The following is a 72,089-nucleotide window of genomic DNA, read 5'->3' as shown; positions in this document are numbered from 1 at the left end:
CTGTTAAATTGCTTCTTGAAACTAAACTTGATTTGGGATGTTTAAATATTATATTTTGATTTTATACGATTATATTATTTTACTGAAAGGATTAAATTAGAAAAATTTTAAAGGAACAAATTTGTTTTGCTTTCCAACTGTATATTGTTTGTATATGTCGTGTGACATCTTTAACTCGTATTCAATGACATATACAGATTAAGGGTGTTACATATCAAAAACACGAAAAGTGGAGTACTTACCTTTGGATGGTCAAAACCACCAAGAAATAACAAGATGAAGGAAGCGCTTGTGGTGACCGAAGACATTTGCACTCTTACCGAGTTATAGGTTGATCTCAACATGCTCTTTTTCATTATCCTCCTCTATAAGATCTAACCCAAGGTCCTTAGCTATAGAGGTTGCATCAAACGTAATATATCGCCCCATAAGATAGGAGCGAATGCTAATGGTATAACAACGAGCCTCATCTCAAACACAAACGACATTGGAATAAAAGGCGTGAATAAGGGTTTGATACACAATTGATTTGGCCTTAAGGATTTTATCTAATTTCCAAGCTTTTGTTGAGGGAGGAATTTAAATTTTAGCTCTTCTATGACAGCCAAGGATGGAGTCTGCTCATTCATAATTGGGTAGGACTTAAAATGGCCAGTAAAGTGTTTTAGGAGGCCTACGGTACCTGATGCATTAACGTATGAGTTTCCAATGTATAGGTCACTCGGGTTTGGATTAAGATTCGGGTTAAGGGGTAGATTCTGAGTGGCTCGGGAAGAAGAACCGGGGCGTTTGTAAGTAATTTTGAAATCAGGATAAGAAGAACCTGCAAAAGTCAAACAATATATGTAAGTTATTCAATAATGTTCAACAATATTCAAGGTATTAGAGGAAATTTTATGGGCTTAAAAATAAAATAGTATGTGTATAATGTTAATGTTAAATATATATATAAACATACAAAGAAGCATATAAAGAAGCAAAATAATACATATATAGATTAAAAAAACTGTAAATAATATATATATGCGCGCATGCGACATTATAAGAAAGTACATATAAATGTATATGTTTAAAAACGTCATTTTCGTGAAGCTTTTTTGATGTCCAAAAGACCCAAAACTACATCGTTTTACTTAAAAATATTTATTATAATATTTGCATTTTGGGGATTTGAACTTCAAACCTTTAAAACAAAAGTTTAAGCTTAACCACTAAACCAACTTGAACTTTATACATTTTATAAACACAATACATATATCATGTCAAAACATGGTTCACTTCTTATTCTTCCTCAACTTCAGGCCTTAGAAACCGAACACCCATATCATTTTTAACACAGACTAAGTAAAAGTACAAAGCAAAACCCAAAGATGAGTTGCTGCAACGGTTTCACATTTCAAACTACTACTAAGTCAAGAATTACTAAAATTATCAAAAACGATATTGAACCTTGTATAATTGTACAACAATCTTCATTTTCCTTAATCTTCATTTTAAAAGATCTTTATATAAACAAAATGAGACTTACCAGCAATGAAAAATTAAATTTAGGTGAAAACGTATCCACTATTTTTCAATGTTACCTTCCACCAAAATTAAAGGATTAAGGTATGTTTGCTGTTCGCTTTTAAGAGCTCAAAAAACAAATGAGCCAATTGGCTCAGAACATAGGATGAATGGAATCACAGGGAAAACTACCATCTCAACCCAACATGAACCCACGAGAAAACGTTAGTGCCATCACCTTCAGCGTGGCATCATAATCACGCCAATACCTAAAGAACATGTCGCAAAGCCCAATAAAGAAAAAGAAAAACCAAGATCCTAGAGGAATCAAGAAGAGGTTGATGTAGGGGAGGAAGAAAAAGAATGAAAATAAAAATCCCAAGATGAGAAAGAGGAAGTTAATGTACAACCCTATAGGAAAATGAAAGAATCAACGCTAAATCCTCCTACAATATCCCCCTATGCCACATCATCTTTCATCCCGTGTAGGTTAGTAAAATGTGATAAGCAAGTAGAGGAAAAAAATTTAAACATTTTCCAAAAGGTGGAGATAAATATACTGCTTCTTGAAGTACTCTGAAAAGTGTCATGGTATGCCAGAATTTTAAAAGATCTTTATATAAACAAAATGAGACTTACCAGCAATGAAAAATTAAATTTAGGTGAAAACGTATCCACTATTTTTCAGTGTTACCTTCCACCAAAATTAAAGGATTAAGGTATATTTGCTATTTTCTTTTAAGAGCTCAAAAACCAAATGAGCCAATTGGCTCAGACCATAGGATGAATGGAATCACAGGGAAAACTACCATCTCAACCCAACATGAACCCACGAGAAAACGTTAGTGCCATCACCTTCAGAGTGGCATCATAATCATGCCAATACCTAAAGAACATGTCGCAAAGCCCAATAAAGAAAAAGAAAAACCAAGATCCTAGAGGAATCAAGAAGAGGTTGATGTAGGGGAGGAAGAAAAAGAATGAAAAGAAAAATCCCAGGATGAGAAAGAGGAAGTTAATGTACAACCCTATAGGTAAATGAAATAATCAACGCTAAATCCTCCTACAATATCCCCTTATGCCACGTCACCTTTCGTCCCGTCTAGGTTAGTAAAATGTGATAAACAAGTAGAGGAAAAAAATTTAAACATTTTCCAAAAGGTGGAGATAAATATATTGTTTCTTGAAGTAATCTGAAAAGTGCCATGGTATGCCAGAATTTTAAAAGATCTTTATATAAACAAAATGAGACTTACCAGCAATGAAAAATTAAATTTAGGTGAAAACGTATCCACTATTTTTCAGTGTTACCTTCCACCAAAAATTAAAGGATTAAGGTATGTTTGCTATTTGTTTTTAAGAGCTCAAAAACCAAATGAGCCAATTGGCTCAGACCATAGGATGAATGGAATCACAGGGAAAACTACCATCTCAACCCAACATGAACCCACGAGAAAACGTTAGTGCCATCACCTTCAGAGTGGCATCATAATCATGCCAATACCTAAAGAACATGTCGCAAAGCCCAATAAATAAAAAGAAAAACCAAGATCCTAGAGGAATCAAGAAGAGGTTGATGTAGGGGAGGAAGAAAAAGAATGAAAAGAAAAATCCCAGGATGAGAAAGAGGAAGTTAATGTACAACCCTATAGGAAAATGAAAGAATCAACGCTAAATCCTCCTACAATATCCCCCTATGCCACGTCACATTTCGTACCGTCTAGGTTAGTAAAATGTGATAAGCAAGTAGAGGAAAAAAATTTAAACATTTTCCAAAAGGTGGAGATAAATATACTGCTTCTTGAAGTAATCTGAAAAGTGTCATGGTATGCCAGAATTTTAAAAGATCTTTATATAAACAAAATGAGACTTACCAGCAATGAAAAATTAAATTTAGGTGAAAACGAATCCACTATTTTTCAATGTTACCTTCCATCAAATTGGTAAAATTAAATTTAGGTGAAAAATTAAAGGATTAAGGTATGTTTGCTATACCTTGTAAAATTGGTAAGGTAGGAATTAAAAGTGTTATGTGTGATCTTGGTGCTTCTATAAATGTTATGCCACTTTTTGTTTACAACTCACTTTCTGTTGAGCCTTTGAAGGAAACTATAGTAACAATTCAGCTCACTGATAGATCTGTCATCTATCCCGAAATACTTTTGGAAAACGTATTCGTTAAGGTAAATGAGTTAATTTTTCGGCAGATTTCTATGTCATCAACATGGAAAACGATTGAGCCAATACCTTCTACGAAATCCTTCTTGGCCACCCATTCTTAAGAACGAATAACACTAAAATGGATGTTAGAAGTAGAACTCTCACCATAGAATTTGACGGTGAAGTGGTGAAATTTGATGTTTATAAGGTGATGAATCATCTTGACTCTGTGGCTAACGTTAGTTTTACCGATATAATTAAACCTTCTATAAATGAACATGTTGAACATAATTTTTTGATGAGTTGTACATGAATTCAAAGGTAGAAACTGGCATTGCTTCTAACATGGACTCGCATGAGAAAAGCTTCTCAATATAAATTTTCCATCTGTTTTGTAGGCATTATAGTTGGAATTAAAATCGTTTCCAAAACATTTAAAGAATGTATTTTTGGGTAAAGTAGATAATTTGTCGATTTTGGATAAACTTCTAAAGCTAAAAAAGATCCGAAGAAAAGCCTGTGAGAGTAACACAATCTACAAGAATAAAAGAAAAAAATCTATAATTGTAGAAATACTCATAGGAAATTTCTTAGATGGAAAAAGCGTATGAAGTGGAGGAAGTATATCTCTCAAAACATGTAGTCTAAACAAGGTTATCGAGCTAACGACGTTAAACAAAAGACTCTAATGGGAGGCAACCCCTTTTTACTATTTACTAAATTTTTATTGTTTATTTTTCTTTATATATTTAGGTACCTAAGGAATCTACAAATTCGGACATCACACATCATTTTGTATGGTGCTTCATCATATTCAATGAAACTTCGACATCAATCTGCACTCTGACAATGTCTCTTTTAGGCAATCAAACCCAAGAGTACCTCTCACCGAGGTCACGACTGCATCCATCACTAAACACGGGGATTATCTATATTCCTTCTCTTATACTTTAATTTTACATCTTTAATTTTACATATCAGGACATATGCTTTGAGTGATGGAGTAGAGAAATTAGAGAACACTTGCATCGCATTATCGCTCGCTTATTTATATGCTTGAAATTGAGTTGCCTTGGTTGATTTGTTGAAATATCTTGTTATTAATCTTGAATTTTGCTTTGTTTCATTGAGTACCTTCTAAGTTTATGATCAATCTTTTATCAGATTTAGGGTGCATGATAGTAAAAATGACAGGATTAGTATTCCTTAAAATTTTTCTCTTGATGTTCCATGGATCTGTTGGTTGATATGTTTCTTGACTCGATACATGTTACCCTTTCTTGTGATATTTGAGCCTAAACAAGCATACCTTCTTATTATTTCTCTTTTTTTAATTGAGTGTGCTAAATTAATTTTAATATTCTAAAACTTGTGATTAAATGCATGTCTAGACCGCATGTTGAACTTGATGTTTTAAGATGATTAGGGCACTTAGGATTAACCCACTTCTCTACCCAAATTGCCTACCCATTTATTTTTATCCATTAGTGAACCAATTTTGTGTCTCTATCCCTTTCTTCGCTTCACCACATTATAAAACCCAAAACCTTTCATTTTTATTTTTCTTCTATTTTGTCACATGTGTCAAGACAGAGATGAATTTATTCCACGAACAAAAAAAAATCAAGAGAAAAAGGAAAAGTATTCGGAAAAAATTTTGGTTCAAATAAAGTGTTTGAACATAACAAAAAAAAAGTAAGAAATCAGCAAGAAGAAAATCAAAAAATGGGAAGAAAAAAGAAAAAGTTGATTTTTGATTATACTTCTTCAATTTTATTTACTTAGTTGAATTCATGGCTTGAACTAATGTATTTTTGCATCTCTTGTCTTGAAATTTAAACCCAATCTTTCGACTTTATCCCTACCCCAACCTAAGCCCCGTTACAACCTTATTAATGACCCTTTGATTAAATGCCTCATGTTCATTCTAGTGGTGAAGACTTGATTTCTTACAAGCATATGGTAATTTCTTCATTAATCTTGGTTTTGAGTGATTTCTTTCACCCAAAACACTTTGAGTGATATTGAGTGAATTCTTATGAGGTATTGAGTCTTGTTACATTGAAATTAATAGATAATTGGGATATATTGGCTTTTACTTAAAATTGTTACTAGTTATGCCTATTTGCTTGATTGTCACCTTGTTTTTTTATGGTTGATGTGATAATTGACTTGTTTGGTTTTCTTTGATACATTGTGAGATGAAAGATTGATGATTTGAGATTTTAATAATTGATTAAGGCATGCTTGAGGACAAACATTAAATAAGTGAAGGGGAATTTGATGAGTGTTTTATTTGGTTAATATTTTGTTATCAATTAATATGTGTTACCTCCTTTTAAAGTGCTAATTTGGGTTATTTATGTTCAAATTTGTGCATGATTCTATTTTCCAAGAAACAACAATTAAATGGCAAGTTAAAAAGATTTTCCTACTTTTTGGGAAGAAGTCGGTTCCAACTCTAATTAGAAGATCAATTCAGGCGCCAATTATGATGAAATAATCCAGTAAGTAATATCAAATGATAAAAGCAAGGGGAACCTCAATTCTTTAAGAATTAAAAGTTGTAATTAAATTAAAACATATTAGATTTTATTTTTATTGAATTAGGATTATAGTTTTCTTAGAATTCAATTAGAAATTAGGATTTTTAGTTCTCTATTAATTAGGAATTAAGGGTTTTAATTTTCTTAAGAGTTAGTATTTTATTTTCATTAGGTTATCTCAAAGTTATAAATAGCCTCTAGGGGTGAAGCTTGAAACATGTTCAAAATTTAGTATAGAACTGATTTTGGCTTTTTCTTTGTTTTAGTTTCTTTCAATAAAATTATTTTTCTTCTTCATATTCTCTCTTTTTCACATGCCAAGTATGAACTCTATCGTACTTGGCTAAACCTTTTCTTAGCTAATAGTTGAGCTACGACTCGATCCGATCTCGTGAGAAATGCAAAAGCACTTCACATCTTCATATTCTTTCTTGATTATTGGAAGATAAGGAGAGACAATCGACCTTTCTTCAAGCATCTCAATATCTTTAATCCAATGAGTGCACATTGGCTTGATCAACGTTTTGATCTACAATTGGGGAAGATAGTTGGCTTGTAGCAAATTCAATTCCCTAAGAACAAACTTAGTGGCGATCTGCTAAGGGAAATCAAGATCAGGTTTGATTCTCATCAAGACACAATAATCCGAGCGCGGGCTTTTCTAGTTCTTAAAACAACATTGGTGTTAATATCGATAATAGATATTAATCCAAGCAAGGGATAAATTTCAAGTATTGCTTTTGGAAATTAGTTCATTGGAGAGAAGAGCAAGTTACAACAGTTGTGCCTTGTAGACTGTAACCGGCAGGTATTCTAAGTAAAATCTATTCCAGTGATCGAGACAGATTAAGACAAAGCGAAGCTAGAGGCAATCTTTTATCTTAATTAGTTCTCTACAATTTATTTTTCTTATTCTTATTACTTTCACTTTAGTTTTATTTTATTTATTTAGTTACTTGATTATTCAAAACCCATTTCTTAATTCTTTTCTTTTATATGTTTCCTGGTTAGCATAAAATCAAATCTAAGTTAGAAATTTCTGAATCCCTGTGGACGACCTTTTCTTCCCTATTCTGCGTTTATAGCTTACTTATCTGAGAAAAGGGCTTATTTATTTGACAATTACAATGCTTGTCAACTCTTATCCATTATATATGCTAAGACAACAAATATTTTTGCCAACTTATGCTTCTGTAAGCTCTTTAAATTATTTAAACTTTGAAAAAATCTCAGATTTTTCCTTAATAAAATAGATCCACACATATCTAGAAATATTATCAATGATGGTCACCATGTACTTCATCCCACTAATGGAGGTTTGTTTAACAGGTCTAAACGCATCAAATTGGATCAACTCTAACGACTCATATGCTCTATAGTTGGACTCTTCATATAGTAATTGATGTGTTTTTCCACACTGGCAACCTGCGCATATTAAGTATACTCTCACTTCAAGTTTTTGGAAGTCCTTTTAACATTGACTTCTTCATCATCATTTCTAATTTGGAGTAGTTGATGTGACTTAAATGTATGTACCACGGGTTTGTTGTCTTGTTCCTTCTTGTATTACAACATATGTGATTTTTGCAAACATCACATAGATAGAATCCAACCTTTTTCCCTTCATTATCAACTCTTCTGCAATCTCAAGGTTATGATATGCCTTCACATCTTTTGGATCAAATAGAATAACATGGCCCGAAGAAGTCAATTGTGCTAATGAAAGAAGATTTTTCTTCATTCTTGGCATTTGGTAGACATTTTAAAGTGGAATCTTAGTGTTATTGTTATGAAGAGAAACTATTGTATTGTCAATATGTGTTATTTGTAATGTTGAGTTATTTGTTGTGACCACTACACAAATTCTCTTATATTCTGTAAGATTATGTAGTTTCTCTTTATCACATGTCATATGGTTCGAACAACCTAAGTCAATGATCCAATCATTTTTATAATCAATTTTACAAGTTGTCATCGTGAGAGTTAATTATTTCTCTTCTACTATGAAAAATGCCTCTGCATCCCATTCTTCTTCATTGTTGGAAGTAATAACATTACACTCCACAATTTTTTTATTCGACCAACATGTTTTTTCCATGTGACCTTTCTTCCCACAGTTGTAACACTTCCCTTCAAACCTTTTATTGTTGTCATGGTTTTTAGAACCTCCCCCTTCATAAAAGCTCCCTTCTCCCTTATTTTTATTTGACCTAGCATTGTCACGCTGCTTGAAGTTTTGTTTGCCTCTATTGGCATAGAGTGCCTTTTTTTCTTTTTTTGAAAAAGACTCCTCCTATCTGTATAGCTAATGCTTCTTGATTAGCTAACAGATTTTCAAATTCTACAAGTGATGATTGATTTTTCCATTCTTGTATAGGGGCCAAAAAACTCCTTATCTCTAGCTTTAAACCTTGGATAATGATTTATTCCATCCTGGTATCACCAATAGGAGCCGATGGGTCTAACTTAGAAATCTCTCGGCATAACAACTTTACTTTGTGAACGTATTGTTTGATAGACATATTGTCTTGTTTCATAGACAACAAATCATTCTCCAGAAGTTGGAGCTTCGTATCGTTCTTCTTAAAGAACAACTTGGTGAATATTTTCCAAGCTTCATTTATGGTTTTGGCACCATGAATGTGTTCTGGTATATTTTCCTCACTGTTATCTTCAAGGCGAACATTGTTTTGCCTGTTTTTTATCTTCCATTTTGTTAGTATGCCATTTGCATCATCTACTTCTGGTTGCTCCACTTCATTTCCATTTACAATCTCTCATAGGTCTTGTCCTTGAATATATGACATTATGCAAGTTGACCATGTATTGTAGTTGTCATTGTTAAGCTTCCTCATTTTGTCGACATGTAAGTCAGTTATATTGTTGACAAAGGATTCTCACAAAATTGAAAGAAATAGTGAAAAGTAGTTTGTAAATAATACACCAAGTAAGTCTCCAAGAAAGAGAGATGGATCACACAGATTGCTTAAATATCAAGTCTTTCAAGTACTTTCTTAGACATGCACCGTTACACTACCACACTAGTTTAGCAACAACCGAACAACCTTCACCAAAGCTCTAATACCAATTGTAGAACACCACGCAACAATAAATGCTCAAAATAATAAGAAGAAGATAGAAGTAATCAAATGGAAGAATACTTGATTTATTTGGTATATTTGAAAGATAATATATAGTGTCCTTTATATATAGGCAAAGAACCACGTAACCTTCACAAACATTAAATAAATTATTAAATTCTAAGGTAAACTTAACAACTTTTATTAAAATATAACATATACTTAATTTAATTAAGTATTGGTGTTGATATTTCAACAGAAAACATATCACCCTCTTCATTGTCTTTTTTCTATTTTTTTTCTTAATTTCTCGTGTTCTCCTAGCAATGGCTCTAATTTCATTAACCTTTTCATCCAATCTATTGAGTTTTAATCTATAACCCTGTTTGTTGAGTTTTCTTAATATATATCTAAAATTTGTTTATACTTTTACTTAAGAAGTGAAATACTTCTTTATCTTTGTCATGGAACTTAACCAATTTATCAATATTTCATCTCTCTGATTCTTTAAATGTCTCATCATTTTGTTTGCTAGGTTGAAATTTGGAAAATATTCCTTAAGTGTAGTTTATTGATGTTTTCCTTGTAGTAGTACAAGCATTGAATGTTCAAGTTATTTTAGAATTTTGTCTGAGATTGTGAATTATTCTTTCTGTAAATTTAGAAGATGTAGCTCTTTTTATTTATGTACTGTATGGATAAAATGTATAATTTCTAGAAAGCATTTGCATGTCTTCTTACTATCAATTATGTTATTTTATTAAATATAGGTGCCTTGGCTTATCAACATGGGATGATACTAGGATGGGACATAATGAACATTCTTATTCTCCCGGTCAATGTTTGGCGGGCGAATCTGGCTCTTTTTCTTCTCATGATTTTATTGTACAAATGTTTTTGAGACCACAAATCTTCATGATGATTCATATTCAAGTGATGAAGCTAGCAAAAATCATGTCTCTACTAATGAGGAACTTGATGCTAGAATCTTTATTGTAGAAATACAATCTAAAAAATAGCTCTCCAAAGTCCAATAGTTTGTGTTAAAAATGATATGGTTGTTCGATTTTAAAGGCTTGAATTTGAAGAAGAAGAAGAAGAAGAAGAAGAAGAAGTGAACCATGATTTGATATGATATATGTATTATGTTTATAAAAAAGTATAAAAGTTGAAGTTGGTTTAGTTGTTAAGCTTTAAGTTTTAGTTTTAAAGGTTTGTAGTTCAAATCCCCCTAAATGCAAATATTATAATAAATATTTTTAAGTAAAACGACGTTGTTTTGGGTCTTTTGGGCATCAAAATAGCTTCACCAAAATGATGTAGTTTTGGTGAGACATCCATGTTAGCAACATTACGACACGCAGCTGACATGTCATCATGTCGTTAGGTCATTAACGACAGAGTGTCATAATTACAATTAAAAGTAAACTTTAGTACTAAAATTGACAAAATTAAAACATTTGTGGTATAAAGGAGTCAGAGCTTAAATGTTGATGGTATTTGAAGTAGTTTACATATATATTAAAGTATAATAGTATGAATTTGTCTATATGTATAATAATCAAACACATTTATATAAAATTCATAATTTTGAAAAGTTAGGGTTTTTCAAAAAATTTAAAATTTTGAAATTGGTAGTAAATATGTATAGAATTTAGCAAAAACATGGGTAAAATCAGCAGCCCAGTAAATTCTAAACATCAATTTAACTCATATTCAACTGAAAATTAAAAAAAATGAAAATGGGTTTTGAAAAATTTACCTTGAACCAGATGAAATGAGATGAAAATTAATGAATGTAGCACGATTTTGATTATATATGCAGGTTTATACGATGAAATCCAGTGAGAAATCGACTTAAAAACTACAAAATTGATGAATTTAGAAGAGGGGTCAAGAGTTTATCGGCGGCTACGACTGCTAGGGTTTGAATGAAATAAAAAATTTGGGATTTTTTCTATTTTAAATCTAAACCCAACTACGAGTATCGGTACTCCTCGGTGGAGTACCGATACTTTAGTCCTAAAAGGAACATTATTAATACAATAGTATCAGTACCTCTAAGGATGCTGCAAGAATAATATCAATACTGGAAGAGTAGTACTGATGCTGTAGGAAGAATAATATCGGTACTATATAAATAATATCGATACCCTATACACGAAATGGTAAAAAAACTACATCAATAAAGTCCAAAAATGTCAATTTTATCACCAATTAGGCACATACAACACATTTGACCATATGAGACATAAATATTATGACCAAAACATCAACATTCATTCATCAATACAAGATTAAACAATAAAATCACCTATGAATGTTAGAGTTGTATGAAATTAAAGTTGGAGAGCACCAAAAGATCAAAAGTCAAAATGCCTACTTTAGGGCATAAATAATGGTATAGATAACTCTAAATGGACAAGACAAACATATTTAAACAAACAAATACACATTTAAGAATAATTTGAACATATTTTCAATTTTAATGAAAATCATAACTCCCCTTAACTAATTGCATAGTTGGCATAAAATAAGCCATTTAAACATCCATTTTCATAAAATAATAAAAGCGCATAAAATCATTAAACACAAAGTCAAGGTAGGTTGGTTAGACCTCATTCTCTCTTAAGTTCCCAAAGTCTTTCTTTGTCTAAAGGTTTTGTAATAATATCTGCTAATTAATGCAAATTGTCTACATACTCTGTCGATACTCGATTTTTCATCCCATTATTATTATTATTATTATTATTATCATTATTATTATTATTTATTAATATTAATATTGCTTTTGTAGGCCATGCAAGCAGCCAATCATCATTTTCTTACATGAGATATTCATACACAGGATTGGTGAAATATCATTTTCTTACATCTAGGGGTGGACCACACATGAATATGGCTTTTGCATTATGTCCAACTGGATTTTCCTTTTCCCATAAGTCAAAAAAAATGATGACAGATTTGGCACCACCACTGAAAACTACATGCCACACCATCCATGCTTCCTTATCTTCCATCAAAAGTCAGCAAAACATGCACCAAATCAGCCACCCAAGTCAAAAATATTCGACAAACCTTTACCTAAACTTTGAAATAAAAATAAATCCCAGAAATTATGGGATTAAAACATACATGCTTCAGCACTAATCCAGGGAAGAAGGAAAAAGATGGATTCGAAGCAACCATAAATACGAGGGAGAGTGCAAGAAAAAAGGGGTGGAGAAGCTTTGTTAGCTCTGGTCCTATAGATTAATTACAGGTGCCATGGTTCAAGAAAAAAAAAGGATTGGAGCAAGGGACTCTCAATTTTGAAAGAGGGGAAACAGTTTGTAAAAGAGGGGGAGCTTCGACTAAGCTACCTAGAAAAAACAGTGTGTAAATGGGGTTTTTCCTCTTACAAAGAGATTAATACAAACACAGGGTTGTTCCTTTTTCATCGAACCAAAGCAATACATAGAATCAAAAGGGTATTTATTTTTAGTTATTATTCTACATTGCTTTCATAGTTTCCTTATGTGTGCATGTATGTTGCGAAATAAATAATAAAGAAAAACTAGAGAGGGATTAGAAATTTACTTGGATTGTACGAATTCAAATGGAGTCTTGTTGACTCCATTTGTTCTTGGCTCGTGCTCTGTTATCAAGAATAGGGGTAGAGATTAGTTTAGTAAATATAAGTTTTAAAACAAAACAAAATAGAAAGAAGAAGGTAGAGAGGGCTGCGTGGGTTTGAAGAAAAAGATGAGTGGAGAGAAAAGTGATGAAAACAGCTGGTTGATGTAGGATTAGTTTAGGTTTAACCTTTAGTTAGCTTTTATATTAAAGCTTTCGGATAAATTACTCTTCGGTCCTTCAAACTCTTGCATTTGTCCTTTTAGTCCAGTATTGGGTTGTTATTAATTTATTTTTTTATGGCATATGACTTTGGTAATTTTTATTTTGGTCCCTATGTTATTTTACTTGGATTTGCTTAACTTTCTACATTTGAGATGAAGTTCTGTTTTTTTTTTATTTTAGTACCTCAAGCATGTTCATTTCCTTATTCTGTGATTTTATATTTCTGTTGTTTGAATTTGTATATATTTGTTTTGGTCCTAAATGTTCATAGTATTATAACAGTTATGATACCCACACTGTTTAATTATTTATATTAAAATATGATGTTTTGCTTTATTTCATGCTAATAACCTTTAGCTTTTATTTTGTTCATTTTAGCCATTACGTTGTTTTCCTGAATATGTGTGATATATTTATTTAGTTTTTAGGTTCCTTGATTGTCAAAATGCCATCATGCATTGATATTTAAATAACAAGATTTTTTTTATGTCCAAATTATCACAATACATGCGCAGATGTATTTATATATATATATATGTAAGTTATAATGTATATAATTTGGGTATTAAAATGTCATCGCATGTTATTCCTATATTATTTATTAACTAGATAATCATATTATTACTTTAATTAAATGTTGCATGCTAGCCTCACATGCGTAACTCGACATTATTACATAAATTGATTAAGGGTAATATTCGAGCATTTTAATATTGTCGTAAAGTGACTGTCTTAACGTATAAGAAAGTTATTTTCGGTAATTTTAAAATGAAAGTCTATCCTATAAGTGACACCAATTAAAATATATTCATTTTTAAAATTTGGGGACTGAGGAAAAGATCGTATTCTTTTAATTAAATTCATCGAGAAAAGACAGTTAGATCGAATCTATGGTCTCGTCTCTTGATATTTAATTAATTGAATACCCTTATTCTCATTAAATATTGGTAAATAAATAATTAATCAATTGCTTGATAATTTTTTTTTTACTTTTGCATGTGTTTTTAAAGGGTTTTCAAAATAATAATGTTCGATCATAAATAATTAAATATTATTATTTTATCTCTAAAAATTATTTTGGGTATTATTATTTTAAAATTTAGAATGAAATTTTAATATTTTTTTATTTCAATTGGAGTAAGAATTGATTGCTTCAATGTATGATAGATCATTTCTTCTCGATAGGAAATAATTAAATATTATTATTCTTTCATCCAAAATTTTGAAAAATATTATTTTAGGGGATCATAAATCAAATTAATTTTGAACTTGTACATTTTATTGCAAAGACAATTAATTAATCGATTAGGTACCGATTTAGGGCATTGTGGGGGTGCTAATCCTTCCCCACACGTAACCGACTCCCGAACTCATTTTCTGGTAACGCGGACCTAAATTTGTTGTTTTAATTAAAATTAATTTTTATTTAAAATGACAAAACGTTTTTGGGTGCCCAATCACACCTTAATTAAAGATTGGTGGCGACTCCTCGAACCGTATTTTTATCATAAAGGAATTTCTAAATTTTCTAAACGAGAGGTTTTTTTAATCACATTCACTTTTAATTTAAATTTAATCTGAAGAGAATAATTAAAAATTGGTGTGGTTTCCAAAATCTCACCCGGGAAAAATACCGTTTCGACAGCTTGGCGACTCCACTGGGGACTTTTTTTAGAGAGTCAGGCCAATAATTGATTAATTAATTATCTTTGCAAATAAAAAATACAAGTTTGTTCTAATTTGGTTTTTGATCCCCTATTTGGTTTTAATTTTGTTTATTCAGAATTTGATTAACCAATAAATAGTTGTACTGATCTGTTTGTTAATGGTTTCAGATTAATTATGTGTCTAAAGAGGATTTATTTTTGAGTATCTTGTGATTATGTGTTGTTTTTACTTTTCCTCACACACTGCACATCTGCATTTGTATAACATGAGCTAAAACCCCGCGACGTCCTATTTAAGTAAGAGTAAGTAACTACTCCCTCGTGTGGTTTTCACCTCCGTGCGGGATAGTGAAACGCTCTTTGGGCTCACGCCTTATGATCCTCGTGAGGTTTTCACCTCCGCAATGACATAAGGAAGTGTGTCCCCTCGAATTGAACTCGATCCGAAAGCCTGTGATGGGCTAGGATTGAGGGTTCGATAGCCCAAGGGGGCACCGGCAAAGGACAATTCGAGGACCCCTTACTTTAGAACCGAACCCAACATGTAGTAAACTTAGAACCCATATACAACCTTACCTAGATCATATGATCCTGTGAGGAGAGTACACAAGTAAAAGCTTATTTGAGCATTCTTTAGTGTAATTTTAATTTCCCGAATAAATGTATGCGAACTAGAAATCATGCGGTTAGGTTTAGTTTTCAAAGCAGCATGCGAATTATATATCATACGGTTAGGATTTTTTGTGAATAACAAAGCATGTGGGTAGAAATCCTGTTTGGGTAGGATCTACTAAGCACGATTGGGTAGTCAGCATATGAGGGTAGGTTTTATTTAATGATTTCGATACTTATTATTTTGTTGTTTATCTTATGTGGACTAACCTATTTTTTTATGTGTCTATTTTATTGTGATTTTATTGCATTTGCATCTTCATATCATCTGAGGTGTTAATTCGTAAGTGATTGACTAATAAGAAGACTGGTCATAATGAGGCAAGAAATTCTTAACCATGTACTAAAAATTGGGATATCCAGAGACATTCAAGTGATTCATGAAGAATGACGTCCGATGAATGAAGAAATTTAAACCTGATTGAAGAACGATTCATGAAGATGGACATCCGATGAATGAAGAAATCTGAAACTGATTGAAGATCGATCCATGAAGAAAGACATCCGATGAATGAAGTTTGAAGTTGATCGAAGACTTTTTTTTTTCAAAGGAGCGGAGGCCGAAGATGTTCTCTTAGGAGATAGATGCAATAATACCAAGGACGAGAAGACCCTTCATAAATACACGAAGACCATTTCGCATTAGAAGAATGGAGATTTCAAGATTCAATTTAAGGACATTCGACGTCATCAAAGGTGATAAAATACGACGACAACTTTGGGATGTAATGTTATATTCTATGAAGAGTACAACTCAAGAAGATGAAGAAATGGAGAATCACAATTGTATTTTGATTACATGGTGTAATGAATTCTTGTTGTCTAAATGAAAGTTGTTCTATAGTGGTCACTTTTGGAATTAATGCTTTGTGCATTTGCATTTGCATTCTTATTTTTGCATTAGCTTATTAATTAATTTATTTTTCTAATGTTACTTTTTATCATTTTATTATCATTTTCATACTAACCAGTTTATATGTTGTTTTCTTCATCTGTATTGCATGTTCATGACATAATCAAGGTGTTGATTTGTGAGTGGTCATCACATTAAAAGGTTTTCATTATGGACAAAGGGTTTCATGATCAAGTAAATTATAACACAGCTAAGGAATGGCATCCTGAAGAAACTCCAAGAATAGTGGAGAGATTTGCACCCAAAGATCACATGGCTGAGGAAGAGCAAAATGAGATAAGAGAGTTGAGAGAGCATATGTCTAGGATGATGGATATAATAGATGCTTTGGCCAAAGGAAGTGAGTCTTCTACAACAGAAAAGAAAGATCTCGATGAAAACAATCTTGAGGTGTCAAATATGCAAGAGATTACTTTAGAGCCCGCTGATCTTAGCCAGTATGAGAAATCACACACAATCATTGTTCGTATCAATAAGCTATTTGGAAACGCCAAGGAAATAATAGAAACTATATAAGTTCAGAAGGTTGAAAAGAAGTCATGCAGTCGAAATTCAGTGATATTTGATAGCTACTCCCGATATCAGGGGAAGTAAAACAGGAAACTCCAGTCCAACCCAAGTTCATAGGTGGCTCTCGTTGTGATTTCATCCCAATATCATACAAGGAGTTGTATGATACACTGATAGAAGCCCGAGAAGTGGCCCCACATTATGTGAAACCTCTGCAGCCTCCATATCCAAGTTGGTATGACATCAACGTTCGTTGTGAATATCATGTTGGAGTTCAAGGACATTCTATTTAGAATTGTTCTACATTTAAACGTCGAGTCCAACTTCTTCTAGATCATGGGGTATTGGAGTTTGAATCGAAAAGACAACCCGGTTTGGTAACGGATTATCCTGTTGAGTTTGAACCAGAAGTGACCAAAGGTAAGGGTATCAGTGAGGGCATTCAGGAAGAGGATTGTTTGCCAAAATACGAAGCTCAGATTTGTCATTTAAAGAGAGAAAATAATAAATTGAGCAGCGAGATGGAAGCCATGCAGGGTGTTTTTCGAAGGATCAGTCAAGCCTTTAAATTTGTTGGTATAGGAAATGTCCCAGATGAGTGGATGACAGGGGTCACTAAACTAAAAAATGACGCTGAACAATGGAGAAAAAATTGCAAGGTGCACGAAGGTCGAGCTGAGAAGTTTGCTCATGATTTACAGATTACAGAAAGAAGGCACAATATAGCTGTTGATAATTTGGGAAAATATCAAGTCGAAAATCAGACGTTGAATTTGTCCATAGCCAACATGGAAATTTCATATCAATGCCACAAGCGGGAGAATGCAGCTGAGCTAGAAGCCACTAAAGCCAAGAACAAAAAGTTGATGAAGATTATGGATGATTATAGTGATCATATGCAAGAGCTTCATAACCACAATGACTTTCTTACGAGGAAAAATGAACAACTTCATTTACAGCTCCAAGAATTGACACGTAAGATAGAGAAAAGGGACAAAGTCATGAAAGAAGTTATGACCCAAGAAAGCTATGTGGCTCACAAATGGGTTGATTTAGCTAGCTTTGCAAGAGAATTGAAGCAGATTGACAACTCAACCCCCGATAATGAGTGGAAGTTACTTTGGCTTTTGAGAGAGATAGAGAAGTTAGAAGTTAAAGCTATTCCTTATGTGTAAAGTTGTTTGATGTATCAAAACCATTGTGTTCAATGAAAGTTGTTTTAAGATAATCACTCTGGAATAACACCTTTTACATACATACATTTGCATTGCATTTGTTTATTTAAGCATTTTGCATAATCACTCATAAATATGTAATTAATCTGTGGAGGATTCGATGAAGTGGTCTTAACCATGTGATACCACATGGAAGCAAGAAGCTAAAATAATACAGTGGGAACTTGTTCAGTTGGTTTTAGGACTAAGCCTTTCATAATGATATGAGAAAAGAGTCCCCATATCCTGAGGGCTACGATGTTGATCTCGTGTACAGTTACCACATAGAAAGCTCATGACATTCCTCCGAGAACTGTGAGACACTGAAGCGCAAGATCCTAAACTTGATTGATTCAGGGGCATGGACAATTGAAGAAAATGGGGGCATTGTATTTATCATTAGCATTGAGAGCATTATTTTGTTTGAACATGTTTTTGTTCTGTCTTTCATATTTGTTTAATCTTTTAAACGAATGAACTTATGTTACCTTATAAGGTTGAGTAATTGAGCAAATTTTAATCTTTAGTTCTTTGAATATTGAATGAATTAAAGATTCTTTTAATTATTCAAGAATTATAGATTTTTGACATATGACAAGATTAGACCTTTCTTATCCTCTCCCAAAAAAAATCCCTTGATTTTTACCCAGAATAATTCATGGAGATACAAAGAGTCATACCAATACATTTGAGTCAATAAAGTCGCACCATCATCTTTTTAGACAAAAACACTGACATCTGTATACCAATAAAACCTAAGGCATTGAGTTGTTCACTTGAGCATGAACCTTCCTATCAGAAGACACAACGTGGGGCATCTCGCATCGACTTCCTGAAGATGAACCTAAACAATTGAGACATACTGGGAGCAAGAAGCAGAAAGGAGAATTACTTCGAAATAATTCTATCATGCATTAATTACATTTTTTTCATGTGAATAAAATTAATCCTGCAAATCTATTCCCCTGTGGATACCTCTTTTCAAGGACTTCTGTGTATGAGATGATGAACGACTTTATTTTAGTTATCCATATATGTATATATATATCACTTGTTGTCCCATTTTGAGCCTATAGTATTTTTTTCTTCTGATTCAACCCAACCAAGGATCACCCCCACACTGGGGGACAAGGTGGAAGAAATCTGCTCACATGAGTGAAGACATCAATCCATAGGAGATGCCAAAAGGTGAACCAAATGCCAAGTGCGAAGATCCAATCAGAACAAAAAAGAAACAAAAAAAAAGAAAAAAAAAGGGACGATAATCGAGTCAAGTATCTCATCAAGCTTTAAACTACGAGATTGATCAAGCACAATTATTCCAGAATCACTTCACTAGAAGATCATAGAGCATCAAGAGATAGATATACGAGCAGATTCAAATTGAGCAAGCGAGGATTGAAAGCATTAGAAGGAATTGATCCTTTGTTCAATACCCTTAAACACTTGTTTGGGCCTACTTATCCTTTTTTTCATAACCTTGAACCATGGCCTACATTACGTGCCTTAAAAGTCCCTTCTAATCATACATGAATTTTTGAATAGAAGAGACTATCTTCAGATTTCATCCCGCCCATCAGGATTAATCTTTATTTGCAAAAAAATTTCTAAAATCTTTAATGCATGATAGAGAAAAATGACAAAGGGGGTTCAAGATGTAAATTCTGAATGACGTCTTGAAACCAAAGGAGGATTCGAGTTGAAAACCTGAAAAGGCAGCTCGAATATAGAAATGGTGCAGCTAAGGTGATCACACAAATTCCTTGATAAGGCATTGCACAATGCGTAACCATGAGAGCTGGGAGATGCGAACATTTCCAGTAGATGAGCATACAAGTTACCTTATCAGATCAGTGAACATCAAAGAAATAAGAAGGGCAAACCATTGACCAAACACAATAACTTGAAATTCTTTTTATCCTTTCCTTACTTAATCATTTCCCAAAGATAGCTTTGATATTGACACTTGTCAAATAGCTATAATTTATTGAAGGATTAACAGTGTAATTAATTCTTTGATGTCCAATGAACTCTAGTTTTATGATTCGTCTCAATTATGAAACCGAGAAAGGGGTAATATTTTTAAAACTTTTTGATCAAACATTTTTCAAAACTATTCGACTTGATGTTTTCAGATCTTGAAAATAAAAGAAGAAGAAAAACACTTTTCAAACAAAACAATCTTTCTAGAGTGGATCTTGGTATTTGACATGTGGCTCCCAGACACAAAATCTCATGTTTAGAATCAGTGCCGAAGCAAGCAATGAGGAACAATGGGGCACTGTTAAAGATTCAACAACAAATGTTGGGGCATATTTGGAGATTCAACATTGAATATTGGGGCATATTTGGGGATTCAACATCCTGATGCAAATTATCAGTTCTTCTGAAGGCATTTCCTCCACATGTAGGAACAAGCAGACAAAGCACGAGGATATAAAACTAATTCATGTTGCATGCATCTTAGACATACTTAAGATCATCACATTCATCATTTTTTATACATATTTTTTGCAGCTTTTAGAGCCAATTTCAACTTCACGACGAAGGATATTGGACTCAAAATAGCACAAGCTTGGATTTCAACTTCACGACGAAGGATATTCAAGTCAAGGCTCAACTTCACGACGAAGGCGCCATCCACGATTTCAACTCCACGACGGAGGATATCGTACCAATGGATCCACGATTTCAACTCCACGACGGAGGATATCGTGCCCACACATCCACGGTTTCAACTTCACGACGAAGGAAATCGTACACACAAGCAGCATTCATCTCTAGATTGGATTTCAACTTCACGACGAAGGATATCCAACTCAAAGAAGGAGTGTCTGTCAATAAACTTTCCAGTTTCAGAGCCAATTTTAACTTCACGGCGAAGGATATTGGACTCGAAATAGCACAAGCTTGGATTTCAACTTCACGACGAAGGATATTCAAGTCAAGGCTCAACTTCACGACGAAGGTGCCATCCACGATTTCAACTCCACGATGGAGGATATCGTACCAATGGATCCACGATTTCAACTCCATGACGGAGGATATCGTGCCCACACATCCACGATTTCAACTTCACGATGAAGGGAATCGTACACAAAAGCAACATCCATCTCTAGATTGGATTTCAATTTCACGACGAAGGATATCCAACTCAAAGAATGAGTGTCTGTCAATAAAATTTCTAGTTTTAGAGCCAATTTCAACTTCACGATGAAGGATATTGGACTCGAAACAACACAAGCTTGGATTTCAACTTCGCGACGAAGAATATTCAAGTTAAGCCTTCACAGAAGTAAAGCAAGTTCATCAGTAAGTCTTTCAAGCATGATGATTAAGTCCTCCGGGTCATTTTAAGCCTTCACCAAAGAGTAGTGAAGCAAATCAATCTTAAGCCTTCACAAAATAGTGAAGCAAATCCAGATCTGATATTCCCTCAGAGGAAGCGGAAGAGATCATTCTCTTTCAAGATTTGATATTCCCTGAGTGACAGCGGAACAAATCTGCTTCGATTCAATGGATCAACTCCCCCAGATCTGATATTCCCCTCGGAGTAAGCGGAACAGGTCTCTTTTCTTCAAGATTTGATATTCCCTTCAGAGTAAGTGGAACAAGTCTGCTTCGATTCAATGGATCAACTCCCCCAGATCTGATATTCCCTTCAGAGTAAGTGGAACATATCTTTCTTCTTCAAGATTTGATATTCCCTTCAGAGTAAGCGGAACAAGTCTCTTCTCCAAGATTTGATATTCCCTTCAGAGTAAGTGGAACAAGTCTGCTTCGATTCAATGGATTAACTCCCCCATATCTGATATTCCCTTCGGAGTAAGTGGAACAGGTCTCTTTTCTTCAAGATTTGATATTCCCTTCAGAGTAAGCGGAACAGATCTCTCTTCTCCAAGATTTGATATTCCCTTCGGAGTAAGTGGAACAAGTCTTTATTCTTCAAGATTTGATATACCCTTCAGCAAAAGTGGAACAAATCCCTCTCATGCAAGATTTGATATTCCCTGAGTGACAGCGGAACAAGTCTACCCAGATTCAATTTTCCCTGAAGAACAGTGGAATGAATCAACATACTCAGATCTGATATTTCCTGAGTGATAGCGGAACAAATGCCTTATCATATTTCAAACTATGAAGTTGACAAAGCAAAAAATGCATTGTCTCTTCGTCTTTGCCCTATTCTTGTTGACACAAGAATGGGCAAAAAGGGGCAGCTGTAGACACCTCATTTTTCCACCATTTCCCACTACCCCAATTGTGAGCACCATATTTTTAAAACCTGTGCTCCACTTTCCAAATCGCTGCACCCAACAACTCATACACCGCGTGGAGCATAAACCCCACCACTATCCCATTCATTTTTATTTTCAAATCCCACACAAAAATCCCACTCAAACACCATTATTTGGGCACTAGTGGAAGAGCCAATATGGAGGAACAAAAAAAAATGTTATATCAGGGGAGCAAAACGTGGGAGACCAGAGAATCACCAGGGGAGCCAAAGAGAGGGGAGAGAGAAAAGGAAAAAAGGCTTCAGTGATTCTGTCGGATTCTCATCATTGATCGGAATCTCCGATTACCATTCCGAACGGTCAAAAGTTGTGAAAGACCATCATGAACAACATACTGAAAATTCAGGACGATCAAACGGTGGACGGCGGTGGATCGAAGAAAATAAGCCGAACGGTTTTTGGTCTCTTGCCTGCGATCGGGATCTTCGATTAACATTCCGAACGGTCAAAAGTTGCGCGAGACCATCATGAACAACATACTGAAAATTCAGGACGATCAGACGGTGGATGACTGCAGATCGGAGAAAATAAGTCGAACGGTTTTTAGCCTTTTGCCGGCGATCGGGATCTCCGATCAATACTTCAAACAGTAAAAAGTTGTGTAATGTAAACACGAACAGCATACTGAAATTTCATGACGATCGGACGGTAGACGGTGGTGAATCAGAGAAAACAAATCCAGACGATATTTGGCCTCTCGCTGGTGATCGGAACCTCCGATCAATATTCCAAACGGTCAACAGTTGCGCGATGTCAACACGAACAACATACTGAAATTTCAGGACGATCGGACGGTGGCACGGCAGCGCAGTAACATGATGGCCGGTGAATCATTTATGACACATGTTATGTATTTTTTGTATAATTTCTACTTAATCCCTGAACTTTTATGTGTGTTTTTCATTCCAGCATATGAATATATATGTTTTCTTGATTTTAACACTATAGTTTCTGTTATTTTATTTTAGTCATCAGTTTATGTTATTTTTGTTTGTGTATGCATTTGGCGTGTAATTTTGATTAATTGGTGTTCTATCCTTTAAATTTAATTTGTTGTGTTTTGATTTGGTCTTTGTATTGCATGTTTATTTAATTTTAGTCACAAATGTTGATTATTTTGTTTTTGTCATTTAGACATTAGAGTTCTATGTTTTTACATGTTTCTTTTTAGGTCCTAAAGGTTGATTTATTTCTTCATACATTTGACCATTTAATATCTGCATGTATACTTTAATTCTTACTTTGTTTGTATTTAAAAATAGTAATATTTTATTTAATATTGTTTAATCCTTAAATATAGTTATTTCGTAAAATTTGTATTTTGAAGTTAATATGTTTTTAAGTCACTTTCGTACATTATATATTAATATATATATATATATATATATATATATATATATATATAAGTTATAAGGTATATAATTTGTGGTGTTTAAATATTTTTACATAACATCTTTTTTGCATAATTTGCATGATAGCCTCATGAGCATTACTTGACTTGAATTGAAATAAATTGACTAAGGGTAATATTCGAACATTTTAATATTGTCGTAAAGTGACTGTCTTAACGTATAAGAAAGTTACTTTCGATAATTTTAAAATGAAAGTCTATCCTATAAGTGACACCAATTAAAACAGATTCATTTTTAAAATTTGGGGACTGAGGAAAAGACCGTATTCTTTTAATTAAATTCATCGAGAAAAGACAGTTAGATCGAATCTATGGTCTCGTCTCTTGATATTTAATTAATTGAATACCCTTATTCTCATTAAATATTGGTAAATAAATAATTAATCAATTGCTTGATAATTTTTTTACGTTTGCATGTGTTTTTAAAGGGTTTTCAAAATAATAATGTTCGATCATAAATAATTAAATATTATTATTTTATCTCTAAAAATTATTTTGGGTGTTATTATTTTAAAATTTATAATGAAATTTTAATATTTTTTATTTTGATTGGAGTAAGAATTGATTGCTTCAAGGTATGATAGATCATTTCTTCTCGATAGGATATAATTAAATATTATTATTCTTTCATCCAAAATTTTGAAAAATATTATTTTAGGGGATCATAAATCAAATTAATTTTGAACTTGTACATTTTATTGCAAAGACAATTAATTAATCGATTAGGTACCGATTTAGGGCGTTGTGGGGGTGTTAATCCTTCCCCACGCGTAACCGACTCCCGAACTCATTTTCTAGTAACGCGGACCTAAATTTGTTGTTTTAATTAAAATTAATTTTTATTTAAAATGACAAAACGTTTTTTGGGTGCCCAATCACAACTTAATTAAAGATTGGTGGCGACTCCTCGAACCGTATTTTTATCATAAAAGAATTTCCAAATTTTCGAAACGCCAAGCTGTCGAAACGGTATTTTTCCCGGGTGAGATTTTGGAAACCACACCAATTTTTAATTATTCTCTTCAGATTAAATTTAAATTAAAAGTGAATGTGATTAAAAAAAATCTCTCGTTTCGAAAATTTGGAAATTCCTTTATGATAAAAATACGGTTCGAGGAGTCGCCACCAATCTTTAATTAAGGTGTGATTGGGCACCCAAAAACGTTTTGTCATTTTAAATAAAAATTAATTTTAATTAAAACAACAAATGTAGGTCCGCGTTACCAGAAAATGAGTTCGGGAGTCGGTTACGCATGGGGAAGGATTAGCACCCCCACAACGCCCTAAATCGGTACCTAATCGATTAATTAATTGTCTTTGCAATAAAATGTACAAGTTCAAAATTAATTTGATTTATGATCCCCTAAAATAATATTTTTCGAAATTTTGGATGAAAGAATAATAATATTTAATTATTTCCTATCGAGAAGAAATGATCTATCATACCTTGAAGCAATCAATTCTTACTCCAATTGAAATAAAAAATATTAAAATTTCATTTTAAATTTCAAAATAATAATACCCAAAATAATTTTTAGAGATAAAATAATAATATTTAATTATTTATGATCGAACATTATTATTTTGAAAACCCTTTAAAAACACATGCAAAAGTAAAAAAAAATTATCAAGCAATTGATTAATTATTTATTTACCAATATTTAATGAGAATAAGGGTATTCAATTAATTAAATATCAAGAGACGACACCATAGATTCGATCTAACTGTCTTTTTTCGATGAATTTAATTAAAAGAATACAATCTTTTCCTCAGTCCCCAAATTTTAAAAATGAATATGTTTTAATTGGTGTCACTTATAGGATAGACTTTCATTTTAAAATTACCGAAAGTAACTTTCTTATACGTTAAGACAGTCACTTTACGACAATATTAAAATGCTCGAATATTACCCTTAATCAATTTATGTAATAATGTCGAGTTACGCATGTGAGGCTAGCATGCAACATTTAATTAAAGTAATAATATGATTATCTAGTTAATAAATAATATAGGAATAACATGCGATGACATTTTAATACCCAAATTATATACATTATAACTTACATATATATATATATAAATACATCTGCGCATGTATTGTGATAATTTGGACATAAAAAAAATCTTGTTATTTAAATATCAATGCATGATGGCATTTTGACAATCAAGGAACCTAAAAACTAAATAAATATATCACACATATTCAGGAAAACAACGTAATGGCTAAAATGAACAAAATAAAAGCTAAAGGTTATTAGCATGAAATAAAGCAAAACATCATATTTTAATATAAATAATTAAACAGTGTGGGTATCATAACTGTTATAATACTATGAACATTTAGGACCAAAACAAATATATACAAATTCAAACAACAGAAATATAAAATCACAGAATAAGGAAATGAACATGCTTGAGGTACTAAAATAAAAAAAACAGGACTTCATCTCAAATGTAGAAAGTTAAGCAAATCCAAGTAAAATAACATAGGGACCAAAATAAAAATTACCAAAGTCATATGCCATAAAAAAATAAATTAATAACAACCCAATACTGGACTAAGAGGACAAATGCGAGAGTTTGAAAGACCGAAGAGTAATTTATCCGAAAGCTTTAATATAAAAGCTAACTAAAGGTTAAACCTAAACTAATCCTACATCAACCAGCTGTTTTCATCACTTTTCTCTCCACTCATCTTTTTTTTCAAACCCACGCATCCCTCTCTACCTTCTTCTTTCTATTTTGTTTTGTTTTAAAACTTATATTTACTAAACTAATCTCTACCCCTATTCTTGATAACAGAGCACGAGCCAAGAACAAATAGAGTCAACAAGACTCCATTTGAATTCGTACAATCCAAGTAAATTTCTAATCCCTCTCTATTTTTTCTTTATTATTTATTTCGCAACATACATGCACACATAAGGAAACTATGAAAGGAATGTAGAATAATAACTAAAAATAAATACCCTTTTGATTATATGTATTGCTTTGGTTCGATGAAAAAGGAACAGCCCTGTGTTTGTATTAATATCTTCGTAAGAGGAAAAACCCCATTTACACACTGTTTTTTCTAGGGTAGCTTAGTCGAAGCTCCCCCTCTTTTACAAACTGTTTCCCCTCTTTCAAAATTGAGAGTCCCTTGCCCCAATCCTTTTTTTTTCTTGAACCATGGCACCTGTAATTAATCTATAGGACCATAGCTAACAAAGCTTCTCCACCCCTTTTTTCTTGCACTCTCCCTCATATTTATGGTTGCTTCGAATCCATCTTTTTCCTTCTTCCCTGGATTAGTGCTGAAGCAGGTATGTTTTAATCCCATAATTTCCGGGATTTATTTTTATTTCAAAGTTTAGGTAAAGGTTTGTCGAATATTTTTGACTTGGGTGGCTGATTTGGTGCATGTTTTGCTGACTTTTGATGGAAGATAAGGAAGCATGGATGGTGTGGCATGTAGTTTTCAGTGGTGGTGCCAAATCTGTCATCATTTTTTTTTGACTTATGGGAAAAGGAAAATCCACTTGGACATAATGCAAAAGCCATATTCATGTGTGGTCCACCCCTAGATGTAAGAAAATGATATTTCACCAATCCTGTGTATGAATATCTCATGTAAGAAAATGATGATTGGTTGCTTGCATGGCCTAAAAAAGCAATATTAATATTAATAAATAATAATAATAATGATAATAATAATAATAATAACGGGATGAAAAATCGAGTATCGACAGTTGCCCCTCTTTGTCCATTCTTGTGTTAACAAGAATAGGGCAAAGATGAAGAGACAATCAATTTTTCGTCCAGTCAACTTCATAGTTTGAAATATGATACAGGATCTGTTTCGCTGTCATTCAGGGATTATCAGATCTGGGGATGTTGATCCACTCCATTGTTCTTCAGGGAAGATTGAATCAGGATAGACTTGTTCCATTATCACTTATGAAATATCAAATCTTGAAAGAGATTTGATCTGTTCCACTTCTTCTGAGGGAATATCAGATATGGGAAAGTTGATTCATTGAATCAAAGCAGACTTGTTACACTTACTCTGAATGGAATATCAAATCTTGGAGAAATTGATCCATTGAATCGAAGCAGACTTGTTCCACTTACTCTGAAGGTTATATCAAATCTTGGAGAAGTTGGTCCATTGAATCGAAGCAGACTTGTTCCACTTACTCTGAAGGGAATATCAAATCTTGGAGAAGTTGATCCATTGAATCGAAGCAGACTTGTTCCACTTACTCTGAAGGGAATATCAAATCTTGGAGAAGTTGATCCATTGAATCGAAGAAGACTTGTTCCACTTACTCTGAAGGGAATATCAAATCTTGGAGAAGTTGATCCATTGAATCGAAGCAGACTTGTTCCACTTACTCTGAAGGGAATATCAAATCTTGGAGAAGTTGATCCATTGAATCGAAGCAGACTTGTTCCACTTACTCTGAAGGGAATATCAAATCTTGGAGAAGTTGATCCATTGAATCGAAGCAGACTTGTTCCACTTACTCTGAAGGGAATATAAAATCTTGGAGAAGTTGATCCATTGAATCGAAGTAGACTTGTTCCACTTACTCTGAAGGGAATATCAAATCTTGGAGAAGTTGATCCATTGGATCGAAGCAGACTTGTTCCACTTACTCTGAAGGGAATATCAAATCTTGGAGAAGTTGATCCATTGAATCGAAGCAGACTTATTCCACTTACTCTGAAGGGAATATCAAATCCTGGAGAAGTTGATCCATTGAATTGGGATCGAACATGAAAATTAAACATTAACATTTGTTAGCATGTGTTTGAGGATTCAAAAACATCATACCTGAAAGTCTTGGGATGATAATTTTTTTTTTTTGAAAAGATTTTTCTTGTGGAAGCTTGTCTTGCCACGACAAAACATGAAAATTTGAATTGGTTATTTCTATGTTGGGTCTTTACATCTTTGTCCTTTTTAAGAGAACCTGCAAACACACATCATTATGCATTTTATGTCATGGTCCTGTTTATGCCTAAAATGTGTTGAATGATGCATTTATTTTTAACGTATTTTCTTTTCAAACGAGAATTTTATTTTGTTAACGGCCTTGTCCTTCAATTTGATTTGGGCACGAAATATCAATCAACATTCCATCTCAATCAATAACCCTGATTAGACACTCTTTGGTTGAGCTTGACTCTGATTCTCTTTACTCTTTGAACCCATGTGCTTCTCATGACCCGCTATTTAATCAGTGACAAAACCTCTTGGGTTATCCCACATTGTTGAGTATTCAAGTATATCCCAAGGCTTTAAATTCTTGTGGTATGACATTGCATAAGCCTTATGCTAAAACCATTTTCGGCTTCAGAATATCTGTATTTTCCAAAACCTTTTGTACAATAATGCACAATGACCTCATGTTTCCCGAGTTAATCTACATGTTTTTATTTTCAATAAGTATGCTTGCAACGTGGTTAAAAACATCTTTTTATTTATAAATAAAGAGTTTTTGGATGAATACATGGCAAACTTTAACTGGAATAATAAAAAACACAGTAGGCGTCCTCAGACATCAATAATACGAATGCTTTTGAAATGACACGCCGTAAAAAGACCTGAGTGTAGCTTCTGTCAAGGGGATCTTGATGATTGTGGTAATGCGTAAGGGTGTGAAGTTCCCCCTGTACTACCAAATTCCCTACTGTTGGATATCATAAGCCAGCGTTTGAGTCTCGTTTACTTTCTTGTTATCCAAGCTTTTCAATTTCTAACCCTAACCCATGACTATCATATCAAGCTTTCAAAACTAATTCAGAACCTCCACCATGCACGAATTCTGAATTTACACCATTCTCAAGCCAACCTTTACGGGTTTTCAACATGAGACCTTTTCTGGTTTCAAGATGCCCTTTACAGGTTTTTATCTTGAACCCTTCTTTTATTTTTCTTTTCCTTTTTCCTTATTTTTTCCTTCTTTTTTTTCATTTTTTTCTATTCATTTTCCCATTCATTTTTTCAGGCGAAATACTTCTTGACTGCATCAGCATTCACAGGGTTAGATAACTCTGGTCCATCCATCTCGGTGAGGATCAAAGCTCCTCCAGAAAAGGCATTCTTTACCATATAAGGTCCTTCCCATTTTGGCATCCATTTTCCTCGAAAGTCTTTCTGAATTGACAAAATCTTTCTTAGCACCAAGTCTCCTTCTTGAAACTCTCGCGGATAAACCTTTTTATTATGTTCCCTTATCATACGTCTCTGGTACATTTGCCCATGATAGATAGCTTTTAATCTTTTTTCCTCAATCAGGTTCAATTGATCATACCTAGCTTGCACCCATTCTGCTTCATCTAACTTAACCTCTGACAGCACTCGTAGTGACGGAATCTCAACCTCGATGGGTAACACAGCCTCCATACCATAAACTAAAGAAAATGGAGTTGCCCCAGTAGACGTCCTCACTGAAGTTCGATAGGCAAACAGAGAGAATGGTAACTTCTCATGCCAATCTCTATAAGTCTCAATCATTTTCTGTATGAGCCTCTTGATGTTCTTATTGGCTGCCTCTACCGCTCCATTCATCTTTGGGCGATAAGTGGTGGAATTATGTTGTTTAATTTGGAATTGTTTACATACTGACTCCATCATCTTATTATTTAAATTCAAGGCATTGTCAGTGACAATCCTTTCTGGTAGCCCATACCGACAAATAATTTCTCTCTTCAAGAACTTGCAAACTGTTGACTGAGTGACATTTGCATAGGATGCCGCTTCTACCCACTTAGTGAAATAGTCTATTACCACAAATATGAAACGATGGCCATTAGAAGCTTTGGGTGAAATTTGCCCAATGACATCCATGCCCCACATAGAGAATGGCCACGGAGCATTCATTACATGTAATGGATGAGGAGGGGTGTGGAGCTTATCTCCATAAATCTGGCATTTGTGACATTTTCTGGAGAAATTGATACAATCAGTTTCCAGAGTTGACCAATAATATCCAAATCTCATTATTTTTTTAGCCATTACATGTCCATTAGCATGGGTACCACATACTCCTTCATGCACCTCTTCAATGATTGTTCTGGCTTCTTTGGCATCCACACACCGTAACAAGACTTGATCATGACTTTTCTTGTACAAGACCTCACCATCAAGCACATATCCTACCGCCATTCTTCGAATAGTTCTTTTGTCATTCTCAATGGCATGCTTAGGGTAGCTTTGATTTTTAATATATTGCAGGATATCGTAATACCAGGGATTTCCATCATCTTCCTCTTCTATGCTATAGCAATGGGCTGGATACCCGTAAGCTTCCATCGTAATAGGCATCATGCTTGAATATTCATTGACTTTGAAAGCTGCTGCCAAAGTGGCCAGAGCATCCGCCATTTGATTCTCTTCTCTGGGGAGATAATGAAATGTCACCCTCTCGAATTCTTTAATGAGCTCTAAGACCAACTTTCGGTATTCCACCAACTTCATATCTTTTGTTTCCCATTCACCTCTGAGTTGATAAATTACCAGGGCTGAATCTCCGTATACTTCGAGTATTTTCACTTTACGCTCAATGGCAGCTTTCAGACCCAGAATACATGCTTCATATTCGGCCATGTTATTTGTGCAATCAAAATTCAATCGGCTGGTGAAAGGATAGTGTTTTCCACAAGGTGAGACGAGAATTGCCCCAATCCCATGCCCTAAAGTAGGCACCATCGAAATTCATCTTCCACTGTTCATTAGTAAAGGAAACTGCATTCTCTGTTGAAATAACCATTAAATCTTCGTTTGGAAAATCGAATTTCAGTGGTTCATACTCTTTAGAAACCCTACTTGCAATGAAATCGACCACAACACTTCCTTTAACTGCTTTTTGGCTTACATATTGGATATCAAATTCCGACAATAAGATTTGCCAACGAGCCAATCTTCCAGATAAAGCAGGTACATCCATTAGATATTTCAGAGGATCAAGTTTATATATGAGCCAAGTAGAGTGATACAACATATATTGTCTGAGCCTTCGGGTAGTCCAAACTAAAGCACAACACAACTTTTCTATTGGTGAGTACCTTGTCTCGCAATCAGTAAACTTTTTGCTGAGGTAGTAAATTGCTCTTTCTCTTTTCTCAGTTTGATCATGCTGCCCTAATACGCACCCCATTGAATTCTCAAAGATTGATAAGTAGAGGATTAATGGTTTGTCGGATATTGGTGGCATTAATACTGGAGCATTCGAAAAATATCCTTTTATTGCTTCAAAAGCTCCCTGTCAATCATCATTCCATACCCCTGGGTTATTTTTACGGAGAAGGCGAAAAATGGGATCGCACTTCTCAGCTAATTGTGAAATAAATCGGGCGATGTAGTTTAATCTTCCCAGAAATCCTCGAACTTCTTTTTGTGTTTTTGGGGGTGGTAAATTCTGAATAGCTTTGACCTTGTCAGGATCTACTTCAATCTCTTTTTTGCTTACTACAAACCCCAAGAGTTTTCCCGATGTTACCCCGAAGGTACACTTGCTTGGATTGAGTTTTAACTGGCAGCTCCTTAATCTTTGGAAGAGTTTCCTCATATTCTCGATGTGTTCTTCCTCCGTTTTAGCTTTAACAATCATATCATCGACATAGACCTCGATTTCCTTGTGCATCATGTCATGGAATAGTGTTACCATGGCCCTTTGATAGGTTGCCCCTGCATTCTTTAGTCCGAACGACATCACCTTGTAACAGAACGTACCCCACATGGTGACAAATGTAGTTTTTTCCATATCATCTGGATGCATCTTTATTTGATTGTAACCTGAAAACCCATCCATAAATGAAAATAGAAAGTTTTCAGCTGTATTGTCCACCAGGGTGTCTATGTGTGGCAGAGGGAAATTATCTTTCGGACTGGCCCGATTAAGATCTCTGTAGTCGACGCACATGCAAACTTTCCCATCTTTCTTTGGTACTGGAACGACATTTGCTACCCATTCTGGATACTTGGCTACTTTCAGGAACCCAGCATCAAATTATTTCTTTACTTCTTCTTTAATTTTAAGTATCATTTCGGGTCGCATCCTTCTGAGCTTTTGTTGTACCGGTTTACATTCAGGCTTTATTGGCAATTTATGTACCACTAATTCAGTATCTAACCCTGGCATGTCCTCATACGACCAAGCGAACACATCTCTGTACTCTCGAAGCAGCTGAATCAGACTTTGTCGTCCCTGAGCAGATATGATGGTGCCAATCTTTATCTCCTTTTTATCCTCCTCTGATCTTAGATTCAAGATCTCAATGGGCTCTTCATGAGGCAGAATTTGTTTATCTTCTCTTTCTACCATTTTTAGTAGTTCAGAAGATAAGTGGCTTCCCTCATCACTATCATAACCTTCAATTTCCCCTTGACATATGGGCAACTCGAAATCTATCTTCAGGTCAGACTCATCAGCATTCATACTATTGATATCGGAGGTCCTGAAAGAATAACGAACGAGAGGATATATACATATACAAATAAAGGAGAATCTATCCCATATCAAAATAGAATGAAATAATAATATATAAAAAAGAAATAAATAAATAAATAAATAAAAGAATGGAAATGATGATATTTGCCATTTCGTGAATTAACAGGAATGCATCATTTATTAAAATAAAAAGCAGATAGATTAACCCCTTACAAGAGATCACCTATTGCCTCAGGGTTTAGACAATAGGGAAAGTTTTTGTGCATTACTCTGAAATAGTTTTGTAAACTACAGGTAATTCTTCTGCTGTCCAATTGTTTAGCACAAAGCCTGGTGGTGCGGGGTAGATGCCCATAGCCCTTCCGTGTTCGATTCCTTCCTCTGATATCACATTTATGCCCAAATCCTTCAGGGTATTTTCAATAACATACTCTTTTGATGATCGACTCCCCTGAAACATATGGCCCCCATATATGAAGGTGTCACGCAACAATGGGAAATTCATGGGTTCCCACTTAATATCTTCCCCGACTAACCTGGCTTTCCTCCTTTCCTGGCTCTTTTGAACATTTTTTAACTTTTCCTTTAAGGTCGGGCGATATCCCAAACCAAAACGGTCTCGCTTAATACCAGGAAAAACTGGACTAATATTTCCTTGTAGGGGGCTTCCTAGCCCTCTTCCAACCTTGGCTCCTCTTCCCATAGTCATTTTCAGTTCCATTTTGGTATAATTGGATAGCCTAGGCTTCGGAATTTTCTTTCTTTCGGCAACAAAGGTGGCATTAATGAATTCCAAGGCTCTAAAAGAGCACTCGATCGCATCTTCATCTATTTCGACATATGGAGCGGTAGTAGATATGGAAGCAATGATATCTTCCTCAGCATTAAGGCATACCAGTCTCCACTCAATTACAAATTTGAGTTTTTGATGCAAAGTGGATGGCACAACTCCTACCTGATGGATCCAAGGCCTTCCTAACAAGCAGTTATAGGAAGGCATTATATCCATTACAAGGAATTCGACCTCATAGGTTGATGGGCCAATGGTTAAAGGAATATCGATCTTCCCCAACACCTCCTTCTTTGTTCCGTCAAAAGCTCGAACGATGCTTTGGCAATTTCTCATGTATGTACTATCAACCGGCAGTTTTTTCAATGTCACTAATGGCATCACATTCAGGGCAGAGCCATTGTCGATTAGTACTCGCGATAACACATGTCCCTTGCACCTGATGGTAATGTGCAGGGCTTTAGGATTGCCTATCATTTCGGACGGGATTTCATCATCAGAGAAAGAGATAAAATTGTCTGCTTGAATATTTACAACCAACCGGTCTATCTTTTCTACTGGCACATCTTTTGGCACAAAAGTCTGATTCAAGACTTTCATCAAGGCATTTCGATGTGCCTCAGAGCTTAATAGTAGAGCCAGGATTGAGATGCGAGCTGGCAACTTGTGTAGTTGCTCGACGATGATGTACTCGCTATGCTTCAAAAATTTTAAAAACTCCACAGCTTCGTTCTCAGTTACAGGCTCATTAATTGTTGGCTCATCATCTTTCAGCTGTATCTCGACCTTTTTTCCTTTATCCGGGGTTGCTATTTTTTCGGGTTCATTGGTTGGATTAGGAGAATAACACCTCCCACTTCTGGTGAAGTGGCCTACCTCATCCACCTCTTCCTTGGTACCCTTTGAAACACCAACATCACCTAGATGGCACTCGTACCTCCAGGGGACCTGTTTGTTATCTTTATAGGGAAAGGACGACGGGGGTATGATCATCACTTTTGGGGTTATATTCTCTACTGTACGGGCTTTCGGCATAATAACCAGAGGGCAGTTGGAATTGTAGACTCCTTTGGATGTACCCTCGGAAGCACAAATCTCTACCTCTTCCTCCTCCATAGCTTCATGGTAAAATTCCATGTCTTTACTATCCATCAGCCTTTGAACCAAAGCCTTAAACTCATCACAGTTTTGAATGACATGATCCTCACAACGGTGGTAGGGGCAAGCATGCTTATTCCCGTTAACATTAAAGGTCAACCAATCTATTTTTACCATTTGCCCCCATACCCAATGCATGGGTGATTTCACTTCATTGACTTTGGTTATGACTTTGTTCACTCTTTCTTCAATAACAACATTAACCCCTGTCCCTGCATGGTTTGGCAATGGGTTCTGAGCCACATTCGGCTGCTCACTATCACCGAAATTGATGATATTTCTTTTTCTTAATCTCTGCACCAACTTTTTAAAGGCCAAACAATTTTCAATTGAATGCCCCGATGCACCCGCATGATACTCACATTGAGCATTGATGTCAAACCATTTTGGGTAAGGAGGTTGTATTGGAGAAGTGTGGTAAGGTGACACCACATGTTTGTCATGCAGGATCTTGAATAATTCTTTATAGGTCATGGGGATAGGGTCAAATTGAACCCTTTCTCTTTCCTGTCTTGGTTCTTTCACTCCTTGCTGGACAGGATTTAATGCTGACGACGCAGTGGCCGGTGGTCGAGATACTGTAATGTTATTAGAATCATATTTCTTCACATTACTAACCTCATTATCTTTTCTTCTCACTGGAGGCTTTCGGCTGGATTCTCCCCCGTCTAGCTTCCCGCTTTTGATCGCCATCTCGATCATTTCTCCTGTATTAACTATGTCAGCAAAATTCTTGGACGAATTTCCAATGAGATGTCCAAAGAACGGGGCCCTCAGAGTATTTATAAAAAACATATTGGTTTCTTCCTCTTCTAATGGTGGATGAACTTGTACAGCCACATCTCTCCACCTTTGGGCATATTGCCTGAAACTCTCATTGCATCTTTTTTCCATACTCTACAACAAAATTCGGTTCGGCCTCACATCTTTTACATGCTTATATTGCTATAGAAAAGCCTTAGCCAAATCCTTCCAAGATTTAATTTGAGCCGCTTAGCTGATTGTACCAACGGATTGCTGAGCCTGCCAGGATCTCTTGAAAACAATGAATTAATAACTGATCGTTTCCCACATAGCCTGTCATTTTTCTGCAAAACATGGTAATGTGTGCAGAAGGACAACTGGTGCCATCAAATTTCTCGAAGTCTGGAACTTTGAACTTCGGTGGTAACACTAAATCGGGGACCAGACTTAGTTCTCTGGCGTCAATTCCATATAAGCTAGCATCTTCTTTCATAGCTCGGAATTCATTATTTGTTCCCATTCTTTCTTAATCTCCTTATCATGTTCTTTTTTGTCTTCCTCATCCAAATCAGGGACATCTTCAATTGGTTGTGGGTTCGTGGAAGAACCAGGTAGGTTTACTTGTATTTTTTTCGGTTAGATGGTCGTGGCTTGTTGTGTGTGTATATACGGTGGTGTGAAGCCAGGGGGATATAAAGGTTCCTCAGCAGCAGGACCGATAACTGGAGCCTCTCCTTGGACTACACTATTTCCCTGTAGCAAACTAACCAACTTTGCCATCATGTCATTTTGAGCCTTCATTATCTGTTCGTGCATTTCCTCTTGCGTTTTCTTTAAATTCTCTTGCATTTCAGCTTGAACCTTCTCTATATTGACAATTCTATCATTCATTGCCTTTTTTCGCGTGTTGTATGTATGCTTATAAGTGTCCAGTATTCTGCCACAATATTTTTTATTAATCATGATATTTTATTAATGAGGTGTGAAAAATGTGATTAGAATGTTATTCATAAAAGGAAATACAATGTAGATGCAAGATTAATGCAATACAATGTGTTGATTCTGGGATGATTCCTTAGAACAACTTTTTATATAGGAAACGAAGCTCAATTACAAGGATTAAACAGATCACAGATACAATAGAGCTATCTCTCCTAATTGTTGGATATGTCCCAGTAATTCCACTATCTTCTGGTTTCTTCTGCCTCTGGATCCAGTTCTTCAATCACATTATCAGCTTCCTGTGACAGATCAACCAAGTTGAGCCACTCCTTGAGCTTGCTGTAGGTATCTTGCAATGAGATCCTCCCTTTGCTTAACTCTCCGCTGAGCCTGCTCCTAACGATAGCGCCATTGCATAACTCCTTCATAAGGGACCAATGGAAGTTCATTTGCTCTTCTTTGCAAATCTTGAACTAAGGCCTCGAGTTTATTCGCACGCTTCGTCAATCTTTTCACTTTAGCATGTGAACTACTTTCTCGACTTCGATATCGTTGCAAAACAGTCTCTAAGCTCAAGACCCTATTCTTTAATTTCTCATTATGGGTCTGATTCTCTTACAATTGTTGTTCAAGGGCATTTTTATCTCTCAAGAGTAATTTGGCCTGATGTCTACTCCGTTTGAGTTCTTCACTGCTTTCCCCAACTTCTCTTTTCAGTCATGCCACTTCTTACCTCCATTCAGTAGAAGACTTACAAGAGCTAGCAGATGCCTAATCTTTGATCATTCGCTGGTGTGATAAATGGAGGTCATTGAAATCCAATCTAAGTTGATTCTCCACTTTTTCTATCCGATCAGCCCGACACTTTTGGATGTCAGTCTCCAGCCCTTTCTGATACACTTCATCTTCTAGCTTTTGCAAAGTTACTCTCCATTATTTCATTTCTGTCTCAAAATCAAGCCTGGCTTGCTCGAGCGGAGACGGGATCACCCTGAGGTGTTCTTCCATAGATTGGATATTCTCTTGATTGCCTATTGGAATATTATCATTAACTCGGTTTCTTCTCCACTCCTCGTATCCTCGAGATAGCCTTGACTCAAAAGTAAAGAGATTTACCCGATGGGTGTGTCTCCAAGCATCAGTGATCCCTTTAACTTTATTCTTATACAGTTCTCCCCTGAATGCAAACTCAGACTTAGATAACTCCCTTGTTGCCGGAATAAACTGTCTCGACCCAAATTGTCGGGAAACCAATAATGGGGCATACCCTACAGATCCCCATATACCATGTAATGGAACCCAATCTCTATCTCCACATCGATACAATATGTCAGATGAGACATTCCATGAGGTACGCCATAATATGTCACTGTCTCGGATACTTTTGAAAATGATCATCCACTTTTCCTCAGTAAAACCCCAGGCCACTGCCGAGAAATAAAATCCTTCAACGGTGAAAAACCATTTAAGAAGACCCGACCAGGTGCTCTCTCGACGTGTTGAAATGACTAAGGATCCAGGTTAACAACAATGGTGCACAACCTATGAATCGTCCTTCCCCTTCTCTTCGGCAAGAGCTCAGGGAACGAAATGTTTCTGCCAGAATAGCTGGAATAGGATCCACATGTCTATCCAATCTTTCGAACAGGTCTACCACTGATACATCAATATGCCCGAGAACTCTCGGGAAAATAACCAATCCATAGATACCTAGAGCAAAGAAGTCAATCTTTTTCTTCGATCAGGATGACAATCAATCAAATCTCTCATAAGGGTCCAAGTAACGTATTCGCGGTCTCCTTTCTTTTTTATGCCTCTCATAACCCATTCTTCACTCATGCCAGTCATCAGAATAAGTTTCTTCTTAAATGAAGGAGTATTTGGGGGTTTGGTGTATACTTTGTCTACTTGGAACCTCGGACAGCGAATCAAGGCACAATACTCCTCTATAGTAAGTGTCATGTCTACTCGGCCAAATGTAAAACAGCTATAAGCGGGATTCCAAAACTGAGCTAGAGCTCTAAACAAATTCCGATCAATCGGGATATCAAGGAGATATGAAATGTCACCATGGAGTTGATAGAACAATTGCTTATCGGACACTTCCCATCTTCCCCAAATCTCTTTCAGTTCGTTCAGATCATTCTGACAAACATTGATGTGAGTATACCCTCTCAGCTCTGATATATACCCTGGTGATAAACTGTCTCCATTTGTTAGTTGAGACTGCTCGGACCATATCAAGACGTCTACATTGTCCTCTACTTTTTGAATCATTCGTTCCATAATACTAGTCTTCTATATGGACATCGGTCATGGATCAACACCAATGAAATGAATAGTGCAATGCAAGATGAGGATAAAGTAAACAAAAAGAAAGAAAATCGGTCAGTAATCATAAATGAATTGACTAAACATAAATCAATTTATCGATAAAACCTACCCTACATGTTAGCTACCCAATCATGCTTTAGTAGATCCTACCCAGTCATGATTTCTACCCATATGCTTTTGTTATTCACAAAAATCCTAACCGCATGATATCTAATTCACATGTTTGTTCAGGAAAATAATCCTAACCGCCTGATTTCTAGTTCGCATACATTTATTCAAAAAGTGAAAATAAATGACTCAAAAACTTTTCCTTGTGTACCCTCCTCACGGGACTACTAAGTTTCAAGTCAGGCTCGACCTAAATTTGGGCTCTATGTTCACTATATGCTGGGTTCGGTTCTAAAGTAAAGGGTCCTCGAATTGTCCTTTGCCGGTGCCCCCTTGGGCTACCGAACCCTCAATCCTGGCCCATCACAAGCTTTCGGATTGAGTTCAATTTGAGGGGACACACTTCCTTATGTCATTGCGGAGGTGAAAACCTCACGAGGATCATAAGGCGTGAGCCCAAGGAGCATTTCACTATCCCGCACGGAGGTGAAAACCACACGAGGGATTAGTTACTTTCTCCTACTTAAATAGGACGGAGCGGGGTTTTAACTCATGTTATGCGAATGTTGTGCACTGTGTGAGGAAAAGCGAAACAAAGCAAACAACACTAAACATAAAACTCAAGACCCTGAACAATTATTTAATCTGACAACATTAGCAAACAGATCAGTACAACTATTTAGTGGTTAAGCAAATTAAGAGTCAAAAAGCAAACAAAACTTATTTAAAACAAAACAAGTGATCAAAAACCAAATTAGAACGAACTTGTATTTTTTATTTGCAAAGACAATTAATTAATCAATTATTGGCCTGACTCTCTAAAAAAGTCCCCAGTGGAGTCGCCAAGCTGTCGAAACAGTTTTTTTCCGGGTGAGATTTTGGAAACCACACCAATTTTTAATTATTCTCTTCAGATTAAATTTAAATTAAAAATGAATGTGATTAAAAAACCTCTCGTTTCGAAAATTTGGAAATTCCTTTATAATAAAAATACGGTTCGAGGAGTCGCCACCAATATTTGATTAAGGTGTGATTGAGCACCCAAAAATATTTTGTCATTTTAAATAAAAATTAATTTTAATTAAAACAACAAATTTAGGTCCGTGTTACCAGAAAATGAGTTCGGGAGTCTGTTACACATGGGGAAGAATTAGCACCCCCACAATGCCCTAAATCGGTACCTAGTCGATTAATTAATTGTTTTTGTAATAAAATGTATAAGTTCAAAATTAATTTGATTTATGATCCCCTAAAATAATATTTTTCAAAATTTTGGATGAAAGAATAATAATATTTAATTATTTCCTATCGAGAAGAAATGATCTATCATACCTTGAAGCAATCGATTCTTACTCCAATCGAAATAAAAAATATTAAAATTTCATTCTAAATTTCAAAAATAATAACACCCAAAATAATTTTTAGAGATAAAATAATAATATTTAATTATTTATGATCGAACATTGTTATTTTGAAAACCTTTTAAAAACACATGCAAAAGTAAAAAAAAAACTATCAAGCAATTGATTAATTATTTATTTACCAATATTTAATGAGAATAAGGGTATTCAATTAATTAAATATCTCGAGACGAGACCATAGATTCGATCTAACTGTCTTTTCTCGATGAATTTAATTAAAAGAATACGATCTTTTCCTCAGTCCCCAAATTTTAAAAATGAATATGTTTTAATTGGTGTCACTTATAGGATAGACTTTCATTTTAAAATTATCGAAAGTAACTTTCTTATACGTTAAGACAGTCACTTTACGACAATATTAAAATGCTCGAATATTACCCTTAGTCAATTTATGTAATTATGTCAAGTTATGTACATGAGGCTATCATGCAAAATACAACAGTATGCTAATTAATAAAACGATACAAACATGTCAAAGCAACTATAAATACAAAAAAAAATTAACAAGATTAACACCAATGAAGTTTCGGGTTTAATGAAAAAACATATATTCTAATAATATTCATGGTATTAATTAACTTTAAAAAAATTAAATGAAAGTAAAACTTATAACAATATATTCGTAACAAATTAATTAATACTAATTGTGAAAAATATACTTAAAATAAATATAATTTAATAATATTTATGTGAAACCTATTTAATCAAAACACCAAACTCTGTACATTAATGATATTATTTACATATTATCATAAAAAAAACGACATAATGATTGATATGAATAAACACATAACTCTAAGGCTAAGATCATAAATTAAACAAAAATAAGTCATAGAACACAAATAATCACATTTAATGCACTAAAGTCGAAATAAACCCACAACTATATGCTGGACTAAAATATAAATTAACAAAAATTTAGGTTAAGTATTAAAAAAAACAAAACATTTGAAATAACTTAGCTTAAGACTAAAATACAACATGCATAAAACATAGAGACAAAAATAGAAAGAAAAGAAAAATGGAATGAGGCCTTACATTAATAAACTTTTATGTAGAAACACAATACCCCATACCTAGATGGAATGGCCACCCACGTGGGTTTGATTTACCCACCAATTTTAGCACTAAAATACTAAATAATTATTATCATATTACTACACCCCATACCTAGATGAAATGGCTCCCACGTGGGTTTAATTAACCTACATATTTTTGTACTAAAATACCAAACAATTATTATTATATCACTAACCCAATTAAAACCTTTTTTTATTTTTGCTTGCACCGTTCCCTTCACTCTTGCTCTCAATTTTTTTCTTGTATTTTCTTTCTTTCATTCTTACTCTTTATTTTTAAATCCCTATCAAAAAAATTAAACCCCATAACCCCAGTGCAAGTTCTCCCGAACAACTCTTTATACTTGAACCCCAACCCCTACTACGTATGGCTCAGGTAAGCAACCTTCTCTTTATTTTGTTTTTTTTTACAAAACGATACAAACAAACAAATAAGAGTTAGAAATAAAAAGAAAACCCAATTAGAATACCTCAAAAATTCTTGTATTTCTATTGTTTTATCTTGTTCTTGAATGGTGGATTACACTATCATTTTCTTGCATTGATTTACAATGTGTAAGCCTCCTATCTTTCGGTTACAATTGTTTCCCCTTTGTTTTGCTTGCCTCTGGTGGTTCGAATGGCCTCCTCCCTATTACAATTTGTTTCTCCCCTCCCCCTTTTTTCTTGCACTCTCCCTCGTATTTATGGTTGCTTCGAATCCATCTTTTTCCTTCTTCCTTGGATTAGTGCTGAAGCATGTATGTTTTAATCCATAATTTCTGGGATTTATTTTTATTTCAAAGTTTAGGTAAAGGTTTGTCGAATATTTTTGACTTGGGTGGCTGATTTGGTGCATGTTTTGCTGACTTTTGATGGAAGATAAGGAAGCATGGATGGTGTGGCATGTAGTTTTCAGTGGTGGTGCCAAATCTGTCATTTTTTTTTTTTGACTTATGGGAAAAGGAAAATCCACTTGGACATAATGCAAAAGCCATATTCATGTATGGTCCACCCCTAGATGTAAGAAAATGATATTTCACCAATCCTGTGTATGAATATCTCACGTAAGAAAATGATGATTGGCTGCTTGCATGGCCTACAAAAGTAATATTAATATTAATAAATAATAATAATAATGATAATAATAATAATAACGGGATGAAAAATCGAGTATCGACAAGTAGAGTTTCTAATCACGGAAAGGCCAGTGTAGCAGAACTAGTCACCGTGAACGATGAAAAGGGTGTTTTCGGATTGAATGATTTGATGAAAGCATCCGCAGAAGTGCTCGGAAACGGACCATTGGGGTCTTCTTATAAGGTAAGGATGGCTAATGGAGTGGAGGTGACGGTGAAAAGGGTGCACCAAATGAATGCATTAGGGAGCGATGCGTTTGATTCTGAGGTTAAAAAGCTCGGAACGCTAAGACACCCCAATGTTTTGACACCTTTAGCTTACCATTACCGTAAAGAAGAAAAACTCTTCGTCTACCAGTATCTTCGTAACAGTAGTTTGCTTTACCATTTGCATGGTACGAAATTATAACTTTTACCTTTGTTTCTTAACCACAATTCCATCCATTGATTCTAATAAAACCTTGAAATCCTCCAGGCGATGGCGAATCTGGAGGTGGACTTGATTGGCCGACCCGAGTGAAGATTGTGCGAGGAATACCGAAGGGACTCGAGTATCTTCACAACGAATTTGCTTTACGAGACGTGCCTCACGGAAATCTCAAATCAAGCAATGTTCTACTCGGTCCTGATTATAATCCATTTCTCTCCGACTATGGATTTCACCCATTACTAAACGCTGAAGGTTTAGAAGGCTTGTTTGCTTACAAAACCACGGAAGCCATACAAAAGCAAAGAGTGTCCCCTAAAAGTGATGTATATTGCCTGGGAATCATCATTATTGAGATGCTTACAGGGGAACGCCCTTCACGATCTGTTTACGATGGAAATGGAGTGACTGATATCGTCCAATGGGTGGCGTCGGCATTTTCAGAAGGGAGACGGGCTGAATTGCTTGATACAAAGATCGAGGGCTGCCGGAATTCAATCTGTAGCATGGAGAAACTCCTTCGTGTAGGCGCACTTTGCACTAATACTAGTCTCGAGGAGCGAATAGGCATTAAAGAAGCCGTTAGAACGATACAGGAGATACACGAGCTTCGGATTTTGTGATTTGCAAACTTGCTTTTCTTTTCCCTGTATATAACTCTGAATGAAGATTGAGTTGCAGTGACTTCGACAATGATATGACAAGTGTTTCTGTAGAAATTTCAGGTCGCTGTAAAAAGATGGGTGGAAAGAGAATGAAGATATGCATGTTATTCCTCGTCGACAATTCTTACATCTACAAAGATATTTAAAATGTTGGAAAATACTACTTCCACTAAAATAATAATTCAACAAACAAAACAATATACAACTCCTTGCAGTGTGGTCTTTCATCTTATCATATGTGTGGCCCTCTGATGATGGTCCTAATGAATCATGGATTTTTTTGCTCTGCAACTGTGTCTGTCAAAACATAACTAGAAACTGACGAGCTTATTTCTTACGGGAAACTACTTTTACTTATAAACAGTAAGACTTGAGAATACCAAAAAAAAAACTAAAAAGAATAAAAAAGATCAACGGCTGGACAGAGACCAACGCCGCCGCCAATAGTGTCGAGAATAGTTTCCTTCCATTTCAAAGATCATTGATTTAACGTCATCCCAAACACCTAAATATCTAACCCTATGTTTTTCCAACAATGAACGATGCTGGTAGATTTAACGTCAGGCATTGGAAATTAGGGAGAGGGAGGATGGGGTGGGAGGAATTTTTTTTATTTTTTTAAATATATTTTTTGAAATACAATAATTTATTTTTAATTTTTTTAAAAATAAAAATTTTGAAATTATCAAAATACGACACATGTCACTTAATGTGATTTTTAACAATATTTACCATAAGATACTTAAAATGATAACGTTGTAAAGTTGAAATGGAAAAAATGATATAATTTAAACATTTACTTTTATATTTAAAAAATTACTGAATTTCCATGGTGACGGTTAAAAAAGAAATTACGATGACAAGGTGAGGACCACCATTGGAGCAAGTAGAGTAATTTCTTGATTTACTTAACAGGATGATCATCTCATTACATGCTTCTGAATATTCTCTCTTTTTGTTAAATATTATTCCAACATTTCAAACCAAAGCCTCCGTATGAGGATGGAGCTAATTCAACATGTCAGATGTATTGTTCAAAACACTTATATGAGAGAAAATAACTTCGGAGAATACCCATAAGTGAAAATATCCAACTAGTGTCCAAAACTAAATTTAAGGCACCAGCAAATGGAGGCTAAGCCTTGTCAGATGCATTGTTCACAAATGTTACAATAACTGGATGCTGAGAGGGAGATGGAGGATCTTCTAGCCTACACAACACATCTACTACACCAACCTCCTCCATAAAACTTGTGGATACCTAAAACAGGTTGCAGGGAATATGCGTTAGTCCAAATCAAGAAACTCCATTCTTTTCCTCATTGTACCTTTGAGATCTGTTGCCTCGCTTTCTGCTTTCTGTGCCTGCACAAGTTTCAGTGCTTTTTATTGATGAAACTCAAAATCCAACTATAAATACTTCAAAACATATATTTATATATAAAGATATATTCTTGCCAAAAACAGAGTTTCCATCAATAAAGAATAACAAGCTGGGAGAAAATATAGACCAATAAGATATTTTAATTAATTGTGTTTGAACATTTTGAACATTTAGTTCAACTGATAGTGATGCGTAAAAATGCACTAGAAATCTGTGTATATATAAAATATCACATCTGGAGAATTATGAAAATGCAGCTGTTGATAAATAACTCCCACCGTAGGAACCATGCCAATCCAACCCAAGAAACTGTGTTGAGAGGAGGTCCGATACAACCAATTTCTTATAAACTTCAATTCTTCTAAGGGCCAAACTAATTAACAAGAAAGTGTTCTGGAATAAGAGAAATAGATTGAGGTTCGAGAGAATTGAGAGAAGGAAACAGTCATTCATTCATTGCATGAGGAAGAAAATACCTCAAGTCAGGTCTTATTTAGTACAATGGTTGTACGGTAATTCTAATAATGCCAGGTGGCTGTCCTTTTTAACAGATTCTAACAACTCTACTTATCCCTTCCTTTTTTCTGTAGGTATTGGCCTTCTGACTCGGACTGCTCTAACTCTTCCTGGATCCACTCAGCCTGCTCCAACTCATCCGGTAAGTTAATCATATGCCCTTCACGTGCTTCAATTCCCAATTTACATTTTCCAATCCCTAACCCTTGCGCATCCATTCCCAATTTCTCCCCTCGCTCGTCCATTCCCAAATCCTCCTCTCCTTGCCGTTTCTTCTTCTTCTCCGACCATAACAATACCCGCCCCACGAGATGATCTCAAAATCTGAGAATTGTGCTAGAAGTACAATATAATTTACCACCGTAACTTTTTCCAATTCTAATTTCATCCACGGTATCTGATTGTGTTCCCGCTCCCTACGTTTGTCGATCCCTATAGAACCATAGAACCTTGCTGCCAGCTTTAATCCCTTTCGAAGAGCAAGTGAGGTTTGATGGTAAGACTGGAATTTCAAGTAAACTCGACCCCCGACCTTCAAATTTCTATAAATTTCCATTTGCTTTGTCCCTTCACACCCCATGCCTTTAACCTTTGATTCATGTTTTCCTTGGGTTTGAGAATGAAGTGAACCATAGACTGCCCATGGTTTTTCCTTCTTATAATTGAAGCTAACAACTCCCATAGTTCTTTCCTGATACTGTCAACTTTACTCAATATGCCTTCTGCAAGCAAAAAGGGAAGAACAATATCCATCGATTGGCTTGCATCTGATGCTTCAGTAAGGGACACATCACAGAGCCTTATTGTTAGTGAGGCTACAGCACGACATACTTTGTCACCAGCATTTCACACAGTTTCTTTGATGTCATCCATAGCACGAAAAGCAACCACCCATATTTTCTTCAAATACTTCCCAACCTGATCAAATTTTCGACTTTGGATAATATCTGCAAGGGCAAGGCCCAATTCCTCACGAGAACACCAAAGCCTGGATCCACATTGTATTAGAAGATCATCAAAAATAATTTCCAGATTTTTATCAATAGCCCTCTTAGGATCAACCACTAGTGCTTTCCATAAATGTGCCATAGCATCTTGCACATTTTTATCAGGATCATATTGGTAGCGAACAAGCCTTGGAATCAATACTCTTAAATGTGGTTGAAGAGCATCACCGGCTTGCTTGGCTATCTCAGAAAATTCAAAAGCAACACCTCTCTTGGAATTTAGTGAGGCTTGATAATTAGCCAAATCCATAAATTTATAAATTAAATTTTGTTGTCCCATCTCATTTGCAAGATTACAAAGCTCCTTGTAAGTGCTAAGTTTCCCTCCACTAAGGCTTTCACCAATAGTGACCTCTTGAAATACCTCCAAGTAACCAACTTGATCGCTCTTTTCCTCTTTCCAGAACCAGTCAAAGTGGTAACAAGTGCATCAACCAGGTTTTTCTTCATTGATGTGTCACCCAAAAGAAAATTTGAAGACATAGAAAGTGAACTAAAGTTGGTCTTGAGAATCACATCAGAAGTTACAGGAACACCACCCCAGAGAAATGATAGAGCTTCTCCAGCTGCAATTAAAATATCCTCAACCTTTGAACGACAAAGGCTGAAAATCAAATCAAGCGCAATTTTCATGTTAGAAGCAGAAGTTTCTTTCACACACATATGCCCGATGGAGATAACAATTTTCTGGACTGCCTTAGTGTCATCACCAGAGAGTAGCTTACTTATCTTTTCATTCAAAAATTCCAGAATGCTAACACCCTGAGTTAAGGTGATGAACACATGAATCGGATAAGAAGCATCTGGACTAGTTTCCCTCAATCGTAATTGGGAATTTTGTTGCCACAAATTATAATCTTGACAGTCACCAGCACTGTAACCACGCCATTATCCATGGACAGAATATTGCATCTCAGGAGGATAGACCCGACATACATATATTGACCTGAAGTGAATTTGGAAGTCTTGCCATGACATTCAGAATATACCACCGTTTGACTGAGGAACATGCTTCAGCTTGTGCCTCATCCTATCCGTCCATTCCGAAGATGAATCAGACCATGGACCATTCCATTCAACTTCATTAGCCCAAGGGTTTCGAATTTGAATAAGCTTGTATCCATCCACCTCTCTTACCTGCAGTAACGAGTACGCATGTCCTTGTACAATGCCACTGGAAAAAACCTTCACATCAGAGCTTGATGGACTTCCATCACCAAGAAGAAATCCTTCTTGTTTAAATCGCAACAACTGAGACCATAATCTACCACTGGCAAGATCCAACTGGGCCTCGGAACTTCTCATGTCGATCTCCTCACCGGCACCTCCAGTAAGATCAACAAGTGCATCCTGAACAAGCCCGCCTTCTAGTGCCTCATAAGAACCATGCAATTTTGCATACACCTTCTCCAATATAGAAACCCATAATTCATTAGCCTTCTTGTTGGTCGCAAATGCTAGTTCGCCAGGTGATTCACATGGAATCCAGTCATCAACAACAGAGACCCACTCACCCTGTAGAGTGTTCATAACCATAGTATGCCCAAGGATCAATATGTTATGGCCAAGTTGGCGGGCTTCTTCCCACGAAATTTCCAAAATACATTTGGCAGGAAAAGTAAATGGAATCTCCACAGCTACAAAACCACTGCCCTTTCCAATTATCTTCTTGACCTCTATTAGCGCATCTTTAAGATTAATTCCCATTAGCAATAATCTAAACTTGTAAGGGTCATCATCTTCTACATGGTTCTTTATAGTCTCAATGGCATTGAAATAACCTACACTCACTATTTCATCATATTGAAAATCAAGTACCTCGCTTGTGGTTCCCGCAGAGACACTTTTGTCAGGACTTCGCCTACTCCTTTCGAATCATCAACAATCATTCGCCCGTGAAACATGAGTTCCATTTCTCCATCTTTAATACTTGATCCTCCTGTGGCACGATCAACCAACACGGATAGTTCAAATTTCTTATCCACCATATAAATTCCAAGGTTAATTGGATAGTAATTTCCTGCTACAGGTTGCTCTCTGTCTTTGTAGAGTCTGGTGACCTGGGAATCAGAATCACCACTGCTTGAACTGTACCACAGGTAGCTCTGTTGCACTGGTACATCTACCTTTGGTTTTGGCAATTTATCGAACACTTGATACCTATCATTTGTATCTTCTATTGCCATATGCAACATCTGCTCAATTCCAGGGCTGTTTTGGACTTGCTCCTTCGTCCTCCCTGTCAAAATCCCCAATATCTGCTCCATGTAGCTTTGAGTCGTTGTCATCCTAGACTCCAACGAACTGATACGTTTATCTTGTGCCTCCCACCACTTGGGAGGGTTGGTTTCCTCATTTGCTTGCAGCACTGTTTTCTTTAAGTCCTCAATCTGCTTTTTGATGGCAGAGAGATCAGTAGATTCTACAATGGTGTGGTTTTTCTTTTGCACATCCAGTTTGCAATTTGCCAGGAATTAAGGCTCCTGATACCAATTTGTTATGGAATAAGAGAAATAGATTGAGGTTCGAGAAAAAAATGAGAGAATTGAGAGAAGGAAACAGTCATTCATTCATTGCATGAGGAAGAAAATGCCTCAAGTCAGGTCTTATTTAGTTACAATGGTTGTACGGTAATTCTAATAATGCCAGGTGGCTGTCCTTTATAACATATTCTAACAACTCTACTTATCCCTTCCTTTCTTCTGCAGGTATTGGCCTTCTGACTCGGACTGCTCCAACTCTTCCTGGATCCACTCAGCCTGCTCCAACTCATCCGGTAAGTTAATCATATGCCCTTCACGTGCTTCAATTCCCAATTTACATTTTCCAATCCCTAACCCTTGCGCATCCATTCCCAATTTCTCCCCTTGCTCGTCCATTCCCAATTTCTCTCCTCGCTCATCCATTCCCAAATCCTCCTCTCCTTGCCGTTCTTCTTCTTCTCCGACCATAACAGAAAGTTAACTACATATTGACAAACATACCATCAAAAGAACCAACAGACAAGTACAGACATTTTACTTCTATCATCAGTGAAGAAGATGATTTTTCCAAACAAAAGTTTTTCCATGTATGATAGATGGTTAGAATTTCCTTAATTTGGACTTCCTTATTACAGACATCAGAATTTATGGACAGCATCATAGTAAATACCTGATTAAGCTCCCATTTGACCAATATCAGTACACAACAAAATTATTCACTGCATGACCATTATCTTCCACCATCCTCATGTTGAAGATCGATGTGAATGCTTAAAAGTTAAATGTATCTAAGAATCTGAATGTCTTGATTTCAAAGTATATTAATGTTACTCTCTAGTTTTTCTACATGGCAGCAGTTCAAAATCGTAAATAATAATAATAATAATAATGCATGTTCACATAGAAATTTAAGACGGTCAGGGGAAATAAGAAGATTAAGACGAACTTATGGGTATTCAGTGAACCAAAATTTTCTCAGGGAAACTCTTATATTGTTGCTAATGGACACACATAATTCATAGAAAGAAATCAAAGAATGACTCTTACCCTTCTTATTTCTGCAACAGAAACACGAGTCATATGCGGAGGAAGTTCCTCTCTCTCCAAATCCTAAAAAATTAAATGCAAATTATAGATTCCAAAATGTGATACAAATTAAAAAGGCTAATGGAAATCAATGAAATTATATAACTTAATAACGACATACCAGTTCACCAATCAAGACAACATTCTCCCCACGGATTACATATAGACCTAAAGGGATATCACAGTAAAGATCACCAACTATAACTCTTTCACAAGCACCCTCAAGAACAGCATTGGCTGAAACATATTTAAAATTGTCAGGAACAGATAAAACTGGTAGGCATGTCAGGTCCAGAAGGTTAGGTGACAAGAAAACATTACCAAATTGGTCAAATGAGCGCAATATTCCCATAAGCTTCCGACCATCTCGCAGGAGCACTAAAAGTTTCCCTGCATCATATATGGAAGAGTGAGATATCAGCAACTGGAAACACAAAATAGTCTCAAAACATATGTTTGAACCTTGACTCTAATACTACATCTAAATGCTCTAACAAAGATCTAAGCTTGGCAGCAATGACAAGTAAAATAAAGAAAAGTCATGGAGACAATATCAGAATTCAGATAGCTCCACAACAATGACTATCAATACAAAAAGTCATGCCACTGGCCAATACCTTGAAGCTTGAAAAAGTTTCAATTTTCTTCCACAACCCCAAAGACTCATCCACGTCCCACTTAACTCTAATAGAATTAAATCAAACTTTTAATTAATGGCTTCTACTAAATCTTGTGGACTATTAACTAATATACGGATCATCCAAAAAGACATCATATACAAAATCCAAATTCTCCAGTGGATTGCAGAATCATAAATAATTAAATGAAGAAGAATCCTACATGAGATTAAGCATACAAGTAGAAATTCAACAACCCATCAGCATATAAGACAGAACAACTACACTTACTAGAACAACTCAAAGCCAATGCCGAAAGAAACAATATTTGTAGGGAAGAATAAAGGACACAATAAACTTAACAGCAAAAACAAAAGAGTGAACAGGCATACTGTCAAGATAACTGGCAAGAGAAGTAGAGAGGTAGATATCTTCAGGGCCTGCCCAAGACATTGATCACCTTTTTTCGGTCTCGCCAAACCAAAAAAAAACGCAGACAATAAACCTTTCAAATACCAATTACCCAAATATGGCATTGGCTATTGAGAATTTCCCTTTTATAATCTAACCCCGAACTCCAAAAATTTAACAATATAAAATCCCTCCAGAAAAACAAAAGCAACCCAAAGGAGTAAATATCACGAATTATCCAAAACCAAAGATTCCAATAGTCCTAGATCCAAGAAGAAGAATAAACCCTAAGTGGAAACCCTCGGAAGTTAAGGAATTGAGGTTTATTTTTCTCTTCCGGTTTGAAGGGACTAAGTGGTGTTGGCGTAAAAAAAAGTATTGTCGTAATCGTCTTTTGGTTGGGCCCGGAATTGGGCTTCGACTTGATAATGAATTGGGTTAAGAGTCGCTACCGATCATTTATTTTAAAACAACTGGGTTGATCGGATACCCTATTTCTTACCTGATCTGCGTTGCACCAGAGACATGTCGAGTTCGGGAGTCGATTACGGTCAAGGAATGATTAGCACCCTTGAACTGCCCTTTCGGTACCAATTAATTTATCGGTTGTCTTTGAATGCGAAAAAAAAATTAAATTAGAATTTAAATATTCGATTCGAATTGTTTACCTTTGACCGATTTAAAGGACCACTGAAAATGTTAAAGAAAATGTTAGATGATAAAAAAGATATTAAATAAATCAAAATAATAATAATAATAATAATAAAAGTAAATAATTAATTAAAATACTAACAAAATAAACCAAAAAGAAGATTAGTAAAAAAAAGAAAAAAATGAAAGGTTAGATATTGTAAAAAACGTCATGAAAGTAGATATCAACTAAAATGAGCCAAAATAAATAAATAAAATAATTAATAAATAAAACACGGACTAAGATATAAACGAAGGATGAATGAGTGCCCAAAACATAAAATCAAAACTCCATTAAATGATTAAATGGCCATATTACAAAGATCGGGGACTAAAAAGGGTATTACCCCCTTTAAGGCTTAAAAACGCGGGTATTATAGGCTAAAACGACGTCGTTTCACATTTGTCTTATAAACCCTATCACAAGGCTTAATTTTCTCATTTATCACCATTTGTTTCCTTACCTTAAAACCAGAAAAGAGAGAGGAGAGGATGAGCTCTCTCAACAGCTTCGGCTGAGCCCAGAATCCGGTGAAGCTTCACCGCCTAGGTCGCCGTTAACCGGCGACGTCCGTCGTCCGTCGGTGCCTGAGGAGAAAAAGGTGTCTCCTTTCGACGCGCCTTCCACTCCCGGATACGAATCCGGGCTTCGTTTTGTCTGGAAACGCCTCAAAGTCCGTAGATCTACAATAGACTTTTTGTATCTTTTGTTTCTTTTTGCTTGGTGTTGAGTTTCCTAAATGGTTTTTTATCTCACTGTGATGGCTCGATTTGTTCTGTTTTCGCCTTGTTCTTGTGTTCTCGTTTACTGTTGATACTTGGTGTTGTTGTGTTGATGGTGTTTGGTGCGATGTTGGCCTCGGTTTGTTCTCTCTGTGTACTTTAGTGTTCCTCGTGGGTTTTTTTGTTCTCCGTTTTGGTTTATTTTGCGTTCTGGTTGTGTTTCGTTTGGACTTGTGTTTGGTTATGGCTCTCGATGTACTGTGGTTCTGTGTGTGGTTGACGTTTGGTGTCGATCCCTCGCCGTGGGTTTCTGTGTTTTTCTCTTCTCGATGCTACCCCCCCTTTGCATGGCCTCACCGGGGTATTTATACCCCCATCGGAGGCCTGTCGGTTCCGAAATAAGGGTGCTCGTGGCCGTTGTGGCCGGTCACCCCGGGATGGGTCAGTCCCGGGGATTTCGGCCGGTCGTTGGCACTGTTGGCCGTTCATCTCCCTGGTTTTGCGGCGCCGTTGAAACTGATATCATTCAGGGTTTCCAAGCCCTAAACTTACCAGGCTGGATCAGGCCCATCTGTGTTTGGACCCTGACCGTGACTTGTTGGACTGGATAGTTGACCCATTTGGACCTGAAACGGGAAAAAAATAAAATAAAATAAGTAATAAAAAATAATAATAAATAATGATAATAATAATAATAATAATAATAATAATAATAAATATAAAAACTATATAATATACATTTTTAAAACTGTTTCTTTTAAAAACTATATATTATATATAAATTTAAAAAATTATTTTAAAAAACTATATAATTTTCAAAAGTGTTTTTTTTAAAACCATATAATTTTTAAAAATGTTTTAAAAACTACATATTATATATGCTTTCAAAATGTTTTTCAAAAAATTATATATTATATATTTATTTTCAAAACGTTTTAAAAACTATATAATATGTATATTTTCAAAAATGTTTTGAAAACTATATATTATATTTCTTTTCAAAAACGTTTTAAAACTATATAATATATAAATGTTTTTAAAATGTTTTAAAAATTATATATCATATATTTTCAAAATGTTTTCAAAATTATGTAATATATAAATAAAAAACAAATAAATAAATAAATAAATATGGACGAAAATGAGTGTTTACAGCTGCCCCTCTTTGTCCTATTTTTCGTTCTTTTTCCTTTTTCGTGGAACGAAAAATAGGACAAAGATAAAAAAACACAAATTTTCGTTCGGTGGAGATGAATAATAACTCCCTGTCGAATTGGGTTGTGGATGGCTCCTCCGTCGTGAAGTCGAGTCCATCGTGAAATGATTTGGAATTGAAGCTGTAGTTCGGAATTTGAATCGGAACGTGGCTTCTCGTTGCCAAATTATAGCCAACTTTGGTATTTTTCCCGGTTTAAAGACCTTGGTTAAAACTCGAATGGAAAATAGTACCTGGACTCTACCCAGTGGTTGATTTTGAGCTGAATGAAATCGAACTCGAAAGGTATTCGCTGACAGATAGCTTTTATCAACTTAAGTTATACTGTCGGAAAGCGGTTTCTTGCCACTAAGGCACGGCTAACCCGAGTCTTATTCTTGACTTGAAAGCTTCGAATGCAACCGGACAGTAGTGAATGATGTGTCATCGAGCTGAATGGAATCGAACTCGATAATTTTATTGACAGATAGCCCTTCTTGCCTTGAGCTATTCTGTAAGCTTGGTTTGCCTCTAAGTTGAATATAATTGAACTCGAAGGTCTTTAGCAGATAACCCTTCTCGACTTAAGTTATGATGCAAATGATGTGCCATTGAGCTGAGTGTAGTCGAACTCAAAGGTCTTTTGTTGGCAGACAACCCTTCTAGACTTAAGTTGTGCTGCAAATGATATGCCTTGGAGCTGAGCGTAGTCGAACTCGAAGGTCTTTGGTTGGCAGATAACCCTTCTCGACTTAAGTTATGCTGCAAATGATATGCCTTGGAGCTGAGTGTAGTCGAACTCGAAGGTCTTTGGTTGGCAGATAACCCTTCTCGACTTAAGTTATGCTGCAAATGATGTGCCCTCGAAGCTGAGTGTAATCGAACTCGGGGGTCTTTGGCAGATAGCCCTTCTCGACTTAAGCTATACTGCAAATGATGTGCCGTTGAGCTGAGCGTAGTCGAACTCAAAGGTCTTTGGTTGGCAGATAACCCTTCTAGACTTAAGTTATGCTGCAAATGATATGCCTTGGAGCTGAGCGTAGTCGAACTAGAAGGTCTTTGGTTGGCAGATAACCCTTCTCGACTTAAGTTATGCTGCAAATGATGTGCCCTCGAAGCTGAGTGTAATCGAACTCGGGGGTCTTTGGCAGATAGCCCTTCTCGACTTAAGCTATACTGCAAATGATGTGCCGTTGAGCTGAGCGTAGTCGAATTCAAAGGTCTTTGGTTGGCAGATAACCCTTCTCGACTTAAGTTATACTGCAAATGATGTGCCCTCGAAGCTGAGTGTAATCGAACTCGGGGGTCTTTGGCAGATAGCCCTTCTCGACTTAAGCTATGCTGCAAATGATGTGCCTTAGAGCTGAGCGTAGTCGAACTCAAAGGTCCTTGGTTGGCAGATAACCCTTCTCGACTTAAGTTATGCTGCAAATGATATGCCCTCGAAGCTGAGTGTAATCAAACTCGGGGGTCTTTGGCAGATAGCCCTTCTCGACTTAAACTATACTGCAAATGATATGCCGTTGAGCTGAGCGTAGTCGAACTCAAAGGTCTTTTGGTCACAGATAACCCTTCTAGCCTTGAGTTATGCTGTAAATGATGTGCCCTCGAAGCTGAGTGTAATCAAACTCGGGGGACTTTGGCAGATAGCCCTTCTCGACTTAAGCTATGCTGCAAATAGTTTGTTTAAAAAAATGGCTTCCCTTAACGGGTCGAAGCCGGTCATGATTCTTCAGGTGGTTCCTCTGAGCGAGAACCAAGTAAGACAATCTTTGGATGACTCCCATTTTATGGGAAAGCCCGTTGATGAATTCTGACAGCCAAATATCTTCCGTCGGGGAATTGAAATATGGCTTGAAGACATAAACTGGAAACATGTTGCTCATTGTTGAGTTGAGCTGAACTGAATTTGATCTGAATTGGTTCTCGAACCCATCTGAAATTGGTTCTGAGATCTGTAGATATGTAAAGTCGGTTGAGGTGTAGCTTCTTGCTGCTGAGTTACACCATCGTTCTTCAAAGGCGCTTGTGAATCGAGTATCTTTCATCCTGAAGTTGAAACTTGATTCTAAAAGCTGCAAAAAATCATGTATGCCAAAATGACGAATGTGATGCACCTAAGTATGTCTAAGATGCATGCAACATGAATGAATTATGTGTTATTTCTTGGATGGAGTCTCATGTTTAGCCTGTCAATCTGGTCCTTGGAATGGATCGTGCCCTATTTGCTTCCCGAGCTTTGACTTTACAGACCTTTCATATCTGAGACTGTTCTGCTTGAAAATGTTTTTCTCATTTTTCTTGTTTTAGGAGAGAGAAATGATAAAAATGTTGTAAAATATTGTTCGCAATTGAATTAAATTGTAAATGTGAGTTCAAAAAATATCAAAGGAATCAAGAGCTCTTTTAATGCTTTCAGAGTTACAAATCTTTGACAAATGTTCAAATGGATGAGTTGGCTTTAGGTTGGCCTCCTTTCTAAGGTTTTGGTAACCCAAAATGTCATTTTTTTTAAATATCGAAATATGCTTTGGCATCTCATTTGGGTGCGGACAAAATGACGCAACTAGAATGACCAATTACTAGACATTTTATTTCGGTCCTCTGAAATCTTCCATTTGTTCAAGCTTTTTAGGCTTCTCCAACAAAGGCAGTGCAAAAAAAATATCGGTCTAAAAATAAAATTCTTGAGTGCTCGTGTGTAGTCAACTATAACAGATGTTCCTTAACTCCCTTAGTCCAACATTACCGAAAATTTCTTGCTCAGATAAATTTGATTTAATTTGCCGTTATCTGGTAAGCTGGATCCATAAAGCCGGGGCATTAACCAATTGCTTTAGAGGGACCACTTATAATCAGTTTTATCAAGTCACTGAAGGGTTCATTTCATCACAGAGTCTTCAGCCTGACAAGAGCAGTGGAGCAAACACCGAATTGCCAAGTGTCCGAGCAATGTCATGGTTTGAACGTAATCTACTCATAAGACCAGGGCTTTCAAGTTTCCTCTATAACCAATTGCCTTAGCGGAATAGCTCAGTTTTTACGGATTTAATTTCTTAAGATTGTCAAGAAGAACCTGTTATAGCCTAGGTATTTGTTGAAAAAATTTCATCTTTAGAGTTCAATTTTCAAGCAACTGACCTAAACTGGATTCACCTACTCGACTCTTTCATTTGTAAATATCATCATCGTCATTGAAAGTCTTAAATAAAAAAACATAGTAATTGTCATATGCAAATGATGCCCCGTGTTGTCCGCATCTTATGAAAGGAAAAGGGTATATTGGTTAATTCCAAGAGCGGGGTATGGTGTTTGAGGGTATATTCTGGATAAGGTCAAAGTCCTTGTTTTAAATCATGTTACTTCGTCAAAGATTCGTAACTTTGAACCGTTTAACATCTTTTAAAGTAACATAAATTTGATTAAAATGTCTTTACAAAAACTTGAGAAAAAATGGAAGAAAAACAAAGTCAAACAGAATGCCTCAAATGATGAAATGATATTCCTCACTTGGATGCCCCCAAGTTTTTGAAGTCGATCCAGTTCTGGTTACGCATCTTTTGTACAACCCTCTTGAATGCGTAACAATTCTCAATTGTGTGCCCTGGGACTCCGCCGTGATATTCACAATACGCATTCTCATCATACCACTTGGGGTATGAGGGCTTCATGGGTTCTACTGGATATGGTGACACCACATGGGTGTCAAGAAGTTGCTGGTAAAGCTCTTTGTAGGTCATGGGAATTGGGTCGAAATGTTCCCTTTCCCTCCTAGAATCTTGTTTAGAAGTACCTAACGGTACAGCTGCAGTTGATTTTGGGCTGGAGATTGTAACACCTTTGCTGGAGTGTTTGATGTTGTTAACCTCTCCATCCCTCTCCCTCATAGGAGGCTTCTTACTGGCTTCCCCATCCTTAATCTTGCCTTGCTTTATGGCCGACTCAATCATTTCTCCGGCCATAACCAAGTCTGAAAAGCTTCCTGATGTGATCGCCACCAGATGCCCGAAGTATGGAGCCTTCAGAGTCTGCACGAAAAGTTTCCGGGTTTCCTTTTCATCTAACGGTGGATGAACTTGCACAGCCAAGTCCCTCCATTTTTGTGCGTACTGCCTGAAACTCTTGTTATGCTTCTTTTCCATGTTTTGTAGCATAACTTGATCTGGCCTTATGTCATTGTTATGCTTGTATTGTTCCAGAAATGACTTGGCCAGGTCCTTCCAGGTCTTGATATTTGATCGGCTTAGCTGGTTGTACCACCGAATGGCTGAGCCCGATAGACTATCCTGAAAGCAGTGGATCAGGAGTTGGTCGTTTCCTCCATATCCTGTCATCTTTCGGCAGAACATGGTGATGTGAGCAGATGGGCAACTATTCCCGTCAAACTTCTCGAACTCCGGGGACTTAAATTTCGGGGGAAGAACCAAGTCCGGGACTAGACTAAGTTCCGTTGCATCGATTTCATGGTAGTCACGGTCTCCTTTGACTATATTCATTTGGTCCTCCAATTGTTTGATTTTTTCCTCCATCTTCCTCGCTTTTTCCTCTTCATCCAAATCTGGTACATGGTAATAACCCGGATTGTTCCTAGGGTTAAATACAGAGGACAAGGGCTTTGTTTTTGCAGCAGATGAGTCCCCTCGAAGTTCTGGTAGGATTTCAGGTGAGATAACCACTTGCGGGGTAGGTTGTATAGTTACCCCTTCCGGTGAACCTGCCCCGGGTGCACTGGTCTGTTGTAGGCCAACTAACTTGGCAACGATCTGATCAACCAAGGACTCTGGTTCTTTGTGATTGTTTCCAGAGTATTTCGACTGTTCTGGTTTATCTTGTCTTCTAGCTCCTTCTGTAGTTTTAACATATTCTCCTCGATTTGTGTAATTCTGGCTTCCATCATCTTCTTCTTCAAACGAGTGTTATGTGGATGGGGTGTGTCCAATGCTTGAGGCGGTGTATCCAGTATTTGTTCCCTTTGATGAGACATGTTTATGTTAGTTAATGTGAATGCAAAGAAAATAACGAAATGCAAAGAAAATAAGAAATGCAAAATGTCTAAATATATGATGCATGAAATGTCCGAGGCATTGATCCAAAAAATGTGCCTGTTATTCTAAATAACCCTCATTGGTGAAAAAAGTGTTACGTCTAAAGAGACAAAAAACTTTTTTTGATGGTACAAATCCTGCACAGCTTCTGACAAGTTGATTCTTCTTTTTCACTAGTTGAATATCCTGTCGAACCATTCTGGCTCCTTTGGCTAAAATGTGTAAATAATGAGATGCTTGCCCCAAAAAAAAGATCTTGAAGGACTGTATCTCCGACTTTCACTTTCTACCGAGTTTGTTTCTAACGAAAGTGTCATTGGAGCCCTCCATCGAGAGAAACTATCCGAAGCTTGCTTCTTGAATTCGTCAGTGATGGCATCCAGCTCAGCTAGGGTTTCACCATCTTGTTCTTGTAGTTTTCGAAAGGAGCGACCGGGTCAGTGACCTTTTCCTCGTATTGCCCCTGCAACTTTGCCTTTGAGTATTCTTTGACCACGGTTGGACTTCTGAGTTTTTTATCTCTTTGTATTATAAACCCTTTGTCTGTTAATGCAGATTATTTACGTTTAACAAACACATTTTTGGTGGATCAACACCTCGTTTTAAATGATGCGAATGATGAGAACAAAATGAAAAAAAATAAAAAAAAAATAAAAAGAGTTAGTGAGGTAAAAAAAATAATAATCAGGAAAAATGAAAATCATACCCCACATGATATCTACTCGAACATGCTTAGCATTCCTACCCGGACATGTTTTCTATTCTGCATGCTAATTTCAAACAAATCCTAACCGCATATTTGTCTAGTTCGCATGCTTTGAACAGAAAATAGAGCAATAAACAAAATAACCTAGGGTTTGGAATGAGGTTTTGGGGTGGGCTCTAATTCCCTGCACTCTCCTGGTTTAGGTTCTAAAAAGGGTACTCGAGTTCTCCTTGCCGGTGCCCCCTTGGGCTTGCCAGACCCTTAGTCCTAAGCCTATTACAAGCTCATGTGGACTAAGTTAAACTCGAGAGGACACATTCTCTTATGTCTATGCGGAGAATAAATTCACACGAAGACATAAGGTATATGAATCCCGAAGACTACTTGCTAGGCATATGCGGTGAATAAATTCACACGAATGCGTCGCTTTCACCCCTACTTAAAATAGGGTTTAAAACTCGGGTATAGAGCCTTGGAGGAAAAAAAGAGTTTAAAAGGCTGAAATCATTAGAAAACGGTTAGTACAACTATTTACTCGAAAATAATCAAAGGTAAATAATTAAAATTGAATAATTAAATTAAAATTTAAATTTTCCATTTTCGCATAAAAAGACAACCGAAAATTAATTTCGGTCTGACTCACTTACCTGTCCCCAGCGGAGTCGCCAAGCTGTCGTAACCGTCTTTTGGTTGGGCCCGGAATTGGGCTTCGACTTGAAAATGAATTGGGTTAAGAGTCGCCACCGATCATTTATTTTAAAACAAATGGGTTGATCGGATACCATATTTCTTACCTGATCTGCGTTGCACCAGAGACATGTCGAGTTCGGGAGTCGATTACGGTCAAGGAAGGATTAGCACCCTTGAACCTCCCTTTTCGGTACCAATTAATTTATCGGTTGTCTTTGAATGCGAAAAAAAAATTAAATTAGAATTTAAATACTCGATTCGAATTGTTTACCTTTGACCGATTTAAAGGACCACTGAAAATGTTAAAGAAAATGTTAGATGATAAAAAAGATATTAAATAAATCAAAATAATAATAATAATAATAATAAAAGTAAATAATTAATTAAAATACTAACAAAATAAACCAAAAAGAAGATTAGTAAAAAAAAAGAAAAAAAATGAAAGGTTAGATATTGTAAAAAACGTCATGAAAGTAGATATCAACTAAAATGAGCCAAAAATAAATAAATAAAATAATTAATAAATAAAACACGGACTAAGATATAAACGAAGGATGAATGAGTGCCCAAAACAGAAAATCAAAACTCCATTAAATGATTAAATGGCCATATTACAAAGATCGGGGGACTAAAAAGGGTATTACCCCCTTTAAGGCTTAAAAACACGGGTATTATAGGCTAAAACGACGTCGTTTCACATTTGTCTTATAAACCCTATCACAAGGCTTAATTTTCTCATTTATCACCATTTGTTTCCTTACCTTAAAACCAGAAAAGAGAGAGGAGAGGATGAGCTCTCTCAACAGCTTCGGCTGAGCCCAGAATCCGGTGAAGCTTCACCGCCTAGGTCGCCGTTAACCGGCGGCGTCCGTCGTCCGTCGGTGCCTGAGGAGAAAAAGGTGTCTCCTTTCGACGCGCCTTCCACTCCCGGATACGAATCCGGGCTTCGTTTTGTCTAGAAACGCCTCAAAGTCCGTAGATCTACAATAGACTTTTCGTATCTTTTGTTTCTTTTTGCTTGGTGTTGAGTTTCCTAAATGGTTTTTTATCTCACTGTGATGGCTCGATTTGTTCTGTTTTCGCCTTGTTCTTGTGTTCTCGTTTACTGTTGATACTTGGTGTTGTTGTGTTGATGGTGTTTGGTGCGATGTTGGCCTCAGTTTGTTCTCTCTGTGTACTTTAGTGTTCCTCGTGGGTTTTTTTGTTCTCCGTTTTGGTTTATTTTGCGTTCTGGTTGTGTTTCGTTTGGACTTGTGTTTGGTTATGGCTCTCGATGTACTGTGGTTCTGTGTGTGGTTGACGTTTGGTGTCGATCCCTCGCCGTGGGTTTCTATGTTTTTCTCTTCTCGATGCTACCCCCCATTTGCATGGCCTCACCGGGGTATTTATACCCCCATCGGAGGCCTGTCGGTTCCGAAATAAGGGTGCTCGTGGCCGTTGTGGCCGGTCACCCCGGGATGGGTCAGTCCCGGGGATTTCGGCCGGTCGTTGGCACTGTTGACCGTTCATCTCCCTGGTTTTGCGGCGCCGTTGAAACTGATATCATTCAGGGTTTCCAAACCCTAAACTTACCAGGCTAGATCATGCCCATCTGTGTTTGGACCCTGACCGTGACTTGTTGGAGTGGACAGTTGACCCATTTGGACCTGAAACGGGAAAAAAATTAAAATAAAATAAATAATAATAAATAATAATAAATAATGATAATAATAATAATAATAATAAATATAAAAACTATATAATATACATTTTTAAAACTGTTTCTTTTAAAAACTATATATTATATATAAATTTAAAAAATTATTTTAAAAAACTATATAATTTTCAAAAGTGTTTTTTTTAAAACCATATAATTTTTAAAAATGTTTTAAAAACTACATATTATATATGATTTCAAAATGTTTTTCAAAAAATTATATATTATATATTTATTTTCAAAACGTTTTAAAAACTATATAATATGTATATTTTCAAAAATGTTTTGAAAACTATATATTATATTTCTTTTCAAAAACGTTTTAAAACTATATAATATATAAATGTTTTTAAAATGTTTTAAAAATTATATATCATATATTTTCAAAATGTTTTCAAAATTATGTAATATATAAATAAAAAACAAATAAATAAATAAATAAATAAATATGGACGAAAATGAGTGTCTACAAGTATATATATCAGAGCACTCAGATCCAATTTCACCGGAAGAGAGAAAATTGAGAGAAAGCCGGAGAAAATGCGAGAAAGTTAGAGACGGATGGAATAATGGGTTGGGGATTAGGTCGTGGGGTTTAACATGGTGGAAATTGATTTCATTTCGGAATATTTTGCAGCTCAAAAGCTTCTATCTCTCTCTCTCTCTTTAAAAATTTTAACATGAAATTCATCCAATGCCTAAATCAATTATAACTCATAACCCATAAAATATATATTTTTACTTTATTATCCAAAGTTGGGCAATTTTCTATAGAAAATGAAAAAAAAGGAAATTGCTATTAAAGATCAGTACCAAAACTAGTTTTATTCAAGTGAATTAATTAGTATAATATATATTTTTAAGTTGGGTTTAACTTTTTATTTTGTTCATTTAATTACAAAATATACATCAACTTTTGAATTAGGAGTAATCATATTTTTTTTAAAAGGAACTTACTTAGTATGTTATTGAATGATGACGCATACAAATTATAACATGACTATGATCGTTAAAAAAACTTCTCACAAACTTTTATGAAAGAAAAGGAATGCACCATGTCAATGCCCAAACTGTTAACCGAAACAAAACAATCACGTACCTTTGTTCGATCCCGATACACATTACTAATAACCTACGCAGGCCTTGAACGACATATTTAGGATTAGAACAAAATATCCATCACCAACATTAACAATACTCGCAGCAAGCAATAATCTCACGTACCACCAAACTTGAATAGCAAGGATTCGCCAGGCCAATGAACCACAGATAATCAGAATCTAGGACCAATCATCATCCAAATAAGACTAACCAGCACGCCACGGTCATGATATCAGATAGCCAAACAGCAACCAATATGACCATAAAAGATCAGGCCATAAATACCAGAACTAACGCCGCGGTAATAGGGAATTAACTGAAACCTGATTGTCGAACTTCCAAAGTCAAAGACTACTAGAGCAAATACAAAAAAAAAAAAAAAATCTGGCAACCTGCAATAATCATCTTTGAACCAAAACTCAAGCCAATATCGAGAATCCAGCATAACAGATTTGAAACGGCAGCCACCCAAATAAAATTCAAAATACCATTTCAGTGAAAGAGAACTGCTGTAATCTAGAGCTCAAAAACCTCTTGTACCAGATTCTAAAATGCATATCACCTACTCCTCAATACTAAGAGAACACACTACATCTCACACCATCAATAACATCAGACATCAAATCGTAGCACAGCAAACCAGATGAGAACGTGGTGACTTCAAAGCTTCAATAGCTATCTAGTGACGCCATACAAGCTCTGGGACCTGCACACTTAAACATCTAACAGCAGTTTAAACCAGATGTTGATACGCAACTAGTAGCAAACCAGATGTTAAACCGACAGCCCCACACTAGTAGCAAATCAACGCAGTACAATATGATGCCTAACATTGTTCTTTAAATCTGACTACACGACCTCCTTGGCCCAACTCCTTCAGTGGAAAATAAAACAATCCTACAATACAAAAACAATCTATCTTGTTCAATCATTTTCCCGGACCGATCATTCCCATTAGGATGCTACCTCTACTCGTTTGCTTTCAACCACAACAGTGCTACAACTATACTAATTCCTTCTTTAGCCAGATTACGGCAACAATGTTCCTCTCTCTGTGTATAAATTTAATGGCCCAATTATGACGCACGCACATGGCTTTGCAATTACTAACTAAATCAAAGAGGTGCGCATGGGAAGAACTCAGATTTTTAATCCAATTTACAGCAAAAAGATTGTCTTACTCAATGATCAGATTATTATGTTGGACCTCCACTATTGTTGACATTATCTCGTCCACTTCCAAAATGGCGGCAAGTTCCGTGCTAATCAAGTCCAACTCCCCTATGGATTTAGAGAACTGGGCAAACACCATTATGATCTCGGAGTACCCCACCAATACCAGCCATGCCTAACCTCCCGTTCACTGCTCCATCAACGTTAAACTTTAGTATTCCAAGCGACGGGGCCACCCAAGAACCATCTAGGTCTATGAGATTTGTGATGGAAAAAAAAGATGCCGATGGAAATCTGATAAACTCATTAATGGATGAAATCGAATCTGGCCATTTACTATTCACTCAAGAACCAATTCGAAGCAAAGCCAGATCAAAAACCTGAGATTGGATGCACTGTTTATTATTAAAGGCAGCTTCATTCCTTTCCAACCAAATAGTCCAAACAATTCCGAAGACTGCTACCTGCCAAAAGGGCTGGATGGCAATTTTACTGGAAGATGTTCCCAAAGGATTAATAGCATATCAATCGATTTGGGAATAACTACTTGAATGTTCCAGTGACTACACCACGCCTGCCACACTTTCTAAGAGACTTCGCACTGGCAAAAAAGGTTATTAACAGTTTCTACTTCTTTATTACACAACGCACAACAGTTCCATTATAAGCCGCCTACTCCACGCTTCATCAACTCAGTCCTTACCAATTTCCACAACCTGTCCACATTTGCACCATCTCCTAAATTCAATTTATAAAAAGAATTGGTGGTGTAAAATCCTGACGAGTCCCCTGTCCATCTGACACTATCCCTATTCAAAGAATTGGATGATGCATCGTTAATCGCATTCAGGAAATTATTCCACACATCGATTTCCCGATCAAAAAGCCTTCTTCTAAGCTGTATATTCCATTCCCAACGATCTTTGATTTTATAACCGAACTCGCACACCTTTTCGGTCTTCCTGCTAGCAAGAGCAAAAATTCGAGGAAAGTAGATTTTAAGAGGTGCAGCTACAGTCCAGATGTCAGCCCAGAAATCTATGAATTGCCCATCTCCTAATATTGGCCAAAGATTACCGGTAAATCCATCTAACTGAGACAATAAAGGCAAGGTGATACTCCTCCACCACCAAGATGAATCGCATATATATAATTAAACTAATTTACATGTAAAATTATAGAAATAGGATGAATTGGTAATTGCATATTCTATCACAATCGAAAATAATAAATAATAATTTATGTAATTCATATGACTTTTATTAAATTGATGTTTCTAAATTATATTTAATTACTCTTATACTGAATGCATAAATTTAAATTATTAATTTTTATGATCAAATTCAAATAAATAATGTCTAGCTGTTGAGCTTTGCCAGTGAAATACAGATATCTATTGCAGATACCTCATGAACATGGGTTGCATTGCATCCATAATTACAACCATGAAGAATAAGGGGAAGCATAGCTATAATAAAGATCCCTGTCTGAATCATGCACTTCTCTTTGTCTTATAACTTCTGATTCACCACTCATCACAATTGATTCTTGCTCTGAATCTGAACTTCCTGTCCTGAATCGTAGATTAGGTCATGGGAACCTGCAAATCTCGGTGCTTTTAGATCTCCAGGACAATATCTGCAATAAGATTCCATAACATGAGACTAAAAAACGTGGTTTGTGGCTTTGTGCATGTTTTTGGCTAATGATTAAATCTACCATGAAAACCAAAGAACTTACACTCGGAATCTATCTTCACCCAATTATATCCAATTTCACTCCTCTTCAGCGTTTCGTCTTCATTGTTTTCTGGGTTCTTCTTTGTCTTCTAAATATTTCTTCATGGCTAATGGTCGAGAAGGGTTTTGATTGTAAATCTTCTTGCGAAGCATTACCCTCAAAAGCTGTTGAATGCTAAAAAAATCTGATACAGGTTCGCAGTTAATTATAATGTTTATAATATATAGAATCACGTCTCTGCTTAATTTACCTTCTCCATTTTTTATTCCTGCAATGTATCTCTCAAACTCGGTGCAGGTGAAAACCCACTGCTGCAAACAAACATCTTCTTCAGTAGGAACGAAATCGATTTCTTCCCGATGGATTTCTTCTTATTTTCGGCACAAAAGTCTTTGCATCTGCCCAGGATAACACTGATGGTTCGAACAATGTCTTCTTGGTCCGATTTATCCCCCGAATCACTGCAAAGTGCATTGCTAATCCTCCTATCAACTTCCAAGCTCGATAGACAGTTAAGAAACCTATCCAATGGTAGTTTTGCCAGTTCCTTTTTAACATCGGAAGCGGGTTTTCGGGACAAGAGTTTGGTTAATTCCTTTTCTAGTTTCCCGACTTCTTCGGGTGTGAATTCGTGTAAATCCTCGGATGAAGACGCCTCCTTCTCCACTTGAATTTCCAACGGATTTTGACGGGTGACGTCTCGGGGTCGAGGATTCTCGGGAATGTCATTATTGTTACCAAATGTTCCTATTGCCAACAATCCGTGAGGCCAATCGCTGAACTCTTGCCGAGACTCTTGTTTCATGTGATATGTCAAAGAAAACAACAAGAAACGAGATGTCAAACAGTAGGATTGAAGGTCGCATGTGCCACGTGTCCTACTTGTCCCATGAATTATTAGGGCTATGTTTTGTAGATTTTAACGACAAAGACTATAGATTTATCGAAAGACTTAGGTGGTGTTTGGTTGGATGGAATCCTTTGAATTGAAATTTAATTCTATCACTTTTCCATGTTTGATTCAAGTTTTTCAAGGGAATTAGAATCTCTCATGGCTTTAACTTCCATCAAATGAGGGAAAGTGAATTCTATCAAAGAATGGATGTAATTCAATTCCCTTGTTGGAGGGAATTGAAATTTGATTATACTACCCTCATCAATCTTTTCGTACCTTATTTATATATTGAATAAAAATATTTTTTATTATTTCGGGTCGGGTTTCTAATTCATATATTCGGGTCGGGTCGGGTGAAACTTTATTTTGGTCGGGTCAGGTCGATTTTTTTAAGTGTGATATTCGGATTTGGTTGAGTTTGGGTTTATGGTGAAAAATACTCTACCCGAAAATATATATAATTTTACCTTATATATTTAAGAATAATTACAATAATATTTATCTCTCTCTATATATTTTTTTCAATTAAGTCATTGTTTTTATTGAATACAAATATTTTTTTATTATTTCAGGTTGGGTCGGGTCGGATTTCTAATTCATATATTCGGGTTGGGTCGGGTGAAACTTTATTTTGTTCGGGTCGGGATTTTTAAGTGTAATATTCGGGTCGATTCGGGTCAGGTTTTTTTAAGTGTGATATTCGGGTCGGATCGGGTTCGGGTTTAGGGTGAAAAAACTGGACAGACCCGAAAAAAATATATAATTTTACCTTATATATTTAGGAATAATTACAATAATACCCCTCTATATATAATTTTTTCGATTAAGTCAATGTTTTTATTGAATAAAAATAATTTTTTTTATTATTTTGTATTGTGTCGAGTCGGGTTTCTAATACATATATTGAATAAAAATAGTTTTTGATATATTTTTTTGTAACTAATTAACATACTCCGATTGAAATGTATCGTAATATTGCTCTATCTTTTGGTAACTTATTAACATATTTTGATTGCGATGATTTTAACTTATAATGTTTATTAGCATGATTTTTATAATTTATTGAAATGAATAATCAATCAATAAAATAAAATATTAATTTTTTTTAATTTTTTATAATATATTACTACATGTAAGTTGTAAAATAAATTAAAATAAAATAAAAAAATAATAAGGGCAATTCTGTCATTTTACATTACTGAAATCAAATTTATCTGACATGTCTGCAAATCAAACAGAATATGGAATTCGATTCCAATTCTATTTCCTGCCAACCAAACAAAATATGAAATTGGATCCCAATTCCTTCACAAATTCTAATTTCTTCATAAATTCTAATTCCTTCATAAACATTCCAGCGAACTAAACGTCACTTTAGGTCCCTGTCCCTTATTTTGGTTTTAAAAAACAAGTTTCAAGATTTAATGAAAAAATTCGACCTCTATTTGTATAAAAATATTAAAATAAAAAATAAATCCAAAATCCAAAATCATACTCAAATCCCGAACCCAAAACTGATACCTGAATTCTAAATTTCAAACTCCCAACTCCCACCCTTTACAGGTCACCCTTATCAGCCTCTCCGACTCATTTTTTTATAAATTACATATTTAATACTTCAACTATTATTTTTATTCTGTTTTGATCAATTTAATTATTTTTTTCAAAATCATACCTAACTTCTAGTTTTAATTTCATTTTAATTACATGTCATTAAAAAATTAATAGTAATATTAACATATCATCATAAAATAATACCACATCATGATTAAAAATTAAAAATATTATATCAATAATTTTATTATTTCTTAATAATAAATTATCAAAATAAAATTAAAATATAACGTTAATATAATTTTTAAAAAATAGATAACCAATACGGAAAAAATAATAATTAAGATATTAAACCTGTAAGTTTTTGTTTTTCTCTTCTTTTTACCGCTCTCCGTCTACTGGCGCTACGCCACCCCAACCATAGAGTAGTCTGAAAAGGTAGGGTTGGTTTAGGAGAAAACAATAGGCAACGTGTCAAGCAGTCAAACACAAAGTGAAATCCCATCATCTGTTATTGGAGCAACACGTGTACCGAAGGGGTCGGGTTGACTTTAGGCAGCATCCTCTCGTTTCCCCAAACCCAGACCCGCCGTTTGAGTAATATAAAAAATCCGTTTTTGATTATATCTTTTTTAGGTGAAGAAAGAAATAAACAATGTTGGTGGAGATTCGTGTAAATGAAAAAGGAAATCAAAATTCAAGAAAACACGGGATTGTCTAAATAAAAGTAGATTAATATAAGATTAAAAATAGTACAATCGAAAATCTGAAAATAATCTTAATAAAATCGGTTTAGTGTGATTGGAAATATTGATTTATACTTAATATATTAATTATAATGATGTAACCGGTAAATTTATACGATCGGTAAATATCGATATTTTTTCACAAATATAATTACTTTCGAATTTAAAAAAATTAAAAAATAAGTAGACTGCAAAATAACAATATTTTTTTCACAAATGTTCATAGTTTCAAATTAAAAAAAAGAAAAATGAGAAGACCGTAAAGTTTTAATATTTTTTCACAAATATCGATACTTTTAAATTTAAAAAAAACATAGAAAATGAGAAGACTACAAAGTATTGAACTTTTTTTAAATAAATATTAATACGACGATCTGATGGTCGATACTTTAACATTTGATGAATGGTAAAATATTGATACTTTTTCTATTATGTTCGATACTTTAACATTTGAGAAAGTCGATGGAAATTAAAATATTGATACTTGTTTATTTGAAAAAAGTATTCAAGTTAATATCGAAAGTTACTTATTTGAAAAAATTTCATTAAAATATCGTTATAAAAATATCGATAGTGTAATAATAATTACAACTTAACCAATTAAAATAAAATAGGTGCATCATATTACGTTAAACTAGCTACCGATTTATTTAAATGTATAATAATAATGTAAACGGTAAAATATTTACAACTTAACCGATTAAAATAAAATAGGCGCTACTTATTACGTTAAATTATCTACCGATTTGTTTAAAGGTATAATGATAATGTCAACGGTAAAATAAATATGTGCTACCTATTATGTTAAAATACCTACCGGTTTGTTTAAAAGTATAATAATAATGTAACCGGTTAAAATAAAACAGGCGCTACCTATTACGTTAAACTACCCACCGATTTATTTAAAGATATAATATTAATGTAAATGGTAAAATATTTACAAATTAACCGATTAAAATAAAATATGTGCTACTTATTACGTTAAACTACTTACTGGTTTGTTTAAATGTGTAACACCCCCAACCTGTATCCGACCCGGATACGAGTCCGAAGTGTCACATTGACTTTTCAAATATTTATTCGTATAAAATATTGAGTAATTTAAAAACTTTTATAACATTTAACTTATTCAAAACGATTACAAAACTATTCAGAGCTTATACAATATATCTTTTTGAATACATGCCAACTAGAACTTTATATATTAAAGTACATATTAATCACCTCTTTTCTGATCTGACACTGAGTAAGGAGAACTGACCTGTCTTACTCCACATCGCTCTTTACTCTTCTCCATACCTACGTGTAAATCACTTACACGCTAAGTCGTTGACTTAGTGAGGCATATAAAACATATAATAAAACCACAACCCATTTCATATACATAATGCATATTTATACATATATCATTAATATACTTATCAGTACTCATATCATTATTACTAATTTCTTTCTATCATGTAAGCATATATTGAAGCTTTCTATACTCACCATCGAGTGTCCATGTCATTTCACAACAAAGCATATATATAGTATCATAACAAGTTATTTATTATCTTTAAAGCCCTTGAATTAGCCCATGTATACATTTGAGAACTTAAGGTATGTGAGTACATTGAGGTTGTGCAATAATGTTGTCACCACAGCTCGTATCAATTCCCTCATGGGGCACCGAACCTTAGTTCAGTATTCGTCCCGAAGGACCAGTCCATAGATCCTGAAAAACCTAGGTAAACAGTCCATATGTCCCGAAGAACATAGGTAAACAGTCCATATGACCCGAAGAACATAGGTAAACAGTCCATATGTCCCGAAGAACATAGGTAAACCCTCGACCCTTGGCATGCCAACTATACCACTAGCTCTCTTATCACATAACATGGGCATTAACATTCATAACAGTTCAATTTACTTATTCATATCCTTTCTCTTATGAACATATATCTTTTCTTTTCAGTCACGTACCAAATGTACATGTAATCATTGATCTTATAATCACATATTCATTCTCTTCGGTCACATACCATATGTATGTGTAAACATATATCTAATATCATATAACACGCATCACAAATGCATGTATTCACATAAATCATTTCTTATAGCTTTATTCATATCACATATTCATATAAGCTCATATCTTATTTCACATATACTTTCCATATAACTTATATATCTCATAATCACACAAATCATAACATTGATCACCAATCAAATAACATTTTAGGAGTTACTTCTTACCATAGTAACTCCATCACTGGCTCATCGCAAGCCAAATGTTTATTCAATAATATAAATACAAATTAAATTGCACTCATCTTAGCTTTACTTTGATTCGAATATAATCCTTCAATTGATCCGGAACGGGATCACGTTCTATATCTACATCATCATACATAGATCTATATTAGTATTATAACTAACATACTCTAATGGTTTACTCTTTGACTAAGAGAAAATGACAATTTCATCTTTCAATGAATGTATGCATCGATGCACTACTGATGCATCGGTGCATAAAATGCATTCGATGTTGTATTATTACTGGGATGCATCGATGTACTACTTATGCATCGATGCATGAATT

At 35.3% G+C, this 72,089-nt stretch overlaps 3 protein-coding genes and 1 pseudogene across 4 annotated transcripts; 1 reads left to right on the top strand and 3 right to left on the bottom strand.

The window, feature by feature from the left end:
- Positions 1–23,038: 23,038 nt before the first annotated feature.
- LOC120196383 lies at positions 23,039–35,899 on the bottom strand. The gene is made up of 4 exons (XM_039198198.1): positions 35,702–35,899; positions 34,271–35,500; positions 33,584–34,213; positions 23,039–23,176 (listed from the first exon to the last, which is right to left on the bottom strand). The coding sequence occupies exons 1-4, from the start codon at positions 35,897–35,899 to the stop codon at positions 23,039–23,041; spliced, it is 2,196 nt and encodes a 731-aa protein (XP_039054129.1).
- A 7,075-nt stretch (positions 35,900–42,974) lies between these two features.
- LOC120196382 (pollen receptor-like kinase 3) lies at positions 42,975–44,002 on the top strand. The gene is made up of 2 exons (XM_039198197.1): positions 42,975–43,347; positions 43,428–44,002. Exons 1-2 carry the CDS (start codon positions 42,975–42,977, stop codon positions 44,000–44,002), a joined length of 948 nt encoding a protein of 315 aa, XP_039054128.1.
- Positions 44,003–45,107: 1,105 nt separating this feature from the next.
- Positions 45,108–51,915, bottom strand: LOC120196271 (sm-like protein LSM1B). Of its 2 annotated transcripts, XM_039198112.1 has the most exons (5): positions 51,530–51,915; positions 50,842–50,910; positions 50,642–50,757; positions 50,482–50,544; positions 45,108–45,409 (listed from the first exon to the last, which is right to left on the bottom strand). In XM_039198112.1, the coding sequence occupies exons 1-5, from the start codon at positions 51,588–51,590 to the stop codon at positions 45,332–45,334; spliced, it is 387 nt and encodes a 128-aa protein (XP_039054043.1). In that variant the 5' UTR covers positions 51,591–51,915; the 3' UTR covers positions 45,108–45,331. The 2 variants fall into 2 exon arrangements, with proteins under 2 accessions (XP_039054043.1, XP_039054042.1); XM_039198111.1 differs by having other exon boundaries at positions 45,112–45,409; positions 50,642–50,910.
- A 12,768-nt stretch (positions 51,916–64,683) lies between these two features.
- Positions 64,684–67,181, bottom strand: LOC120196381 (annotated as a pseudogene).
- Positions 67,182–72,089: the final 4,908 nt, after the last annotated feature.

The sequence above is a fragment of the Hibiscus syriacus genome, unplaced genomic scaffold (genome assembly GCF_006381635.1).
Source record: "Hibiscus syriacus cultivar Baekdansim isolate YM2019G1 unplaced genomic scaffold, ASM638163v2 tig00117032_pilon, whole genome shotgun sequence".
In the NCBI taxonomy this organism is placed as follows: Eukaryota; Viridiplantae; Streptophyta; class Magnoliopsida; order Malvales; family Malvaceae; genus Hibiscus; species Hibiscus syriacus.
This window is presented reverse-complemented; position numbering and strand designations above follow the sequence as displayed.

Bases quoted from the DNA above. Each gene is read 5' to 3' on its own strand.
- LOC120196383 (XM_039198198.1), bottom strand. From the start codon at position 35,899: ATGGCGATCAAAAGCGGGAAGCTAGACGGGGGAGAATCCAGCCGAAAG. The intron at 35,501-35,701 runs GTTCAATTTGAC...AAGTTGGTGCAG, and splicing joins CAAGACAGGAAAGAGAAAGG to AGATTAAGAAAAAGAAATAT. The intron at 34,214-34,270 runs GTAATGGATATA...TGGATCCATCAG, and splicing joins CCTATGAGGTCGAATTCCTT to GTAGGAGTTGTGCCATCCAC.
- LOC120196382 (XM_039198197.1), top strand. From the start codon at position 42,975: ATGAAAAATCGAGTATCGACAAGTAGAGTTTCTAATCACGGAAAGGCC. The intron at 43,348-43,427 runs GTACGAAATTAT...GAAATCCTCCAG, and splicing joins TTTGCTTTACCATTTGCATG to GCGATGGCGAATCTGGAGGT.
- LOC120196271 (XM_039198111.1), bottom strand. From the start codon at position 51,590: ATGTCTTGGGCAGGCCCTGAAGATATCTACCTCTCTACTTCTCTTGCC. The intron at 50,911-51,529 runs GTATGCCTGTTC...TATATGATGCAG, and splicing joins TCTTGCCAGTTATCTTGACA to GGAAACTTTTAGTGCTCCTG. The intron at 50,545-50,641 runs GTATGTCGTTAT...TTAATTTTTTAG, and splicing joins TTGTCTTGATTGGTGAACTG to GATTTGGAGAGAGAGGAACT.